Source organism: Zophobas morio, unplaced genomic scaffold (assembly GCF_036711695.1).
Source record: "Zophobas morio isolate AGI-343-1 ecotype UQ-CSIRO unplaced genomic scaffold, CSIRO_AGI_Zmor_V1 ptg000081l, whole genome shotgun sequence".
Taxonomy (NCBI): domain Eukaryota; kingdom Metazoa; phylum Arthropoda; class Insecta; order Coleoptera; family Tenebrionidae; genus Zophobas; species Zophobas morio.
Window position 1 is genome coordinate 1207693 of NW_026972186.1, and position 72089 is coordinate 1279781.

The window sequence follows — 72089 nt, forward strand, 5'->3', positions numbered from 1 at the left end:
CCGCTATGTCCGGTCTCGGGATGCGGCCATTTTTTTTCCTCTTTCTTATGGCCCGCTGTTTTGTTATTTTTATCGCGATTTAAAACGTATTAAGCGAGATCGCGCCTCGTTATATCGCGGGGATTTTATGTTCGCGAAAACGGCCTAATATAAAAATGATTGTCGTGGGAGGCGCCGGGGCCCTCTAATGCCCTTATAATTTTTGGCTCTCTGGGTTGGCTGCCTGGCAGGGTCGCACGGGCGCCGCGCCGCGGTCAAGTTGGCACCACCGCTCGCAAACACACGCATACAGGGTGTTTCACCATCAAAATCCGTAACAACGATAATAACAACGACGTTTTACTACGGGCTACTCGATTCTTGAGCCCCCCGTCGACCAGTTCCCATGGACGGTGCGATGGTCGCGTCGGATTCCATTGATCTGGTTCGGTGGGTGATTCACGACGCTCAGAATTAACAACCTGAGGCTGTGGGCCAAAAGTGACCTTCAAAAATTTAATCATGGGAGAAAACAAAGAGTCGAGTACGAGACGAAGACGGATCAGAATTCACGCGTTCGGCAGTCGTTCATTCTTGGTCCAGTTTTTTTTGGTTTCGGTCGTGGGTAGCCAACCCCAAATGAATTCGGGGGGAGCATTGCCCCGGTAATTCGGAGGCGTGGGAGGCTTCAAGGCCGTTGGGTTGGTAATTGTTGCTATTGGCGATAGGAAAAAAATGGATAAAGAAGAATTATTCACATATTTTATTGTTGGAGAGTGTGATCAATAAAGGCGGTTCTTTTGTTCTTTTGGGGATTTTTGGTGCGCTGTCTGGGTGCACGTGTCCGCGGCGGTGCGGTTTGAGATGAAAATATGTAAAAGGTGAAACACGAAATCATAAAAGTGAATTAATAATTTGGTTGTTTTGTGAGAACAAAGATTTTGAAGTTTTGGTAAATACAAGGTCCCAATGATATTTTTAGTTATTTGATGACGGCATCGAGTGATTACGATGTTCACGATATACTTAAACATTTGTAATATCATTTCACTCTTTTTATGTACAATCTTAACGTTATTATTCAAAAAAACAGATTAAGTTATAAACAACACATGGTATGAGACGACAAAAAACGGAAACTGGAGGCCAACTAGTAAAATTAAAATTTGCTAGACGAAGGAATCTTAAAGGGCGTTGATGATTTATTTCAGAAAAATTTTGGGTTGCTTTATGGCTGAAAGAATTTAAATGAATCTGAGATCCCGGGTGTCGTTTTTTTTTAAGAATTTGGAAAATCTCCGAAGTCACAAGTGTCTTTTTCTGAGAAATTAAAATGTGCTTGGAGTCCCGAGTATCTTTTTTAAAGAATTTAAAAGAACTTTCGGACTCTCGAGTCTCTGTCTCTTTTTCTTTTTTTTTTTTAATTTGGAAGAGCCTCTGCAGCTCTGAGAGTCTATTTTTAATTATTTAAAAGAATATTCAGGGTCCCGAGTGTCTTTTTTTACGAATTTATAAGAAATTTCCGAGCTTTTGAGTGTCTTTTTTACAAATTTAAAAAAATCCAAGGAGCCCTCAGTGTCTTTTTTTAAAGAAATAAAAAAATCCCCGGAATTCCAAGTGTTTTTTGTTAGGAATTCAAAAGAATCTCCGAAATCATGAGTGTCCTTTTTTCTAAGAATTTAAAATGTGTCATTTTTTTAGAATATAAACGAATCTCCGAGGCCATGAGTGTCTTCTTTTAAGAATTTGAAAGAATCTCCGAAGCCCCAGGTGTAATTCTTAAAGATTTTGAAAGATTCTCCGAGGTCTTGAGTGTGTTTTTTAAGAATTAAAACAAAATTCCAAGCCCTGAGTGTATATTTTTTAAATAAATTAAAAAAATTTCTAGGTTCCTAAATGTCTTTTTTTATGAATTAAAAAAAAATCTCCTGAGCCCTGAGGGTTTTTTTCAAAGAAATTAAGAAAATTTCCGGAGTCCTGAGTGTCTTTGCGAATTTAAAAAAATCTCTGGAGCCCTGAGTGTCTTTTTTTAAAGAAATAAAAAGATCTCCGGGTCTTGAGGGTGTTTTTTAAGAATTTAAAGAACCGCCGGAATCTCAAGTGTCTTTTTTTTAAGAATTCAAAAGAATCTCCGAGGTCACGAGTGTCCTTTTTCCAAAGAATTTAAAATGTGTAATTTTTTTTAGAATTTAAACGAATTTCCGATGCCCTTAGTGTCTTTTTTAGAAAATTTAAAAGAATCTCCGGAGGAGTGAGTTTTTTTTTTAAGAATTTGAAAGAATCTCCGGAGCCCTGAGTGTCTTTTTTAAAGAAATTAAAAAATTCTCCGGCGTCCTAAGTGTCTTTTCTTTAAGAATTAAAAAATATTTGGAGTCCTGAGTGTCATTTTTAAAAAATTTAAAAAATCTCCGGAGGCCCGAGGGTTTATTTTTTGAAGAAATTAAAAAAATCTCCGGGGTCCCGAGTGTCTTTTTTTACAAATTTCAAAAAATCTCCGGAGCCGTGATTGTTTTTTTTTTAAAGAAATAAAAAATATCTCCGGGGTCCTGAGTGTGTTTTTTAAGAATTTAAAGAATCTCCGGAATCCCAAGAGTCTTTTTTTTAAGAATTGAAAAGAATTTCCGAAGTCGCGAGTGTCCTTTTTTCTAAGAATTTAAAATGTGTCATTTTGTTACAATTTAAACGAATCTTCGATGCCCTTGGTGTGTTTTTTTTTTGAAAATTTATAAGAATCTCTGTGTCTTTTTTTTAAGAATTTGAAAGAATCTCCGGAGTCCCGAGTGTCATTTTTAAAGAATATGAAGAAAGATTCTCCGGCTCCTGAGTGTGTGTTTTTTTTAATTCTTAAAAAAAAATCCGGAGCCCTGAGTATTTTTTTAAACAAATTAAAAAAATCTCCAGAGCCCTGCGTGTCATTTTTTAAAGAAATTAAAAAAAAAAATCCGGGGTCCTGAGTGTCTTTTTTTTACGAATTTAAAAATATCTCCAGAGACCTGAGTGTCCTTTTTAAAGAAATAAAAAATATTTCCGTGGTCCTAAGTGTGTTTTTTAAGAATTTAAAGAATCTCTGGAATCCCAAGTGTCTTCTTTTTAAGAATTCAAAAGAATCTCCAAGGTCACGAACGTTTGTTTTTTAAGGATTTAAAGAATCTCCGGAATCCCGAGTGTGTTTTTTTTAAAGAATAGAAAGAAAAATCCGGAGCCTTAAGTGTTTTTTTTTTAAGAAATTAAAAAAAAATCTCCAGAGCCCTTAGTGTCATTTTTTAAAGAAATTAAAAAAAAAATCGGGGTCCTGAGTGTCTTTTTTTACGAATTTAAAGATATCTCCGGAGCCCCGAGTGTCATTTTTAAAGAATATAAAGAAAGATTCTCCGGCGTCCTGACACTGTTTTTTTTTTTGAAGAATTAAAAAAAATTCGGAATCTTGAGTGTTTTTTTTAAAGAAATTAAAAAAATCTCCAGAGGCCTGAGTGTCTTTTTTTGAGAATTTGAAAGAATCTCCGGAGTCCCGAGTGTCATTTTTAAAGAATATGAAGAAAGATTCTCCGGCATCCTGAGTGTGTTTTTTTTAACGAATTAAAAAAAATTCGGAGCCGTGAGTGTTTTTTTTTTAAGAAATTAAAAAAATTTCCGGGGTCTTGAGTGTCTTTTTTTAGGAATTTAAAAATATCTCCGGAGCCCTGAGTGTCCTTTTTAAAGAAATAAAAAATATTTCCGTGGTAATAAGTGTGTTTTTTAAGAATTTAAAGAATCTCTGGAATCCCAAGTGTCTTCTTTTTAAGAATTCAAAAGAATCTCCAAGGTCGCGAGCGTTTGTTTTTTAAGGATTTAAAGAATCTCCGGAGTCCCGAGTGTGTTTTTTTTTAAGAATAGAAAAAAAATCCGGAGCCTTAAGTGGTTTTTTTTTAAAGATATTAAAAAAAACAATCTCCAGAGCCCTGAGTGTCATTTTTTAAAGAAATTAAAAAAAATTCCGGGGTCCTGAGTGTCTTTTTTTACGAATTTAAAAATATCTCCGGAGCCCCGAGTGTCATTTTTAAAGAATATGAAGGAAGATTCTCCGGCGTCCTGACTGTGTTTTTTTTTTGAAGAATTAAAAAAAAATCCGGAACCTTGAGTGTTTTTTTTAAAGAAATTAAAAATCTCCAGAGGCCTGAGTGTCATTTTTTAAAGAAATTAAAAAAATTTCCGGGATCTCGAGTGTCTTTTTTTACAAATTTAAAAAATCTCCGGAGCCCTGATTGTTTTTTTTTTAAAGAAATAAAAAAAATCTCCGGGGTCCTGAGTGTGTTTTTTAAGAATTTAAAGAATCTCTGGAATCCCAAGTGTCTTCTTTTTAAGAATTCAAAAGAATCTCCAAGGTCGCGAGCGTTTGTTTTTTAAGGATTTAAAAAATCTCCGGAGTCCCCGAGTGTGTTTTTTTTTTAAAGAATAGAAAAAAAAATCCGGAGCCTTAAGTGTTTTTTTTTTAAAGAAATTAAAAAAAATCTCCAGAGCTCTGAGTGTCATTTTTTAAAGAAATTAAAAAAAATTCCGAGGTCCTAAGTGGGTTTTTTAAGAATTTATAGAATCTCTGGAATCACAAGTGTCTTCTTTTTAAGAATTCAAAAGAATCTCCCGAGCTCCGAGGGTCTTTTTTTCTAAGAATTTAAAATGTGTGTCATTTTTTTTAGAATATAAACGAATCTCCAATGTCCGTAGTGTCTTTTTTTCTAATAATTTAAAATGTGAGTGTATTTTTTTGAAAATTTGAAAGAACCTCTGCGGCCCCCAGTGTGCTTTTTTTAATAATTTAAAAGAATCTTCGGTTCTTTGAGTGCCTTTTTTTTAAGTATTTTAAAGATTCTCCGAAATCCCGAGTGCCTTGTATTCTAGAATTTAAAAAAGTCTCTAGAGTTCCGAGTAACTTTTTCAAAGAATGTAAAAGAATCTCCCGGTATCCGAGTGTCTTTTTTTAAGAATTTAAAAGATTTTCCGGAGCTCCGAGTGTCTTATTTAAAAATTTGAAAGAATAAGTGACGTTTGTTGCTAAATTAAAAGAATCTCCGGGGCTCCGAGTGTTCATTTTTTAAGAATTTTAAGAAAACTTCTGGGTCCCGAGTGTCTTTTTAAGAATTTAATAAAACCTCCAGGACTCCGAATGTCTTTTATTTTAAATTTTAAAAGAATCTCTAGAGTCCCGAGTATCCTACTTTTTTAAGCATTTTAAGGAGTCTTCGGGGTCTCCAGCGTCTTTTTTTTTAAGAATTCAGAAGAATCTCCGGACCCCGATTGTCTTTTTTCAGTAATTTAAAAGAATCTCCAAAGCTTTGAGTTTTTTTTTTCTAAGAATTTAAAACGTACTTTTTTTAAGAATTTTAAGGAATGTCCGGAATCCCTGCGTATTTAAAAAAAAATTAAAGAATTTCTGAAGTCCAAAGTCTATATTTTTTAAAAATTTAAAAAAGAATATTCGGGGTCCCGAGTGTCTTTGTTTAAAGAAATTAAAAGATTCTCCGAGGCCCCGAATGTCTTTTTTTAAGAAATTAAAAGAATCTCCGGAACTTTGATGTCTTTTTTTTAAGAACTTAAACGAATCTCTGGTGTCCCGAATATCTTTTTAAAAACTGGTGCCGATTATGTTTTTTTAAGAATTTGAAAGAATCTTGGGAGTCCCGAGGGTCTTTTTTAAATAATTTGAAAGCATCTCTGGGGTCCCTATTGTTTTATTTTTGAAAAAAACTAATTTTGATAATAATTTCATGATTCATCGAGAAAGTATATTTTGAAATTTCAATTTCTAGACATTGTTTAGAACTAAAATCAATCTTGACTTTATCGCTATTATTATTCACATTGTTGTGGCTCTAAAATGTATCTTAACAATTTCATTATAAACTGAACACACCTTAGAAATTTTGACCATCAAAGTATCTTAAAACAGTATTAGATATTAAAAAAAATAATAAAGTAAAGCCAAGCTCTGAAAATTTGAATTTTGAAAATATAGGAGTTAAATAGCCTGTATTGTTTAGTAATCATATTTCATTTTTGACAAAATTTTAATTAAAACTTTTTTCTAACTGCTCCGTCCTAAACCACTCAAACGTCGGCGTCCAGTAAAGGGTAATTTCGACAACTGTCTTTACCACTCACTCGAGGCTTAACTCGAACCTATTTACTTTTCAGAAAAATGTAATAAGTAACGAGATTTCAAGCCATAAACATCGAAACTAATTCCACCTCGGACACATCCCGCATTGTCTAAACACCCCAATCCGCCCAAAACCTTTTACCACCCCGGCCGAGATAACAGCCCCCCGATAATTCTGTTTGTTATTAACTGCAATAAACTTTGCACAGCCGAAGCGTCATAAAACAACTGGCGACCAGACTTTCTACCTTTCGACTAAGTGCAATTGACAGCGTGTCATAAAAGTAAAAGCCGCCCTTACTTCAAAGGCCCGACTTGCAAATTCCATCGAGGCGGTAATAATTTTTATTATTATGGCGGCTTTAACCCCAACTGGAAATTTTCTTATTAAGGGATGAAACACGATTTTTCGGCTCACGCCCACTTCCCAAAATCGCAGGAAGCGAAACGCGACACCTCTGCAAGTGCGCCGAGAATAGACTTCCTGTGAAAAAAGCGAAAACAGGTCGAGGGGAGCGTAATAACGCGCCGGGTTTAATCAACGCGACGATCGGATGCCCGCAAGGAGCCGCCGAGGGCCCTTGGCTTTGTGCACATGTACTCGCGCGACGAGGAGCTTCGACGGGCATTCAGAGAAATCGGAACGACAAAGAAAAAATTTAAAAATAAAAAAATAAAAAAGCGAATTCAAGAAATTTGTTGTAGATGAGAGCAACATTAGCTATAGAAATAATAATAATAATAATAATAAAAATAATAATAACAATGTTTCTGTGATATTAATAAATGCTTGTTACGAAAAATATGTCCATAAATTACAATTTTATAGTGTAATGTAATCGATTTTTTAAATTTTGACGAATTTTTGAAAAACAAAAATTAAAATAGGGCCAACATGTGACACCATTTTTCGCGCTAAAATTTTCCAATTAACCCAAAAAAGGTGATATTATCCTGAAACAACTATCTACATTTACAGTGTTTCCTAAATTCGAATATTTTTTCTCTTTGTTTAAGAATGTTTTCTTGTTTTACTTTCCGCGTTGGCTCGTCCACCTTCCTTCCATCATCCTTATTCCGCAACATCACCCCCGGCCTTGAAACCCGACTCGTCCAGCTTGGTTTTTTTCGCCGCTTTTCACCGAAAAATTCACGATTTGTCAGGCAGGTTGCTAAGTCCATCTGATTAGGTACAGTCGTTATGTGGCGGCGGGGGGTTGGTAACACTGTTCGAACGTCACACGAGATGCTTCAACTCTCCCTGGACATTCCAGTGGACCAGAGGGGTAGAGGCGGTGGCCCTTTTGTACAGGGGCGGCGAAGCAGATGGACGCCAGTTTGGCAACGCAGCGGCACGCTGAACCTGCATCTTGAGAGAAAACTATTGTGCTTGTCAATTCCGGCTGAAATATTGCAGAATGTGCAGTTCAGTTTACCTTGCGGGGGACGGGGGCTTTGTTCTTTTGGATTATCGCGGGGCGAGGGAGGCGTAATGGTCTTTCGAATGGTACACCGGCTGGAACCTTTGATGAATCTCGCTAGATAATTAAAAATAACGGAGGCTAGAGGGTGTTTTTAACGAAGACAAGCCAACTTGTTCTCGAACAGATACATCTAGAGATTTTTTGTCGTAAGATTAGGACCTCGGAAACGCGAAAAGCGCCGCCCCGACTCGAATTTCAATTACGCGGAGTTTTCTGTTGCACCCCTAATCCGTTATGAAATCATTGGCGAGGTGTGTAATTTCCGCCGATTTGCTACCCCGTAGGCGACAGTTTCTATTTAATTCGGGTTGTACGCCCCACATCTGTGTTATTTTCGTATTGAAGGTTGTTACTGTTTTCTCGCGGGATTGACATGTGGTGAAGGGTTGAGGTGCAGCCGTTGCCGGACGTGCTCCGGAGGAGTTTCGCTGGATCAAGGGGGGTGGTGAATTTTTTAGCGTTATGGGGGGCCGGAAGGAGTCGCCGAGGGGATTCGCTTAATTTTGGTTTTATGGAGAGTAATGAGGGCTTTGTGCGGGGTCGGTTGGAAAGGGGCGGTTTGGGGGTTTAAGGCGCGTTTTAAGTAATTGTGTAAATATCGAGTTTACTATTATAAATATTTTAAAACAAAATTTGTTAAAATATTCTTCTTCTATTAAATACTAATCCGTTCATATTTTTTGTCTTATTTTTTTCAGAAAAAGTCAAAATTTTAAACCAATTTTGTCACAAGAATTTAGAAAATCGATTACTCTGAAATTTTCAAATTCTTTCTAAGATAAAACACAAGGAACTCCTAGTATTTTGAGAATTTTTTTTGAAACAAAACTACAGAGTCATCAAGATTATTTCACCTTTTTTCTAAAAAGAAATTTCTTAAAAAAAACACACACCCGCAAAAGGCCTCAAAATTCTTTTAGATTTTTTCTAAAATGTGTAAAAATGTCAAGAGGTCCAGAGCTTTTATCAGATTCTAAAAAAAAACACCAAATCTTATCTTCACCAGAATTTGTGTCACAATAAACTTGTTCTTATTTATATGGGTCCCCCGAGATTCTTTAAGCTTCTTTTAGAATCAAAGCACTAGAGATCCCAAGATTCTTTCCAATATAAAACAATAAAAATATCCGGAGATTCTCTCAGCTTATTCTAAAAACAAAACACCAGTTGCACATGAAATTCTTTCAGCATCTTCTAAAATCAAAATCAAAACACTAGGGATTACAGAAATTATTTCTAAAATAACATTCTAGAAATCTCTCAAGATTCTTCTAGCTTCTTTTAAAATTAAAACACTAAGGGCCGTCGAGATTTTTTCTAGTATAAAACACTAGCAATTATCCGAGACTATTTCATCTTCTTCTAAGATTCTTACTAAAATAAAACACTAGAAAACGCCCAAGATTATTTCAGCTTCTTCTAAAATCAAAATATGAGGAGCCTCCGAGATTCTTTCAAATATAAAACGCTACAATTCACGCGAGATTATTTCAGCTTCTTCTAAAATAAAACACTAGAAATCGCTATAGATTTTTGAGCCTCTTCTAAAAAAATACACAAGAGGTCCCGGAGATTCTTGGTATAATAAAACACTAGAAAACACCCGAGATGATTTCAGCTTCCTCTAAATTCAAAACACGAGGGGCCCCCGAGATTCTTTCTAATATAAAACACTAGAAAACACCGGAGATTCCTTGAGCTTCTTCTAAAAGAGAAACATGAGGAGCCCCCGAGAATTTTTCTAATATAAAACACTAGATATCACCAGAGATTTTTTGAACTTCTTCTAAAATAAAAAAACGAGTGCCCCCCCCCCATTTTTTTTCTAATGTAAAACACTAGAAGACATCCGAGATTATTTCAGCTTCTTCTAAATTCAAAGCACGAGGTGTCCCCGTGATTCTTTCTAATATAAAACACTAGAAATCACCCGAAATATTTTGAACTTCTTCTAAAATAAAAAACATGGCCCCAAGATTTTTTTTAATATAAAACACTAGAAATCACCAGAGATTGAGCTTCTTCTTAAAAAAAAAATACACAAGGGGCCCTGGAGATTCTTCGTAACACGAGGAGTCCCCGAGATTCTTTCTATTAAAAAACAATAAAAATCACCCGAATTATATCAGCTTCTTCTAAAATTAAAACACGATTGGCCTCCGAGATTAACTGCAATATAAAACACTGGAAGTCACCCGAGATTTTTTGAGCTTCTTCTAAAATAAAAACACGAGTGGCGCCCAAGATTTTTTCTAGTATAAAACACTAGAAATCACCAGAGATTTTTGAGCTTCTTTAAAAAATATATATAAGGGTCCCCCGAGATTCTTTCTAAAATGAAACACTAGAAAACATCCGAGATTACTTCAGTTTCTTCTAAAATTAAAACACGAACGAACTTATATCTTCTCTAGTATAAAACACTAGAAATTTCCCGACATTTTTTCAGATTCTTTTAAATTCGAAACACGAGGAGCCCCGGAGATTATTTATAATATAAAACACTAGAAAATTCCGAATTATTTTAGCTTCTTTTAAAATCAAAACACGAATGGCCTTCGAGATTCTTTCTAATATAAAACACTGTAAATCACTCGAAATTTTTTGAGTTTCTACGAAAATATAAACACGAGTGGCCCCCAAGATTTTTTCTATTATAAAACATTATAAATCACCAAAGATTTTTGAACTTCTTATAAAAAAAATACCTAAGAGGCCCATGAGATTATGCCTAAAATAGAACATTAGAAAATATCCGAGATTACTTCAGATTCTCCTAAATTTAAAACACGAGAGAGCCCCGAGATTCTTTTTAATATAAAACACTAGAAAACAACCGAATTATTTCAGCTTCTTCTAAAATAAAGTCAAGGAGGGCCTCCGAGATTGTTTCTAATATAAAACATTAGAAATCACCGGAGATTTTTTGAGCTTCTTCTAAAATAAAAAAACGTAGCCACCAAGATGTTTTCTAATATAAAACACTAGAAATCACCAGAGATTTTTGAAGTTCTTCTTAAAAAAAAAATACAAAAGAGGCCCCGGAGATTCTCTCTAACACGAGGAGCCCCCAAAATTCTTTCTATTATAAAACACTAGAAATCACCAGAATTATTTCAGCTTCTTCTAAAATTAAAACACGATTGACCTTCGAGATTCTATGTAATATAAAACACTGGAAATCACCCGAGATTTTTTGAGCTTCTTCTAAAATAAAAACACGAGTGGCGCACAAGATTTTTTCTAATATAAAACACTAGAAATCGGAAGAGATTTTTGAGCTTCTTTTTCTTAAAAAAAAGTACACAAGAGGCCCCGGAGATTCTGTGTAACACGAGGAGCCCCTGAGATTCTTTCTATTATAAAACACAAGAAATCACCGGAATTATTTGAGCTTCTTTCAAAATTAAAACACGATTGGCATCCGAGATTCTCATTGATATAAAACACTGGAAATCACCCGACATTTTTTGAGCTTCCTCTAAACTAAAAACACGAGCGGCACCCAAGATTTGTTCTAATATAAAGCACTAGAAATCATCCGAAATTGTTTGAACTTCTTCTAAAAAATATATATGTAAGGGTTCCCCGAGATTCTTTCTAAAATGAAACACTAGAAACCATCCGAGATTATTTCAGTTTCTTCTAGAATTAAAACACAAAATAACCGAGATCTTCTCTAGTATAAAACACCAGAAATTTCCCGAGATTTTTTCAGATTTTCTAAATTCGAAACACGAGAAGCCCCCGAGATTCTTTGTAATATAAAACACTAGAAAACACCCAAATTATTGTAGCTTCTTCTAAAATCAAAACACCAGTGGCCCTCGAGATTCTTGCTAATATAAAGCACTAGAAATCACTCGAAATTTTTTGAGTTTCTGGTGAAATATTTTTTCTAATATAAAACACTATAAATCAACAGAGATTTTTTAACTTCTTTTAAAATATGAAATACTGGAAATCCCCGAGATTTTTTGAGCTTTTTCTGAAATAAAAACACAAGTGGTACCCAAGATTTTTTCTAATATAAAGCACTAGAAATCATCAGAAATTTTTTGAACTTCTTTAAAAAAAAATTTGTAAGGATCCCGCGAGATTCTTTCTAAAATGAAACACTAGAAAACATCCGAGATTACTTCAGTTTCTTCTGGAATTAAAACACAAACGAACCAAGATCTTCTCTAGTATAAAACATTAGAAATTTCCGGAGATTTTTTCAGCTTCTTCTAAATTCGAAACACGATGAGCCCCCGAGATTCTTTGTAATATAAAACACTAGAAAACACCCAAATTATTTTAGCTTCTTCTAAAATTAAAACACGAGTGGCCCTCGAGGTTCTTTCTAATATAAATCACTCGAAATTTTTTGAGTTTCTGGTGAAATATTTTTTCTAATATAAAACACTATAAATCACCAGAGATTTTTTAACTTCTTTTAAAATATAAAATACTGGAAATCCCCGAGATTTTTTGAGCTTTTTCTGAAATAAAAACACAAGTGGTGCCCAAGATTTTTTCTAATATAAAGCACTAGAAATCATCAGAAATTTTTTGAAATTCTTTTAAAAAAAATATGTAAGGATCTCGCGAGATTCTTTCTAAAATGAAACACTAGAAAACATCCGAGATTACTTCAGTTTCTTCTAGAATTAAAACACAAACGAACCAAGATTTTCTCTAGTATAAAACACTAGAAATTTCCGGAGATTTTTTCAGCTTTTTCTAAAATAAAAACACGAGGGGCCTCCGAGAATTTTTCTAATATAAAACACTAGAAATCACCGCAAATTCTTTGATCTTGAAAAAAAAAATGCACAGGACACCCCCGAGATTCTTTTTAATATAAAACACGAGAAAAATATTCTATCAGCTTTTTCTAAAATCAAACAGTATAGATTTCAGAGAATTTTTCTAATATAAAACACTAGAAATAACAAAAATATTTCAGCTTCTTCTAAAAGAAAAAAACGAGGGCCCTCGAGATTTTTTTTAATATAAAACACTAAAAATCACGAGAGATTTTTGAGCTTCTTCTTAAAAAGTACACAAAAGCATCTGGAAATTCTTTGTATACTAAAACACTTGAAAACGTCCCAGATTCTTTCAGCTTCTTCTAAATTCAACACACGAGTGGTCCCCGAGATTCTTTCTAATATAAAACACAAGAAAACACCCGAATTATTTTAGCTTTTCTTACAATAGAAACAAGAAGTGCGTCCGAAATTTTAACTAACATAAAACACTAGAAATCACCGAAGATTCCTTGAGCTTCTTCTAAAAGAAAACACAAGAAGCCCCTGAGATTCTTTCTATTTATTATAAAACACTAGAAATGACCCGAGATTTTTTGAGCTTCTTCTAAAATAAAAACACGAGTGGCCTTCATGATTTTTTCTAATATAAAACACTAAAAATTACTAGAGATTTTTGAGCTCCTTCTAAAAAAATACACAGGAGGATCTGGAGATTCTTTGTAAAATAAAACACTAGAAAACATTCGAGATTATTTCAGTTTCTTCTAAATTCAAAACACGAAGGACGCCCCAAGATTCTTTCTAATATAAAACACTAGAAAACACCCGAATTATTTCAGCTTCCTTTAAAATAAAAACAAGAAGTGCCTCCGACATTTTTACTAATATAAAACACTAGAAATCAACGGAGATTCCTTGAACTTTCTTCTAAAAGAAAAACACGAGGAGCCCCGGAGATCCTTTCTATTAAAGAATTCCAAAATGTCTATATCGTTAGGCCAAAAAAAAATACTCCAATTTTGTTTACTCTGTAGTCAGTGTCAAAATTCAAGCCAAGTGTCTGAAAATTTTGAAAATACACAAATTTTGACATTACGGCCGTCTAAAGATTTCTAGGATGTGTGTAACAAAAAACGTTCTAATTTGACCATCTCAGATTGAAATTCAAAAATCAAGCATGCATGGGTAAACTGCATCTCGCAACATCCCCCGACTTAATTGCGCGATGGACACGAGACCTGGGGGAATCCCGCGGTCCGCCCCTCGCCCTTCCGGTGTCCGTTCCGGTCAGCGTGTCAAAGGTCAGGTGGCCCGTGCAGGTTGCACGCGAACCCGAACCGGATGCAGTCCGCACCTGCACTTCCGTCCTCCCCCCGCAACCCTTCGGTCCCACGCTCCTTGTGTGGCATGGAGGCTGGCGCATCTCCCGAAATAATTGCAAGTCACGGCGGCGGCAGATGTGCGGCGGCTGCACCCCGGTGCAAATCCCGGATTTTTATTCGGCACATAATTCGGGATCGCGCATCGGACGGCGCGAAAGGGTTGCGGTCGGCCCTCCGAGGGCAGGAAACCGCACACACACAGTGGGTGGCGATCCGACCGCAGGGTCGCAAAAAGTATATCGTGCTTATTTTTTCCGACCCCCGAGCAACAGGTTGCCGGTTGGGACCGTGATTGTTTTGTTTTTATTTTGCGCTCTGATGCTCTTTAATGTTATGATTGCCCTCTCATTGGGAAAAATTAACGGCGCTCGTGCGCGGACGCGGGGGCGGGGGTTGTTTATCGCCGGGACGGGTTCTTGGGCGAATGGGGTGTTTGTTTTGAAGGGATGATCGGGGAATAATAAACTTGACGGTTCGGGGAAACTGTAAAATTGACCGGAAGAGGATTCTTTGCGATGGATACACATGGTGGTAGTAGTTCTGAAAAATTTGGACGACTTTTTGAAAAACAGGCCTAAGCGACCACGGTGCACAAAGCAGCACTATCAATCCTCCTCGCCCCACCCCGCCGTGGTCAAGTCCACCCTCCACATATAATCAACTCCAAACAAAGCCACTTTATTCTCGTTTGTGTACACATTAGCACCCCGCAAGACCTCACAAGTCATTAGCAAGTCAGCCAATCGTTAATTTCGGAGGCAACGTGGCGCTAAGCGACTTCTTTCAACCACCTCTTTGATCTCGTGCAAATCAGTTCTTTTTTAAATCTCGGGGCGACTTCCACCCCACATACGCTCCGCAGCGGCTGATTTATCGCCGGAAGTCAGGTAATGAGGTAAAACAGGTGGCTCGCGGCCCATCCTCCTGGGAACAATGCGGCCCACGCTCCCGATTTTAATTGCAACCACCGGAGATGCAACCAACGACGAATGCAACGGGCCGCGATTGTGCACCGAAATCTCCTATCCCAGGTCGCAGCTGCCGCTGTTTACACACATCCTCGTACCCTTGCAGTTCCCACGTTCAACCCTTGTGATCGCGTCTTCCTCCGCCCTGCTTTACCGGAATCGTTCCGCAACTATCTGCACTTCCGCGTCGCTTTTTTTACTTGCATACCTGGGGGCCGCTTAACGATTTTTCTCCGACGAGATCGTTCGGACGAGAGCATGATCGCGGACGGAGAAAAGCAATTAGGACGAGGAGGGCACAAAGAATGACATAAACAAATAAACACAATAGCGTCATCGGAGGACACAAATCAAAACGCATTATCCGAGATGTAAGGGAGGGACAGAGTGCGGAGATGGCGGAGAAGGATGCAGCAAATAAGAAGTATTGTCAACACATCTAAGCTTCCAGGTGCGTACACACAGTCGACCAGAGATTTACTGCCCAAGAAGGACGACGCAATACCCAACAAACACCGCAATAATAATAATAATAATAATAATGATGATGAAAATGACTGTGACGAGCCAATCAAAAAATTGATCTAAAAAGTATAGGGTAGTGGCAATAGCTTTTTTTTCCACGCAGTCTAATAGTACTAAATTAGGACTACAGTTTATTACAGTTACTTTTAAATTAAGATTTTTTGTAAATAAAATTGAAAAAATTACGATTTTCAGTAACAACAACGATAAATCAACGATCTATCTTATAAAACTGAATCGCATAATTTTGATTTTGAAAGTTGCATTACCACATACCAAGTGAGGTTTACTCGGCCCGATTTTGAACTGGTGTCATTAGGTTTTCATTTGGGAAGGGATGAATTTTTAAAATTTTGTTTGTTTGTTCTATTCACTAAACTTTCTATTTTGGTAAAAATTTAAAGAAACACCATTATTTCGTTTCACAGGTTTTTGAATAAATCGTAAAATCGGTTAGCTCAGAAGAGATTAGATCAGCTCAGGTCAGGTCAGATCACGTTAGGTCACGTCAGGTCAAGTCAAGTCAGGTTAGATTCGGTCAAGTCAGATCAGGTCAGGTTAAGTCCGGTCAGGTGAAGTTTCCTTTTAGAAGAAATTGAAAGAATCTTGGGAGATTTATTTTTAGAAAGAAACTGAAAAAATCTCGGTCTTCCTTGATGTTTTATTTTAGAAATAATCTCAAAGAATCTGGCCCCTGGTCTTTTAATTAAAGAAGAAAACTGCGAGAATGTCGGGACTTTTTTGTTTTAGAAAGAATCCGAAGGAATCTTGAAGGATTTCTAATGTTTTATTTTAGAAATAATCTGAAAGATTTCGAAGTTTACTAGTGTCTTATTTTTTTTATTCCAGAGTTTTGATTTTAAATGAAACTAAAAGAATCTCGTAGAGCCTATTGTTTTGATTTTAAAAGTAGCTGGAAAAATCTCGAGTAATTCTGTCTTTGACTTTAAAAGTATCGGACTGAACCTCAAGCGTTCACTTCTAGCGTTTAATTATAAAAAACAAGATGAAATAAATTCGGAGGTTTTGATTTTAACAGCAGCTGAAAGAATCTCAGGGATTTCTTGCGTCTTGATTTTAAAAAAGCCTAAAAAATTCTCAGGGGCTCCTAGCATTTTGATTTTAATAAAAGGTGAAAGAATCTCAGGGGTAACGTTTTGATTTTAAAAGCGGTTGGAGGAATCTCAGGGGCTTTTAGCATTTTGATTTTAAAAGCAGCTGAAAGAATCTCAGGGGTTTCTAACGTTTTGATTTTAAAAGAGATTGAAAGAATCTCGGGGGTTCCCAGTAATGTTAATTTTAAACAAGGCTTAAAGAATCTCAGGGGTTCTTAGTGTTTTAATTTTAAAAACGCTGAAGAATCTCAGGAGCTCCTTCTGTTTCGATTTGAACAGAGGCTTAAAGAATCTCAGGGGCTCCTTGTGTTTTGATTTTAAAAAAGGCTGAAAGAATGTCAGGGACTCCTAGTATGTTGAATTTAAAAGGGGCGAAAAGAATCTCAGGAGCTGCTTGTGTTTCGATCTAAATAAAGGCTTAAAGAATCTCAGAGGCTCCTACTGTTTTGATTTTAAAAGAGGCTGAAAGAATCTCAGGGGCTCTTAATGTTTTGATTTTAAAAGAAGCTGAAAGAATCTCAGGGGCTCCTAGTGTTTTGATTTTAGAAGAGGCTTAAAGAATCTCAGGAGCTCCTAGTGTTTCGATTTTAGAAGAGCTTGAAAGGATCTCCGGGGCTCCTAATGTTTTGATTTTAGAAGAGGCTGAAAGGATCTCCGGGGCTCCTAATATTTTGAGTTTAGAAGAGGCTTAAAGAATCTCAGGAGCTTTTAGTGTTTCGATTTTAGAAGAGGGTGAAAGGATCTCCGGGGCTCCTAATGTTTTGATTTTAGAAGAGGCTTAAAGAATCTCAGAGGCTCCTAGTGTTTTGATTTTAAAAGGGCTTTAAAAATCCCAGGGGCTTCTTGTGTTTCGATTTAAACAGAGATTTAAAGAATATCAGGGGCTCCTAGTATTTTGATTTTAAAAGAGGCTAAAAGAATCTCAGGGGCTCCTTGTGTTTCAATTTTAAAAGAGGCTAAAAGAATTTCAGGGGCTCCTAATATTTCGACTTTAAAATAGGCTGAAAGAATCTCAGGGGCTCCTAGCGTTTTGATTTTAAAAAGGCTTTAAGAATTTCAGGGGTTCCTTGTGTTTTGATTTTAAAGGAGGCTGAAAGAATCTCAAGGGCTCCTTGTGTTTCGATTTAAATAGAGGCAGAAAGAATCTCAGGGGCTCCCAGTGTTTTGATTTTAGAAGAGGCTGAAAGGATCTCAGGGGCTCCTAACGTTTTGATTTTAGAATAAGCTTAAAAGGTCTCAGGGGCTCCTTGTGCTTTGATTTTAAAAGAGGCTGAAAGAATTTCAGGGGCTCATAGTGTTTTGATTTTAGAAAAGGCTTAAAGAATCTCAGGGGCTCCTATTATTTTGATTTTAAAAGAGGTTAAAAGAATCCCAGGGGCTCCAAATATTTCGACTTTAAAAGAGGCTGAAAGAATCTCAGGGGCTCCTAGCGTTTTGATTTTAAAAAGGCTTTAAGAATCTCAGGGGATCCTAGTGTTTTTATTTTAAAAGAGGCTGAAAAAGTCTCAGGGGCTCCTAGCGTTTTGATTTTAAAAAGGCTTTAAGAATCTCAGGGTCTCCTTGTATTTTAATTTTAAAGGAGGCTGAAAGAATCTCAAGGGCTCCTTGTGTTTCGATTTAAACAGAGACAGAAAGAATCTCAGGGGCTCCCAGTGTTTTGATTTTAAAAGAGCCTGAAAGAATTTCAAGGGTTCCTAGTGTTTTGATTTTCAAAGAGGCTGAAAGAATCTCAGGGGCTCCTAGTGTTTTAATTTTCAAAGAGGCTGAAAGAATCTTAGGAGCTCTTAGCGTTTTGATTTTAAAAATGCTTTAAGAATCTCAGGGGCTCCTTGTGTTTCGATTTCAACAGAGAGTTAAAGAATCTCAGGGGCTCCTTGTGTTTTGATTTTAAAAGAGGCTGAAAGAATCTCAAGGGCTCCTTGTGTTTCGATTTAAACAGAGGCTTACAAAATCTCAGAGGCTGCTAGTGTTTTGATTTTAAAAGAACCTGAAAGAATCTCAGGGGCTCCTAGCGTTTTGATTTTAAAAAGGCTTTAAGAATTTCAGGCGCTCCTTGTGTTTTGATTTTAAAGGAGGCTGAAAGAATCTCAAGGGCTCCTTGTGTTTGGATTTAAACAGAGGCAGAAAGAATCTCAGGGGCTCCCAGTGTTGTGATTTTAGAAGAGGCTGAAAGGATCTCAGGGGCTCCTAACGTTTTGATTTTAGAAGAGGCTTAAAGGGTCTCAGGGGCTCCTTGTGCTTTGATTTTAAAAGAGGCTGAAAGAATTTCAGGGGCTCATAGTGTTTTGATTTTAGAAAAGGCTTAAAGAATCTCAGGGGCTCCTAGTATTTTGCTTTTAAAAGAGGTTAAAAGAATCCCAGGGGCTCCAAATATTTCGAATTTAAAAGAGGCTGAAAGAATCTCAGGGGCTCCTAGCGTTTTGATTTTAAAAAGGCTTTAAGAATCTCAGGGGATTCTAGTGTTTTTATTTTAAAAGAGGCTGAAAAAGTCTCAGGGGCTCCTAGCGTTTTGATTTTAAAAAGGCTTTAAGAATCTCAGGGTCTCCTTGTATTTTAATTTTAAAGGAGGCTGAAAGAATCTCAAGGGCTCCTTGTGTTTCGATTTAAACAGAGACAGAAAGAATCTCAGGGGCTCCCAGTGTTTTGATTTTAAAAGAGCCTGAAAGAATCTCAAGGGTTCCTAGTGTTTTGATTTTAGAAGAGGCTTAAAGGGTCTCAGGGGCTCCTTGTGCTTTGATTTTAAAAGAGGCTGAAAGAATTTCAGGGGCTCATAGTGTTTCGATTTTAGAAAAGGCTTAAAGAATCTCAGGGGCTCCTAGTATTTTGATTTTAAAAGAGGTTAAAAGAATCCCAGGGACTCCAAATATTTCGACTTTAAAAGAGGCTGAAAGAATCTCAGGAGCTCCTAGTGTTTTGATTTTAGAAGAGGCTGAAAGGATCTCAGGGGCTCCTAATGTTTTGATTTTAGAAGAGGCTGAAAGGATCTCAGGGGCTCCTAATGTTTTGATTTTAGAAGAGGCTTAAAGAATCTCAGGGGCTCCTAGTGTTTTGATTTTAGAAAAGGCTTAAAGAATCTCAGGGGCTCCTAGTATTTTGATTTTAAAAGAGGCTAAAAGAATCTCAGGGGCTCCAAATATTTCGACTTTAGAAGAGGGTGAAAGAATCTCATGGGCTTCTAGAGTTTTGATTTTAAAAAGGCTTTAAGAATCTCAGGGGATCCTAGTGTTTTAATTTTCAAAGAGGCTGAAAGAATCTCATTGGCTCTTAGCGTTTTGATTTTAAAAAGGCTTTAAGAATCTCAGGGGCTCCTTGTGTTTCGATTTCAACAGAGAGTTAAAGAATCTCAGGGGCTCCTTGTGTTTTGATTTTAAAGGAGGCTGAAAGAATCTCAAGGACTCCTTGTGTTTCGATTTAAACAGAGGCTTAAAAAATCTCAGAGGCTCCTAGTGTTTTGATTTTAAAAGAACCTGAAAGAATCTCAGGGGCTCCTAGCGTTTTGATTTTAAAAGAGGCTGAGAAATGTCGAGAGCTCCCAGTCGTTTGATTTTAAAAACAACTAAAAGAATCTCGGGGGATTTCTAGTGGTTTATTTTTAAAAAAACCTAAAATAATCTTATTGGTATTTTGATTTTAAAACGATTTATTTTTAGAAATAGTCCGAAACAACCTCGGGAGCTCTTATTAATTACATTTTAGAAACGATCACCTTGTATTACGTTTCCGAAACAATGTTGGTGCCAAATTTTTAATTTATAATTCCAACAAGATAAAATTTTTGACGCGATATCATTAAATTTTTGGAGCGATCAGTCAAATCAGTCCAGTTAAGACGACACAAAAACGGAAACAGGAGACCTACTTTTTCATTTTCCACGAACCATGAAACTCTCAACACGCAAAAACAAATTACTATCGATAATAATAATAATAACGGTGACGACAGTCTGCTCCCGCCGCCCCCCGGCCCGTCCGTTTATTGAATCGCTTTAATTAAATGGCAGATCGGATCTTGTCTGCCTTAGTTCATGTGAAATTACGTTGGCATTGTGTGAGAGTGGCTTCCAGGTGGGTATCTATGCGATTCGCTCACTCTTCACTGCTCTTCCATAAGAGCCAAATAAGAAGACCGAGTTCCCATGGTTTAGATTGCAGGTCTCACAGTGGCACAGATGAGTCGTGGACGGATGCAAGCCGGAGGGGCGAAATTGACAATTTTATGCTTGAGGAGCTGGTTTACGAGATTACGTAGTGTGACGTCACTGATTTGCTTTTTAACGATTTGTGGAGGTGTGCAAATGCGGGCTGGAGCTAAGCAGATGGAACGAGATGTGATGAATGTGTAAAGATGCAGGGGAGAGTTTTAAAATAATTTATGGAGTTGTGAATCTTGCTTAAAATCGAAAATGTTTGCTTGCAGTGGAAAGGTGGTGTTTTTCTTGTAATGAACACCGGCTGGGGTTAAGACGCACAACGTTTGTAGAAAACTCGGCACCGATTCAATTTTTGATTTTTTTTTTTTCATCTTGAACAATCAAATAAAAATGTGATTAAAACATTCCCATTTAATCAGCACCCGCTCGCAAATAAACAAACTCCCCCAAAAATCCCCCACACCGGCCATCAATTAAACACACAACCCGCCGCCCCACATCAAACACCTCCTTTTCCTCAACCGCCGCCCCCACTCGTGTTGACCGAATCGCGCCGATAAAACAAAAAATCCACCTCTTCGCGAAAAACACGACACGCGAAGATAAAACAACAAACAAAAAGCCGATCGCTGGATCAACATTTTACACTCTGGCGCTGACAAATTAATTTTTCGGAATTCGCCGTAAAAACTGGCCGAAAAGCAATTTTCAAAATATTTACATTTAATTCGTCCTAAATCGGCCCGTAGGCTGCGAGTGGAGCTTTTATTGGCAGGAAAACGCTCAAGTTCCGAAACTTTATCATAAAGTTTTTATGCGTCTGTAGCAATTAAAAGCATCTGAGAGGGGCGATAAAAATTTTAGCGGGGAAATTGGGTTTAGTGCGCTGGGCTGTGCGGGGACGGCGATTGACTCGGCGGCGGGAGGCACTTATGCAAAGTCGCACTTACCTTTGCGGTGGGCGGATCCGGCTCGCAGGAGCACCGGCCAAAAAGCTGCTCGCTAGTTAGGGCTTATTTGTGTCGAGGGACTTGTTTAATACTTACTGCAGTTGCGGTCGCTTGCTTGCTTTCAGTTGTTTTTTTTATATATATACAGGTGGATCCGGCTCGAAGGAGCACATTTTACATTAACTTATTTCTGTTTTTTTTTTTTGAAGGTGATATACAGGGTGCGAATGGAAAGTCTGTAGTAATGATTTATATTTATTTGTGTCAATGGTAAAGTAACATAATAACATTTATTTAAAAACTAATAGCTAACAGCTGTAACGTATCAGGAAAATATACAATAGCAACCTATCGAACGTAACTACTACATACAATCAGTCTTAACAAATAATACGCTGTATAACTGCATACCCGACTATATGCGAAGTTGCGCCAAATATCCGGTTAAATTAACATCACATTCACATAACAGAAACAATCGACCTACATCTTTTTGGTAACTGTCCCTAACTGAAACTGGCGCGTGAATGAGAAAAAACAAATTGCACTAATAAGTAATAACATAACATGCCTCAGCAAAATGTTGTCATATTTGTTAAATGAAAAAATATAGCAAGATTTTGCTTTATAAAATTTGGCACGAGTTCGTTCAATACACTTCCCTTTCGGGGGGGTGCAACTAAACGGTAATTGGCACACAAATTCATCAGCTTTAACTGAGGTAGATTCGTCTTGGAAAAAATATAATATTACCTAACAACGTAAATATGTACACAACGACTCACAACTCTTATTACATCTTAAAAAACAAATATCAAAACTTGCGTTGTAACATTATTGCATATTATTACTTCGAATTTTCTATGAACGGCCGAGGGTGCGGCTTCCGGACGCGACCCTCCAGAAACCCCACCCCTCAGCCACGATAATCTGTTCTTATTATACATCTTTAATAAACTTGATCCTAAAGTTTGTACATCCACGAGATATCAATATCAATATAATCTGATATAAATATATCTATTTTAACTGAGATTCTGAGGTATTGCTGTTTTGAGTATTGTATCGTCGGACTCGAAAAAAATACTTGAGCAATTACTCTGTTTTGTTACTCTGATCGATTGAGATACTCTCAAATAATATCAAAAATAATATTTACAAGATGGAACGTCATTCAAAATAGTTACAACATTTAAGTAGGAATGTGCCAAGTGATGACAAAAATAAAAAATTGCTACATACACATCTAGTGCAGTCGATCTTTGGAGTTCAGAAACGCGCACACACGTACTATTTACCCAGCTTCGACTGATTCGTCTTCCTAAAGTGCGTCTCGCAATGCTTCAACATATGGTCCTTCCGAATAAAACCCTTGCCGCACGTGTGGCACTGGAACGGCTTCTTACCCGTATGCAGGCACATGTGCCGGCGCAAATCCGTCTTGTGGTTAAACTGCTTCGGACACCTGCAAAAACACCACTCTCAATCTCCGAAATCGCCAAAATCCACACCGCGATCCCCCAAAACGCGAACCCGGGTAGTTGTCGCGCCGAAAAAACCCAACCCATCGACTAGTCAGACAATTTTAGCGCGAAAAGATGTGTCACACCCCACCAAAATCTGCAACCAAATTTCCCGAAATTCGCCAAAATCCCCCAAAACTCGAACCCTAATAGTTGTCGCGGCAAACAAACACCACCACGCGACTAGTCGGTCAATTTCAGCGTGAAACGATGGGTCACACCCCACCAAAATCTACAACCAAATTTCCCGAAATTCGTCAAAATCCCCCAAAACTCGGACCTGAATAGTTGTCGCGACGAAAAACCCACACCAATCGACTTGCGGGTCAATTTTACCCCGAAAAATATATCCTACTTCCACGAATTTTCGTCGTCAAAATTCACCAAAACTCGACCCCGCGCTGCCAATTGACGATTTTAGTGCGGAAGTGCGTCCCCTGCTCCAGTTTCGCGCCCCCCGCGGTCCGCCGAAAATTGCGAACCGGTTATTCTTACCTCTCGCACTTGTGCGGCTTCTCCCCTGCGTGCTTCGACGCGTGCTGCTCGTGTGCCGCGCGACTCGAGAACCGCTTCCCGCACCGTCCGCACTTGTACGGCTTGTCCCCGCAGTGGAAGGTCTTGTTGTGCTGCGTCAGATAGCAGGCCTTGTTGAAGCCCTTGTCGCAGTCGATGCACCTGTACATGCCCGGCCGGTTGATCGAGTTGGCCGTGGTGGACGAAATCTGCGGACTGCCGATGTTCTCTTCGTAGTCCCGCTTCGTGTGCGCCTTCTCCGGCGAGGTCGGCGAAGGCAGTGCCAGCGGGTCGGTTTCGTAGGTGAAGAGCTCCTCCTGGAGCGGGGCCGGGTCGGCCACCGTCAGCACCGTCAGCCGGTATTCGTCCTCCTCCGTCTTGTACATCAGCGTGCGCGCTTCCGTCGTCTCGAAAGGGTCGGGGTAGTAGCAGTAAGGGGCCGTTGCCGGACCCCCGCCCCCCACGTTCGCTGTGTTGCCGTAGCCCATCAGCAGACCGTACCTGAAGAGATTCGAATGCCAAATGCTGATTTTGCACGTGTCAAAGGCTGCCTCAAGTACGCTACAGTAGTCGTCGCCCGAAATTTTTATCGAAAACCAAATTTTTCCTCCAAATAATATCACTTCGAGTTGAAAATTGAACCCCCATACCCACCAGAACTACTTTTCCCCGTCTAAACCTACACGTACTTCGGTGTAAATATATTTGAGTGAAAAAAAAAATGTGTTAACGTAAATTTAACGAATTAATTTTCAAAATTCGTCAAAAATTTAAGCAAACTCGATCCAGGAGTGTTGTCGCAACAAAACACCGGCACCAAAAGATTAGTCAGACAATTTCAGCGTGAAAAGATGTGTCACACTCTGGCGAAATTCTGGAATTATTTTTTCCAAAAACCGTCAAAATTCGTGATAAAATAACCGTACTTGTGCGAATAGAACAATTTATTTTTCAGAAAGTCGTATCAATTATTTTGACAATATTGTAAAAAAAATATTGTTTCTAAATCGGTAAAATTTTGGGTCTGAAAAGTTGTAATTAAAAACCATTACCAAAAACTGCATAAATTTGAGCAACCTAGGGTATATTTTTTCCCAAAAAACCTACACCTACTGATTAGTGTGATAATTTCAATACGGAAAACTCAGTCACATTCCGAAATTCGAATTGATAATTTTTCGAAAATTCATCAGAACTTGGTAAATTTTGAACCTAAAGAGTTGTCGCGATTAAAAATCGCCACTAATTGATTAGTCTCACAATTTAACTTTGAGCAAATTGGACGTTCCTTTTTCCAAAAATTCGTCAAAATTGGACAAAACCTGACTCTGGCGTGTTGTTGCGACTGAAAACCATCACCAACCGGTTAGTGTGATAATTCTGTTAAGAAAAAATAAATCACGTGTCCACACTTGAGCAGTTGATTTTTCCGAAACTGGTCAAAATTCGAGACAACTCGATTCTAGTTTGTGTCGCGATCAAAAACAACCATTAATGGATTGGTGTGGTAAGTTCAATACGGAAAAATCAGTCACACTTCCAAATGTGGGGAGTTTATTTTCCCGAAATTCGTCAAAATCCGGCAAAATTTGAACCCGGAGGGTTGTCGCGACCGAAAACCACTACTAATTGTCTAATTTGACGGTTTTATTGTGAAAAAGTGCATTTAATTCGAGAAAACTGCAGATCTCTCTTTTCCAAAATTCGCCAAAATTGGATAAAAATTGACTTTGACGTGTTGTCGCGACCGAAAAGCACCACCCACCGATTAGTGTGATAAATCCAGTAAAGAAAAATAAATCACAGTTCCATTTTTGGGAAGTCGATTTTTCCGAAATTCGTCAAAATTTGATAAAACGCGATTTTGGTTTGTTGTCGCATTAAAAAACTATCACTAATGGATTTGTGTGATTATTTGAGTACGGAAAAATCAATCATCCTTCCAAAATTGGACGGTTTATTTTTCGAAAATTAGTCAAAATTCGGTAAAACTAGCTTTTGAAGTGTTGTCGTGTCCAAAAAAAAAAAACTCATACATATTTACACGTACTCGTCGTTTTGTTGTATGGTAGCGTAAAAAATGAGTTAAGGCTCAAGTATACATCTTGCGTTGGCAGCGAAAAAGTAACCGGTTTTTCGAAAAATGTTCGCGTTCGTCCGCGATCTTGTTCGTTATCGAAAGAAATGGGTTAAGTTTAACCGAACCGAAAATGAGTTCCCGTGACGTCATCCCGGCTTCCGGCCGGAATATTTCGGCTCCGAGCCGCGATCCTTCTACTGTAAGCCTACTCTCCGCCCTCCACCTCAATTTACCTGTGAAACTGCGCAAAACTCGGCAACGGCTGCGTCTCCTGCTGGACCACGGCTTCCTGGTGACTAAAGTCCTCACCAGTAATACTGAGGCTGCTGGTATCCGTAACCTGCGTAACGTGGGGGGCCGACCCGTTTGGGTACATCTGGAACTGTGGGTTGGGCTCGATGGGCATATGCCCCATGTTGAAGCCATGATGCGTGGGCAGCAGGCCCCTCGAGTCTAGGCTGGTGGCGGGTGAGGGGCCTGCCTCCCCGTTTGGGGGACTCACGATGGGCGGCCCCATCATGGGCATGCTGTTCGTGTCCTCCTCGTTCGAGCTCGCCGGCTCCTCCTTGGTGGCCACCGGGTCCCGCGCCGGGTGGTGGTGCGCGCTGATGGGCATGGAGGCGGGGTCCGGCTGGCCGCTGGACTTGACCGCGTTCTTGTGCAGCGTGGTGTTGTAGTGCCGCTTCAGGTGGCCCGAGCTGGTGAACCACTTGTTGCACGCCGTGCAGTTGTAGGTCTTGGGGCGGCGCGCCTCGTTGGACTTCCAGTTGGCGCTCTTGGTGGTGGGCGCGGGCGCGGACGCCTGCGGCGGCGTGTTGGAGATCGGCGGCGGCGCGGGCTCGAAAGCGCGGTACACGGGCTCCTGCGTGGTCGTGGTGACGTTGTTGATGAAGTCCTGGTTGTGCATGTAGAGCTTCTGCTCCTGGGGGGGCGCGGACACGTACTGCTGCTGCTGCTGCTGGTACATCTTCTGGGGGGGCGACCAGGTGTTGAGCAGCGCGGACACCGAGTGGGGCGTTGGGGGTAGCTCGCCGTTCTGGCGCTTCTCCTCCTCGGGGTACACCTGGTGCACTTTATGCGAGTCCAGATCGAGGATTTCGCTTTGGGCGTCCTCTTCCGTCTTGACCACGGGCTGGTCGTTGTTGAAGAGGAAGTGGTTGTGGTGGTACGTGGAGGCGGCGTGCGCCATGTTCTGGTGCTCCACGAGCTGGGAGGCCGAGTCGCACACGAAGCCGCACTTGTCGCACTGCTTGGGGCTGGGCGAGGGGGTGGGTTGAGGGGGGTAAGCCGGACTCGACGAGGACACTTGGGGCTGCGACTGACGCTCGTACTGGTAAGGGTGGTACCTGTGTGAGGAAAGAAAAACATAACTCAAACAAAAAAAAAAACGAATTCAAAATAAGTATATAAAAAATTAAAATTAAAAAAAAAACAAACGAAAACAAGGAAAACTCAAAACGTTAGTACATTACGCTTATTCGAAAAAAAAGCTGCGTTATAATTGTGCCGACAAAATATTGTCTAAGATTCTGAAAACTTGTCTATAGAATATTAGGAAAAATATTTAAGAAGACCAAACAAAAAATTAATCAACACAATTCGTTGGGAGCGATAAAAATTCTGTTTTTAAAGTAATAAAATTTTGTGTTTTTGAAAAAATAATGTTTTTAAAACGACAAATTAACGGCTTATAGTTCCAGTTCTGGCACAATGAACATCGAATAATTTGACAAAAATTATATTCATAAGAGGTCAAAATGAACGCAGCAGAAGTCACTCTTGTTCACTGCTTCAGCACCACAACATCAGGTTTGTCGCCCTTTGAATTGACCGACAAATTTAAAATCAAGTTATTGACTCATTATTATAATTTTGTATGCAAATCGTTAGAACAGGAACGTGAATTTCAAGGTCCACATACATGTATTAAGTAGACAAAAATTAGTCGGTACATCGACATGTTTTAACTTCACAGACGCCTTCATCATGTTTGTTTTATCATAAAGACCTTTTTTTCAGTGTTTAAATTAATAGTCTGATACAAAAAAGTAGTGGCGTCTACTCAAACCCTGTTAATTAAAAAAATAAATAAACCTGTGGGTAATGGTAGTGTGTTTGAGTAACAATGCATCAAATTTAACGTAAATTTAATTTTAGATATTATAGAGTGCTGATTATTTTAATGACTGGTGATGTGACCTTGAGAACAATGAAAAATACCCGAATTGAACTAAGACATACTAACACTATTGTTTAGATTTATGTGGACCCGATATTGTTCTTAATTTTTAGGAAATCAAAATGCAACCAGTGGCGTCTTTTGAGGAAAATTTAAACCTCAAGAGTTTCCAGAAATATACCTTTATATTGATTCTTTTATTATTATAAATAGAGTACACGAAGCTTTTCCGACAGGCGGCACACTTGGTGCGTTTTATAGGAAGCGGCACATTCCACCAATCAGTGACTCAATGTGCGAGGTTTTTGAAAATTATTTCCTCCAAATGGCGTGTTCAAAGATTAAAGAATAATTTATCATGGAATCAAAAGACACTATGGCTTATAATAGAATATGGTTAAGCAATCTCCCGTCATTCTATAAGATTGTTAAATATGTTTGTCAGAGTCAAAGTACATTTATGAAGCTTTCTTAGACATGCTAAATTTCAAAAACAAAGAAAGTTCGGTGAAAATAAATTGATATCTAGTTTCAAAAGCAATACATAATATTCACAATAAGACAAAATCGGCTAATTGATTTTAAATAACAATAGTCTTTCAGGATAATTCTCGAACTAATTTTAATTCCAACATTATTATTGTAGACAGTGATTTATAGTATGTTCAATATTTCTGAAAACCGGCACAATTATACACAGTTCAGTGGAGGAATAAACGCCTTGTTCAGGTAGAAAGCTCCTGGAACTTCCAAGAAAATGAAAGAACTCATAAGTATCTTAAAACTTTCTCTAATTATCGACAACACCTGTGAGTTTAAAGTAATCTTTATCCGTTTATAATACAACCGTAAATTTTCAAACGACCCTAAAGCCAGAAAAACTGGCAAGGAATCAAGAATTTCCCGCGCTTTTCCGACCATTATTTATATTGCAAAAATACGATGAAAATGTTCGTGTATATATTCTTGATTTATACAGGCTGTCCCACTTATGTTTTACAAAGTGGAGAAATTTTAGAGCATTTTGACGCAAAACTGCCATATTTGAAAATTCGCCATTTTTAAAAATGGAGACCTGTATCTGCACTCAAAAACATAGTAACCTTGATTTTGTGTTTGCGTAATGCATAATTGAAAACAAATTATATACAGAGTGAGTCGCTAAACGCGCGATATCTCATTAATTATTAATAGAGAAAGAAAAAAAAGTGAATAAAAATTATGTTTCATTGAGGACCATAGCCTAAGATTATTTTTAACTATACAGAGTGTTCTGTTTTTAAGGCATAACACACAAGTTATTTTTTTTAATGAAACGACCTACATATTTTTACATATTTGAATGGTCTTTATAATCACAGTTTACTTTTGAAATTCCTATGCGACGTTGCCACGTTATTCTTATCGATATTAATTGGAATAATCTGGCAATGGAGAGGTCAATTAAAATGTGTAAAGATGTACACAATGTTTCATTTAAAACATTAAGTTGTGTGGAACGTCTTAAAACAAAACACTGTGTATAGTTAAAAATAATACTCAAGAGTGTAGTCTCAAAGAACTGTACAGGTTTGAGCTTTAATTTTTTTCTATTTCTAATAATTGATGAGAATCGAGGGACACGCGGTTAGTGACTCACTCAGTATATAAAAAACGTATTAACAAAAAAAACTGTCGAAGGAAACCAGAGTTACAAAGGAAGCTTGTAAGCAATTATATACAGGGTGTCCTACTTAAAAATAGAATAGACAAGAAAATGTTGATTTACGGATTTACTTTGCCGATTTCCGTCTCCAAAATGTCGGAATAGGTGATTTTTATAAAGTTTTCGCGGTTTTGCGTTTTCGTATTTAGTAAAATTTACCTGTACTGCTTGTGCATCGCGAAGTCCTGGTACTGTCCCTGGTTCTCCATGAAGAACTGCTCCCCGAAGTTGTAGTTGTTGTATTGGGGCGACGTCGTCCTCTCCTGCTTGATCTGGTAGTTCTGGAAGCTGGGCGAGAAGGCCGAGTCATGGTTCTGGTAGGGACTCGCCGCGCTCTGGTAGCTCTGCGGCGTCGGCGGATGTCCGAAGATCGTCTCCGGCGTCGTCCGGCTGTACTCCGGGCTCTTCTTCATCGAGTCCGAGCTGTCGGCGGCCGCCACCGTGTTGGCTACGAACTCTCTCTTCACCCCCTTCGGGTTGTTGTTGTTGGTCTCCTCGTGCGCCGCGGCCGCCTGCGCCCACTTGTTCAGCAGGTTCTCCTTGTGGTACTGCACGTGGACCTCTAGCGACTCGGCCGAGTTCAGGTGGAGGCCGCACTCCTTGCAGTGATGGGGGCTGGAGTGGAACTGCACGCCGCTGCTGCTCGCCATCGCACAAACAAAGTCAAAAGTACAGTAGTCACTCGCTCGTCACAGCATCGCCCGCGGTCGGTCCGTCGCTCGAAAACCGAAAATAAAAGAACAAAAAAGAAAACGGCGTCGCGGCGTGCCTAGCCCATGCTACGTGGTGGCGGCGTCGAGCGCGAAACGTGGCGGGAGCATGATGGCTTTGGTCAAGTTCGTCACTGGTAGTCGCCGCACCGCTAGCTCTTGCCGGACAAACACCGACTGCTCTCTGGTTCCTCTCTCGACGAATTCGGAGGTCCAACGTGCGATGCGTGTTTCGCAAACTCGCACAGGCCGCACCGACACGCTTTCGACCAATGGCTTCGCCGGGTTTAATGCGTTTGGGGTGGTAGGGGGTAAGATGCTGCATTTTTGAACGGTGCCGGCAGGATTATGACGCGCATACGACGGATACGTACGGACTTACGGAGTACGGACCGGACAACTTTACAAGACATTCTGACGGGCTCATGCACTCGCAAAAACTGATTTCAACTTTTATCACGCTGAAAAAAACGACCGCTCGGGATGTTTTTAGACAACGGTAACGTTGGCAAACAATTACGTATATGCAAAGATGTCCAATGAAAAATGAAATGTATCACGTCGGGTTAGATTGTTTTTAAGTAAGGTTAGAAAATCTGACAAAACCGCAACAATGTTGCCAGTAATTTCACACTGTATTTTCCATTCCGACAAGTACGATTCAAAGCAAAATCTCGTAATCACTACGTTTTTTTATTATTATTATAAATAGAGTATACGAAGCTTTTCGGAAAGGCGGCACGGTTAGTGCGTTTTATAGGAAGCGGCACATTCCACCAGTCAGTAACACAGTGTGCGAGGGTTTTAAAAATTATTGCTCAAATTACCTTTTTTAATACCACCTTCAAGGATAAAAAATAATTTGCAATCGAATCAAAAGAGACTGCGGCTTATAATAGAATATTGTTAATTTAATCCCTTCTTTAATTAGAAAATTAATAAAATTCCAACATCCAATCTCCTAACCAATTGATGACGTCATTCTAAAAGATTGTTTGTTAAATATGTTTGTCGAAGTCAAAGTAAATTTATTATGCTTTCTTAGACATGCTAAACTTCAAAAACAAAGGAAGTTGGGCGAAAATAAATTGATATCTAGTTTCAAAAGCAGTAAATAATATTTGCAATAAGACAAAATTGATTTTAAATAACAATAGTCTTTTAGGATAATTCTCAAACTAATTTTAAATTGAACATTATAATAATTGTAGACAGTGTTTTATAGTATGTATATTCAATATTTCTGAAAAACGCCACAATTATCCACAGCGCGAAGGAAGGAATAACGGCTTGTTCAGGTAAAATGTTCCAGAACCTTCCAACAAAATACAAGAGTTCGAGGAATTTCAATAAATATTTTAAAATTTTCTCTAATTACCGACAACACCTGCGAGTTTAAAGCAATCTTTATCCGTTTACAATGCCACCATAAATCTGCAAACGAGACTAAAGCCGGAAAAACCCATCATTTTTAAAATATGGAGAAATTTTAGAGTTTCAAAGCAATCAACAGTTTAATTAATTCTCACACACACATTTCTTTGAGTCGATCTGTAAAAGTAATTTTAAAAAATTGGTCGTAGATTAGAACTTTCTTCGCCCATAAAGTACAGCACTTCAAATCCAACTGTTTCGAAAAATGGTTAGATTTGATTTTGCGATTTTTTTATAACCCTTATCAGGTAAAATAAAGCTATGTATGCAGTGTTAAAGTAAATGTAAAGAACCGTGCTCCACGCTTATTTGATTGGTTAAAATTTGTCCGAATTATATATTTTGCTTCTTTTTTCTTAAAAAACAATCTTTTTTTCACAACAAGAAACTTAAAATACGTTTAAAACAGGAAATATGTACGAATGGAAAATTCTTCACAATTAAGATTCAGACGGATAGGTGGGGCTTTTTTGCCTTTTTTGCTTAATACATATAGTTTTCTTAGAGCAATACGATGACTAAAGAACATGTTTTATATGGTAATTCTTCGAAAACTACGGATTTTGCAATTAAGTTCCGTCCTCTTTGGCTCACGATGAATAAAGAAAAATCGTTACAAATGAGATAGGGCGGGTGGGCGGGGTTAATATTTTGCATTTTTTTTTCTTAATATACATAGTCTTACCTTCACAACAAAAAACTGAAAACATGTTTAAAATGGTAAATTTTATCCCCCACACTTCTGTACACATTTTATCCGTTTAAACATGTTTTCAATTTATTGTCGTGAAAAGAAAACTATGTACATATATTAAAAAACAATAATAATACAAACCCCGCCCACCCACCCCAGTCTCAAATGTGACGAATTTTTCATCCGTTGTCAGACCGAGGGGCGGAGTTTAATTGCAAAATCCTTATTTCTCTATAAAAACTTATCGTCTAAAACATTTGTGATAAATTTTTCACCAGAACATGTTTTAAGTATTATCATATTGTTCAAAATAAATTATTTTGAGAAAAAGGAGACTGTGTAACCTTCGCTTCCCTACTAAATCAACAATAACAAAAAACATTTCACATGATAATTTTTTTTAGAGAAACAAAGATTTTGCAATTAAGTTCCGGCCCCCTTTGGCTCACGATGAACAAAGGAAAATCGTTACAAATGAGATAGGGTGGGTGGGCGGGGTTTATATTTTGCATTTTTTTTCTTGATATACATAGTCTTACCTTCACAACAAAAAACTGAAAATATGTTTAAAATGGTAAATTTTATCGTCCACACTTCTCTACACATTTTAGCCATTTAAACATGTTTTCAATTTATTGTCGTGAAAAGAAAACAATGTACACATATTAAAAAACAATAATAATACAAACCCCGCCCACCCACCCCAGTCTCAAATGTGGCGAATTTTTCATCCGTTGTCAGACCGAGGGTTGGAGTTTACTTGCAAAATCCTTTTTTATCTATAAGAACTTATCGTCTAGAACATGCTTTTAAGTATGGTGTTGAAAGAAACCTGTATATATGTAATAAAAAAGTCAATAGAAAACTCCGCCCACCCACCCTTATCTCAGTTGTGATGAATTTTTCACTAGAACATGTTTTAAGTATTATCATATTGTTCAAAATAGATCATTTTGAGAAAAAGGAGACTGTGTAACCTTTTCTCCCCTACTAAATCAACAATAACAAAAAACATTTCACATGATAATTTTTTTTAGAGAAACAAAGATTTTGCAATTAAGTTCCGCCCTCTTTGGCTCACGATGAACAAAGAAAAATCGTTACAAATGAGATAGGGCGGGTGGGCGGGGTTAATATTTTGCATTTTTTTTTCTTAATATACATAGTCTTACCTTCACAACAAAAAACTGAAAACATGTTTAAAATGGTAAATTTTATCCCCCACACTTCTGTACACATTTTATCCGTTTAAACATGTTTTCAATTTATTGTCGTGAAAAGAAAACAATGTACACATATTAAAAAACAATACTAATACAAACCCCGCCTACCCACCCCAGTCTCAAATGTGACGAATTTTTCATCCGTTGTCAGATCGAGGGGCGGAGTTTAATTGCAAAATCCTTATTTCTCTATAAAAACTTATCGTCTAAAACATTTGTGATAAATTTTTCACCAGAACATGTTTTAAGTATTATCATATTGTTCAAAATAAATTATTTTGAGAAAAAGGAGACTGTGTAACCTTCGCTTCCCTACTAAATCAACAATAACAAAAGACATTTCACATGATAATTTTTTTTATAGAAACAAAGATTTTGCAATTAAGTTCCGCCCCCCTTTGGCTCACGATGAACAAAGGAAAATCATTACAAATGAGATAGGGTGGGTGGGTGGGGTTTATATTTTACTTTTTTTTCTTAATATACATTGTCTCACTTTTAGAACAAAAAACTGAAAACATGTTTAAAATGGTAAATTTTATCCCCCACACTTCTTTAGAAATTTACCCTTTTAAACATGTTTTCAATTTATTGTTGTGAAAAGAAAACTATGTACCTACACATAATAAAAAAAAGAAAGCATAATACAAACCCCGCCCACCCGCCCCTTTCTCAATTGTGATAACTGTTTTTATTCGTTGTGAGCCGAGAGGCGGAGCTTAATTGCAAAATCATTATTTCTCCACAAGAAACTACCATGTCAAACATGTTTTAAAGTATCATGTTGTTAAAAGAATATTATTCATGTTAAGTAAAAAGCAATCAAAAATTAAGCCCCGCCCACCCACCCCAATCTCAAATGCAATGAATTTTTCATGCGTTGTCAGGCCGAAGGGCGGAGTTTAATTGCAAAATCCTTATTTCTCTATAAGAACTTATCGTCTAAAACATGCTTTTAATTATGGTGTTGAAAGAAACCTGTATATATTTAGTAAAAAAATAGAAAGCCCCGCCCACCCACCCTTATCTCAGTTGTGATAAATTTTTCACCAGAACATGTTTTAAGTATTATCATATTGTTCAAAATAAATTATTTTGAGAAAAAGGAGACTGTGTAACCTTCGCTCCCCTACTAAATCACAAAAGACATTTCACATGATAATTTTTTTTTTAGAGAAACAAAGATTTTGCAGTTAAGTTCCGCCCCTTTTGGCTCACGATGAACAAAAGAAAATCTTTACAAATGAGATAGGGTGGGTGGGTGGGATTTATATTTTACTTTTTTTCTTAATATACATTGTCTTACGTTCACAACAAAAACTGAAAACATGTTTAAAATGGTAAATTTTATTCCCCACACTTATTTACAAATTTACCCGTTTAAACATGTTTTCAATTTATTGCTGTGAAAAGAAAACTATGTACACATATTAAAAAAAAGAAAGCATAATTCAAACCCCGCCCCCCGCCCCTTTGTCAATTGTGATAACTGTTTTTATTCGTCGTGATCCGAGAGGCGGAGCTTAATTGCAAAATCATTATTTCTCTACAAGAAACTACCATGTGAAACATGTTTTAAAGTATCATGTTCTTAAAAAAAAACTATAGACGTTAAGTAAAAAGAAATAAAAATTAAGCCCCGCCCACCCACCCCAATCTCAAATGCGTTGAATTTTTCATTCATTGTCAGACCGAGGGGCGGAGCTTTAATTGTAAAATCGATGTTACTCAAAACAAAAATTTACCATTAAGTTTTAAATATCTTGGCGAGAAAACATCATTATAAACATAAAAAAGTAAAAATTTAAGCCCCGCCCACCCACCACCATCTCAGTTATAATGATGTTATTCCTTATTAAAACCGCAAGCTGAGTTTAATTGCAAAATCCGTATTTCTCTACAAGAACTTATCGTCTAAAACATGTTTTAAGTATTATCATATTGTTCAAAATAGCTCATTTTGGGAAAAAGGAGAGTGGGTAACCTTCTCTCCCCTACTATGTCAACAATAACAAAAGACGTTTCACATGGTAGCTTTTTTTTGTAGAAAAACAAAGATTTTGCAATTAAGCTCCGCCCCCTTTGGCTCACGATGAATAAAGAAAAATCGTTACAAATGAAACAGGGTGGGTGGGCGGGGTTTATATTTTGCATTTTTTTTGCGTAATACATATAGTCTTCCCTTCACAACAAAAAACTGAAAACATATTTAAAATGGTAAATTTTATCCGCCCCACCCACCCGCCCCTTTTTCAATTGTGGCAAATGTTTTTATTCGTTGTGAGGCGGAGCTTAATTGCAAAATCCTTATTTCTCTCGAAGAAACTACCCTGTGGAATATGCTTTTAAGTATGTCGTTGAAAGAAAACTGTATATGTCAAGAAAAAAGAAGTCAAAAATTAAGCCCCGCCCACCCACCCCAGTCTCAAATGTGATGAATTTTTCATTCGTTGTCAGACCGAGGAGCGGAGTTTAATTGCAAAATCGTCATTTCTTTACAAGAACTTATCGTCTGAAACATGTTTTTAAGTATGCTGTTGAAAGAAACGTGGGTATATTTAGAAAAAAAAAAAAAGGAAATAGAAACCCTTATCTCAGTTATGACGAATTTTTCACCAAAATATGTTTTAAGTATTATCATATTGTTCAGAACAAGTAGATAATTTTGAGAAAAAGGTAACCCTCTCTTGCCTACTACGTCAGCAATAAGATGTTTCACATGGTAATTTTTTGTAGAGAAACAAAGATTTTGCAAATAAGCTCCGCCCTCTTGATTCACGACGAATAAAAAAAATCATCACAATTGACATAGGGTGGGCGGGTGGGGCCTATACTTTAACGTTTTTTCTTAAGGGGATGTTTGCTAAAAGAAAACTGTCGGATTTTTAATTTTGCCGTGTTATTGTCTTCACAAGAAGTTTGCGTGTAGAAAAACAAAGACGAGAAGTAGTGGTAAGCTGGTTGAAACTCAGGAAAGCTGGGGTGTAATTTATGACACCCATAATCTCTGGTAACAGTTCGGCACCCACTTGTCGTGTATTATTGTTCGATTTTCGTTCGTCAACAGTTCAATTTTCATATACGAATTTATAAAAATGACCACAAGAAATTAATAAGAAATAAAAATCTGAATGTGTACAAAAATGAACTTCGAAAAATTAAGACAACAAATAGTAAGTCCAAGCAATTATAATCTAATTGGGAAAGTGATTGATTTACAACAAAAAAAGCACTCAGCCGAATAATTATAAATGCAGTTATTTTTCGGACACAAAATAATCACTTTCGCAACACTTAAAAAGATTTGTGGCAAGTAAAACAAAATCAAGTGTCCAAATGGTTCTACTGAATGTGTCCCTATACTGAAATGCAACGAAAAAACCTATATGTCATGATGTAATACAAATTATAAAATAAACTAGAGACCAATAATTTGTTTCGTTTTTATTTATGCGTATTTATAAATATACCAAATTGTTTTACTTAAAACTAAGTACTTCAATTATTTGGTTTACATATTTCAATTATAACTGGTTCCCGATCTGGTTAGTATCGTCTAAGTTCAAACTAAAGAGGTATAGAAACTACCTGTGTATACTGAATGGTTATCGGGCTAATTATAAGGTTTATGGTAATCTTTTATTCAACAAAATAAAATTCTTTCAGGTAATACACTTTGATCTTTGACAAAAAGCCGAGAAGCAATAGGATTGGTGATTATATAAAGTACCAATAATAAAATTTCTATTAGTAACATTGACTTACACTTTATGTAAGTAAACAGCGGCGGGTCTAAAAAACCATAATATTTATATGTTCAGAAATTAGGAAATAAAAGCATAATAATAGTAAAACTAATCAAATGATGATTAAACTGCATTTTTTGTCTGTAGTTTTAGTAGATTTTTGACAAAATAATTCTGATAAAAGTTTTTTCGACTTTTTCGTGGCTTTGAAAGTGGAATCTTCAACTTTCGTCCCATTTCAAAATTTACTCTTTATATATTTCAATGGTCACAAGGAGTTCACTAACTACACTGAAGTAAATTTATGCAAACATTAAATTTGTCACCGAAAAGATGTCGGAAGTAATAAATTATCCCATCGGTCCAAGAACGTTCGGTGGGTGTTATACCCCGATCCGAGAGAGACCGCAGTAAGAGACAGCAAATGGAACGGATAAAATAAAGCTTCAAACATGATCAGTTTTAAACCAAAATTATGATGTTTTATAAATCCAGAATTTTTTTTTCTTTTTGAAATATCATAGTAAACACTTCAAAGAATGTCCATGACTTACTTTAATGTGAATTTTATAACTATGGTCGGCACAGTCAGACCTAATATTAGTGTGATTTTGAGCATATTTGCGATTTTATTAGAGCAAAACAGGTCATTTTTTCTCCAATTTTATAAGTTCCGGACACTTATAGCATATCAAAGATATTGTAAAAAAAAAATTTGGTTCAGATTCCAACTAGTTGTCTAGTATTTATGAAACAAAATCTACTGTAAATTCACTGAAAACTAAACCGATAACATCACCTTAATATATGTAGTCTTCTTTTCACAACAAGAAACTTAAAACATGTTTAATAGAGGAAATGGAATTTATTAATGTATGCAGTGTAACTCTAGTAATAATAAGTAAGGAGATCAACGAATAATTGAAACAATTTACTATGATTACGATAACCTTAAAACGTTTGTAGAATTTCAGAGATTTCGTGGTCAAGCCATCATCATTTTTACAAGGACACGTACAGCTGGTTTAAGAATAAACGGGACAAATGACAGTGACATGAACGTCATATTTCCAGCTGTATATCAGTTTGGATAGACGCAGTATATTATTGTATTCCCAAATTTTCGAATCTTGATTTATAACCAATAAAATAACGAAACAATTTAATCACTTGTGTAATAACAGAGGTACGACTAAAGATTCAAAACATACTTTCTACGAATTGCAATAAACGGATCAGTGTCGATGGTCCAGACTTTTTTATTGCTCCGACTTCCGCTTATTAAATAAAACATTGCATTGTATTTTGATATTTCATTTTGTAATTCACATTTGGTTAATTATAACTTGTGAATCAGTTTGTCCAACGTGAAGAACAAATTTCATGGCTCACTTTTGTCTAAAAATAAATAAATAAATTATACATATCGAACGGCGCAGTTAGATTCCATGTTCATAAAATTCAAAACTCATTGCGGCGCAGTTAGCGTTTTCTGCTAAGATACACCGGTGGAATTTGTGGACGAGCGTTCATGCGTGTCACTCGAAAAAATAAACATAAATAATAAAGCAATAGTTTTTAGTTTTAAACGTTTCTCTAGTTGTTAGTCGAGAATAACCGCATCCTCGTATACACCACGTTCATCGAAATTAGAATATCGACACTAATAATTTGCAATTCTATTCACAAAGTATTTAATTCCTGGAGGCGCTTTGATGAGTCCAGCAAAGTGTTTTTAGTTTGAGTTTTAGTTTCCAAATAAACCTACTGCAAGTCTTTCGAACTATGATGAATTAATTTCCTAATAATTAGCAACGAGCGATTTTCTAAAGTATGCACTTATTTCGAGTCGACACTAATCTTACAGTTCTGTTCACGAAGTCTTTAACCCCTCAGGTGCTTGATGAGCCGCTTAAAAGTGAATTAGTTTCAATTTCCGATTAATATTTCGACTATGATGAATACATAATGATCATTGACTTCCCGTTCCACCCTTGAAGGATGTCACCAGCGACATCATGAATTTAAACGAAACGCAAATCGCGATCTATGTAGTTGTAGCGATTAGTCACTCGCCGTTGGCTCGGGCCGCAACTTTCCCAAGCTCACTCGGACCCATTCGACGCCCGTGTAAATAAATGCACTTGCCGTTGTCGACTTGTGCGGGTTGGAGAGAGGCTAGACGAATTTTAATAACAAAAATGTTGGAGCGGTCGGATGCTAATAAACATGGAAATTGCCAAAGGCGAACTACGTCAAAATACCATGACGTAAGCGCGATTCGAATGCAACATGCAATTTCGGGTTTGCAAGGACAAAGGTGCGTTTACCTTATGCTGGCTGATTAGAGCCACTGAGAGGTGCTTTGGGGGAAAAGTACGGTAAATGCGTTTAGAGCGTACGGGAATGGAATTCCGAAATTTTGACTATGCAGACGGGTCTAAAAATAGCCCGGTGGGCGCTTTTGCGCGACAGTTAATCGCTTGATTAAATATTGTCTCTTGGACGAGTTTTTTTAGACAACTTCGTACTGGTGAAAAACTGTTCATGAATCAAGTGTTCTTGGCTCGGTTTTATTTTCCAATCGAGACACTTTTGCTAGATTAGAGTGAGCAGATCGTATTAAAATACTTGCCTTTAATTAGTGCTCGGGAGATAAAAATCATCAAATGACCACATTTTTTAACTTTCATTCTTTTTAATTTTCTTGCTATAAGATAGAACTGATTTTGGCAGACCGTTTATTGTCAAATGATAAACTCTCTAAAAAAATAGAGGTGTCCCATTTGAGGCAAGCTGACTAAAAAATTACATATAAAATGAAATCTTTCATTTTCAAAAATGGCGGAACTGAATTTTTAATTTTTACAGCCTAGGTACTACTATTTTTTAATTCCACTCAACAGAAAAAAAAAAATTACCCCGCCCACCCACCCCGTCGCCATTTCAGTAATTATTTCATCTGCTCTGAATGAAAGGTGGAACGAATACTAAACAGGAATAAAATTTGTCGCTAGAATGAGAAGAGGGTGGGTGGGCGGGGTCACTACTTGCTAAGTAGGACTGATTTTGGCAGACCTTTTATTGGCAAATAACATACTATCTAAAAAAATAAAGGTGTTCCATTTGAGGCAAGCTGACTAAAAAATTATATATAAAATGAAAGTTTCCATTTTAAAAAATGACAGAATTGAATTTTTAATTTTTACAGTCTATGTATTATTATTTCTCAATTAAACTCTACAGAAGAAAAAATAATTTACCCCGCCCACCCACCCCGTCTCTATTTCAGTAATTATATTATCTGCTCTGAATGAAAGGTGGAACGTATACAAAACAGGAATAAAATTTGTCGTTAGAATGAGAAGAGGGTGGGTGGGCGGGGTCACTACTTGCCAAAACAAGACTGATTTTGGCAGACCTTTTATTGGCAAATGACATAGTCTCTAAAAAATAGAAGTGTTCCATTTGAGGCAAGCTGACTAAAAAATTATATTTAAAATGAAATCTTCCATTTTAAAAAATGGCAGAACTGAATTTTTAATTTTTACAGTCTGGGTACTATTATTTTTCAATTCCACTCTAGAGAAGGAAAATTAATTTACCCCGCCCACCCACCCCGTCTCCATTTCAGTAATTATTTCATCTGCTCTGAATGAAAGGTGAAACGTATGCTAAACAGGAATAAAATTTGTCGTTAGAATGAGAAGAGGGTGGGTGGGCGGGGTCACTACTTGCTTAGATAGGACTGATTTTGACAGACCTTTTATTGGCAAACGACATATTCTAAAAAATAAACGTGTTCCATTTGAGGCAAGCTGAATAAAAAATTATATATAAAATGAAATCTTCCATTTTTAAAAATGGCAGAACTGAATTTTTATTTTTTACAGTCTAGGAACTATTATTTCTCAATTCCACTCAACAGAAGAAAAAATAATTTACCCCGCCCACCCACCCGCCTCCATTTCAGTAATTATTTCATCTGCTCTGAATGAAAGGTGGAACGTATACTAAACAGGAATAAAATTTGTCGTTACAATGAGAAGAGGGTGGGTGGGCGGGGTCACTACTTGCTAAGATAGGACTGATTTTGGCAGACCTTTTATTGGCAAATGATACACTCTCTAAAAAAACAGAGGTGTTTCATTTGGGGCAAGCTGAGTAAAAAATTATATATGAAATGAAAAAATTAAAAAAATTACAGAACTGAATTTTTAATTTTTACAATCTAGGTACTATTATTTCTGAATTCCACTCTACAGAAGAAAAAATATTTACCCCGCCCACCCACCGCGTCTCCATTTCAGTAATTATTTCATCTGTTTTGAATGAAATGTGGAACGAATGCTAAACAGGAATAAAATTTGTAGTTACAATTAGAAGAGGGTGGGCGGGCGGGGTCACTACTTGCTAAGATAGGACTGATTTTGGCAGACGTTTTGTTGACCAATGACATACTCTCTAAAAAATAGAGGTGTTCCATTTGAGGCAAGCTGACTAAAAAATTATATATAAAATGAAATCTTCCATTTTAAAAAATGGCAGAACTGAATTTTTAATTTTTACAGTCTGGGTACTATTATTTTTCAATTCCACTCTACAGAAGGAAAATTAATTTACCCCGCCCACCCACCCCGTCTCCATTTCAATAATTATTCCATCTGCTCTGAATGAAAGGTGGAACGAATGCTAAACAAGAATAAAATTTGTCGTTAGAATGACAAGAGGGTGGGTGGGCGGGCTCAGTACTTGCCAAGATACGACTGATTTTGGCAGACCTTTTATTGGCGAATGACATACTCTCTAAAAAATAGAGGCAAGCTGACCAAAAAATTATATATAAAATGAAATCTTCCATTTTAAAAAATGGCAGAACTGAATTTTTAATTTTTACAGTCTAGGTACTATTATTTCTCAATTCCACTCTACAGAAGAAAAAATAATTTACCCCGCCCACCCACCCCGTCTCCATTTCAATAATTATTTCATCTGCTCTGAATGAAAGGTGGAACGAATGCTAAACAGGAATAAAATTTGTCGTTAGAATGAGAAGAGGGTGGGTGGGCGGGGTCACTACTTGCTAAGATAGGACTGATTTTGGCAGACCTTTTATTGGCAAATGATACACTCTCTAAAAAATAAGGGTGTTCCATTTGAGGTAAGCTGACTAAAAAATTAAATATATAATAAAATCTTCCATTTTAAAAAATGGCAGAACTGAATTTTTAATTTTTGCAGTCTAGGCACTATTATTTTTCAATTCCACTCTACAGAAGAAAAAATAATATACACCGCCCACCCACCCCGTCTCCATTTCAGTAACTATTTCATCTGCTCTCGATGAAAGGTGGAACGTATACTAAACAGGAATAAAATTTGTCGTTACAATGAGAAGAGGGTGGGTGGGCGGGGTCACTACTTTCGAAGATAGGACTGATTTTGGCAGACCTTTTATTGGCAAATGATACACTCTCTAAAAAATAAGGGTGTTCCATTTGAGGTAAGCTGACTAAAAAATTAAATATATAATAAAATCTTCCATTTTAAAAAATGGCAGAACTGAATTTTTAATTTTTGCAGTCTAGGCACTATTATTTTTCAATTCCACTCTACAGAAGAAAAAATAATATACCCCGCCCACCCACCCCGTCTCCATTTCAGTAACTATTTCATCTGCTCTGGATGAAAGGTGGAACGTATACTAAACAGGAATAAAATTTGTCGTTACAATGAGAAGAGGGTGGGTGGGCGGGGTCACTACTTGCTAAGATAGAACTGATTTTGGCAGACCTTCTATTGGCCAATGACATATTCTCTAAAAAATAGAGGTGTTCCATTTGAGGCAAGCTGACTAAAAAATTATATATAAAATGAAATCTTCCATTTTAAAAAATGGCAGAACTGAATTTTTAATTTTTGCAGTTTAGGCACTATTCTTTTTCAATTTCACTCTACAGAAGAAAAAATAATATACCCCGCCCACCCACCCCGTCTCCATTTCAGTAACTATTTCATCTGCTCTGGATGAAAGGTGGAACGTATACTAAACAGGAATAAAATTTGTCGTTACAATGAGAAGAGGGTGGGTGGGCGGGGTCACTACTTTCGAAGATAGGACTGATTTTGGCAGACCTTTTATTGGCAAATGATACACTCTCTAAAAAATAAGGGTGTTCCATTTGAGGTAAGCTGACTAAAAAATTAAATATATAATAAAATCTTCCATTTTAAAAAATGGCAGAACTGAATTTTTAATTTTTGCAGTCTAGGCACTATTATTTTTCAATTCCACTCTACAGAAGAAAAAATAATATACCCCGCCCACCCACCCCGTCTCCATTTCAGTAACTATTTCATCTGCTCTGGATGAAAGGTGGAACGTATACTAAACAGGAATAAAATTTGTCGTTACAATGAGAAGAGGGTGGGTGGGCGGGGTCACTACTTGCTAAGATAGAACTGATTTTGGCAGACCTTCTATTGGCCAATGACATATTCTCTAAAAAATAGAGGTGTTCCATTTGAGGCAAGCTGACTAAAAAATTATATATAAAATGAAATCTTCCATTTTAAAAAATGGCAGAACTGAATTTTTAATTTTTGCAGTTTAGGCACTATTCTTTTTCAATTTCACTCTACAGAAGAAAAAATAATATACCCCGCCCACCCACCCCGTCTCCATTTCAGTAACTATTTCATCTGCTCTGGATGAAAGGTGGAACGTATACTAAACAGGAATAAAATTTGTCGTTACAATGAGAAGAAGGTGGGTGGGCGGGGTCACTACTTTCGAAGATAGGACTGATTTTGGCAGACCTTTTATTGGCAAATGATACACTCTCTAAAAAATAAGGGTGTTCCATTTGAGGTAAGCTGACTAAAAAATTAAATATATAATAAAATCTTCCATTTTAAAAAATGGCAGAACTGAATTTTTAATTTTTGCAGTCTAGGCACTATTATTTTTCAATTCCACTCTACAGAAGAAAAAATAATATACCCCGCCCACCCACCCCGTCTCCATTTCAGTAACTATTTCATCTGCTCTGGATGAAAGGTGGAACGTATACTAAACAGGAATAAAATTTGTCGTTACAATGAGAAGAGGGTGGGTGGGCGGGGTCACTACTTGCTAAGATAGAACTGATTTTGGCAGACCTTCTATTGGCCAATGACATATTCTCTAAAAAATAGAGGTGTTCCATTTGAGGCAAGCTGACTAAAAAATTATATATAAAATGAAATCTTCCATTTTAAAAAATGGCAGAACTGAATTTTTAATTTTTGCAGTTTAGGCACTATTCTTTTTCAATTTCACTCTACAGAAGAAAAAATAATATACCCCGCCCACCCACCCCGTCTCCATTTCAGTAACTATTTCATCTGCTCTGGATGAAAGGTGGAACGTATACTAAACAGGAATAAAATTTGTCGTTACAATGAGAAGAGGGTGGGTGGGCGGGGTCACTACTTTCGAAGATAGGACTGATTTTGGCAGACCTTTTATTGGCAAATGATACACTCTCTAAAAAATAAGGGTGTTCCATTTGAGGTAAGCTGACTAAAAAATTAAATATATAATAAAATCTTCCATTTTAAAAAATGGCAGAACTGAATTTTTAATTTTTGCAGTCTAGGCACTATTATTTTTCAATTCCACTCTACAGAAGAAAAAATAATATACCCCGCCCACCCACCCCGTCTCCATTTCAGTAACTATTTCATCTGCTCTGGATGAAAGGTGGAACGTATACTAAACAGGAATAAAATTTGTCGTTACAATGAGAAGAGGGTGGGTGGGCGGGGTCACTACTTGCTAAGATAGAACTGATTTTGGCAGACCTTCTATTGGCCAATGACATATTCTCTAAAAAATAGAGGTGTTCCATTTGAGGCAAGCTGACTAAAAAATTATATATAAAATGAAATCTTCCATTTTAAAAAATGGCAGAACTGAATTTTTAATTTTTGCAGTTTAGGCACTATTCTTTTTCAATTTCACTCTACAGAAGAAAAAATAATATACCCCGCCCACCCACCCCGTCTCCATTTCAGTAACTATTTCATCTGCTCTGGATGAAAGGTGGAACGTATACTAAACAGGAATAAAATTTGTCGTTACAATGAGAAGAAGGTGGGTGGGCGGGGTCACTACTTTCGAAGATAGGACTGATTTTGGCAGACCTTTTATTGGCAAATGATACACTCTCTAAAAAATAAGGGTGTTCCATTTGAGGTAAGCTGACTAAAAAATTAAATATATAATAAAATCTTCCATTTTAAAAAATGGCAGAACTGAATTTTTAATTTTTGCAGTCTAGGCACTATTATTTTTCAATTCCACTCTACAGAAGAAAAAATAATATACCCCGCCCACCCACCCCGTCTCCATTTCAGTAACTATTTCATCTGCTCTGGATGAAAGGTGGAACGTATACTAAACAGGAATAAAATTTGTCGTTACAATGAGAAGAGGGTGGGTGGGCGGGGTCACTACTTGCTAAGATAGAACTGATTTTGGCAGACCTTCTATTGGCCAATGACATATTCTCTAAAAAATAGAGGTGTTCCATTTGAGGCAAGCTGACTAAAAAATTATATATAAAATGAAATCTTCCATTTTAAAAAATGGCAGAACTGAATTTTTAATTTTTGCAGTTTAGGCACTATTCTTTTTCAATTTCACTCTACAGAAGAAAAAATAATATACCCCGCCCACCCACCCCGTCTCCATTTCAGTAACTATTTCATCTGCTCTGGATGAAAGGTGGAACGTATACTAAACAGGAATAAAATTTGTCGTTACAATGAGAAGAAGGTGGGTGGGCGGGGTCACTACTTTCGAAGATAGGACTGATTTTGGCAGACCTTTTATTGGCAAATGATACACTCTCTAAAAAATAAGGGTGTTCCATTTGAGGTAAGCTGACTAAAAAATTAAATATATAATAAAATCTTCCATTTTAAAAAATGGCAGAACTGAATTTTTAATTTTTGCAGTCTAGGCACTATTATTTTTCAATTCCACTCTACAGAAGAAAAAATAATATACCCCGCCCACCCACCCCGTCTCCATTTCAGTAACTATTTCATCTGCTCTGGATGAAAGGTGGAACGTATACTAAACAGGAATAAAATTTGTCGTTACAATGAGAAGAGGGTGGGTGGGCGGGGTCACTACTTGCTAAGATAGAACTGATTTTGGCAGACCTTCTATTGGCCAATGACATATTCTCTAAAAAATAGAGGTGTTCCATTTGAGGCAAGCTGACTAAAAAATTATATATAAAATGAAATCTTCCATTTTAAAAAATGGCAGAACTGAATTTTTAATTTTTGCAGTTTAGGCACTATTCTTTTTCAATTTCACTCTACAGAAGAAAAAATAATATACCCCGCCCACCCACCCCGTCTCCATTTCAGTAACTATTTCATCTGCTCTGGATGAAAGGTGGAACGTATACTAAACAGGAATAAAATTTGTCGTTACAATGAGAAGAGGGTGGGTGGGCGGGGTCACTACTTTCGAAGATAGGACTGATTTTGGCAGACCTTTTATTGGCAAATGATACACTCTCTAAAAAATAAGGGTGTTCCATTTGAGGTAAGCTGACTAAAAAATTAAATATATAATAAAATCTTCCATTTTAAAAAATGGCAGAACTGAATTTTTAATTTTTGCAGTCTAGGCACTATTATTTTTCAATTCCACTCTACAGAAGAAAAAATAATATACCCCGCCCACCCACCCCGTCTCCATTTCAGTAACTATTTCATCTGCTCTGGATGAAAGGTGGAACGTATACTAAACAGGAATAAAATTTGTCGTTACAATGAGAAGAGGGTGGGTGGGCGGGGTCACTACTTGCTAAGATAGAACTGATTTTGGCAGACCTTCTATTGGCCAATGACATATTCTCTAAAAAATAGAGGTGTTCCATTTGAGGCAAGCTGACTAAAAAATTATATATAAAATGAAATCTTCCATTTTAAAAAATGGCAGAACTGAATTTTTAATTTTTGCAGTTTAGGCACTATTCTTTTTCAATTTCACTCTACAGAAGAAAAAATAATATACCCCGCCCACCCACCCCGTCTCCATTTCAGTAACTATTTCATCTGCTCTGGATGAAAGGTGGAACGTATACTAAACAGGAATAAAATTTGTCGTTACAATGAGAAGAAGGTGGGTGGGCGGGGTCACTACTTTCGAAGATAGGACTGATTTTGGCAGACCTTTTATTGGCAAATGATACACTCTCTAAAAAATAAGGGTGTTCCATTTGAGGTAAGCTGACTAAAAAATTAAATATATAATAAAATCTTCCATTTTAAAAAATGGCAGAACTGAATTTTTAATTTTTGCAGTCTAGGCACTATTATTTTTCAATTCCACTCTACAGAAGAAAAAATAATATACCCCGCCCACCCACCCCGTCTCCATTTCAGTAACTATTTCATCTGCTCTGGATGAAAGGTGGAACGTATACTAAACAGGAATAAAATTTGTCGTTACAATGAGAAGAGGGTGGGTGGGCGGGGTCACTACTTGCTAAGATAGAACTGATTTTGGCAGACCTTCTATTGGCCAATGACATATTCTCTAAAAAATAGAGGTGTTCCATTTGAGGCAAGCTGACTAAAAAATTATATATAAAATGAAATCTTCCATTTTAAAAAATGGCAGAACTGAATTTTTAATTTTTGCAGTTTAGGCACTATTCTTTTTCAATTTCACTCTACAGAAGAAAAAATAATATACCCCGCCCACCCACCCCGTCTCCATTTCAGTAACTATTTCATCTGCTCTGGATGAAAGGTGGAACGTATACTAAACAGGAATAAAATTTGTCGTTACAATGAGAAGAGGGTGGGTGGGCGGGGTCACTACTTTCGAAGATAGGACTGATTTTGGCAGACCTTTTATTGGCAAATGATACACTCTCTAAAAAATAAGGGTGTTCCATTTGAGGTAAGCTGACTAAAAAATTAAATATATAATAAAATCTTCCATTTTAAAAAATGGCAGAACTGAATTTTTAATTTTTGCAGTCTAGGCACTATTATTTTTCAATTCCACTCTACAGAAGAAAAAATAATATACCCCGCCCACCCACCCCGTCTCCATTTCAGTAACTATTTCATCTGCTCTGGATGAAAGGTGGAACGTATACTAAACAGGAATAAAATTTGTCGTTACAATGAGAAGAGGGTGGGTGGGCGGGGTCACTACTTGCTAAGATAGAACTGATTTTGGCAGACCTTCTATTGGCCAATGACATATTCTCTAAAAAATAGAGGTGTTCCATTTGAGGCAAGCTGACTAAAAAATTATATATAAAATGAAATCTTCCATTTTAAAAAATGGCAGAACTGAATTTTTAATTTTTGCAGTTTAGGCACTATTCTTTTTCAATTTCACTCTACAGAAGAAAAAATAATATACCCCGCCCACCCACCCCGTCTCCATTTCAGTAACTATTTCATCTGCTCTGGATGAAAGGTGGAACGTATACTAAACAGGAATAAAATTTGTCGTTACAATGAGAAGAGGGTGGGTGGGCGGGGTCACTACTTTCGAAGATAGGACTGATTTTGGCAGACCTTTTATTGGCAAATGATACACTCTCTAAAAAATAAGGGTGTTCCATTTGAGGCAAGCTGACTAAAAAATTATATATAAAATGAAATCTTAAATAACTTACCCCACCCACCCACCTCATCTTAAATTCAGTAATTATTTCATCTGCTCTGATTGAAAGGTGGAACGTATGGTAAACAAGAATAAAATTTGTCGTTAGAATGAGAAGAGGGTGGGTGGGCGGGGTCACTACTTGCTTAGATAGGACTGATTTTGGGAGACTTTTTATTGGAAAATGACATACTCTTTAAAAAATATTGGTGTTCCATTTGAGGTAAGCTGACTAAAAAATTAAATATATAATAAAATCTTCCATTTTAAAAAATGGCAGAACTGAATTTTTAATTTTTACATTTCATCTGCTCTGAGTGAAAGGTGGAACGTATACTAAACAGGAATAAAATTTGTCGTTAGAATGAGAAGAGGGTGGGTGGGCGGGGTCAATACTCATTTTGACGAATTTTTTGAAAAATAATCCCCAGACTACAAAAATCTAATTCGAATGCTTAAAAATAACTGACTTATACTGACAAAGCCTAATTTAGCAGTCCGTGAAATTTTCATTCGGGCTAAGCCACTTATAATTGCAAAATTCGAAATTTTGAATGTCATGTTTAAAATATAAAACACTTGACGTGCGGATAACACTTTGAACCGAAACGTAGTACGATTTTGGTTGCACGCCAAAACCGACCAAATTCCAGCGATTTGTTTATCGGACGTTAACTTTGTATTTTGAGTTGAAAATTTGGTGATTTGTTGGTTGCATAACTCGCTTATTTTTTTGAGGCGTAATGGTGTTAAAGTGCACTTTTTCGCCGCGATTAACCTTCTTCTCGCAAGGACGATAGTTTAACTAACTACAACCAATAAATAATTCAGCAAAACAATGCCACCCCTCCCGTTCCCGGCCCATCTGCGCTCCGATCGCGCCATTATTATTCGTTAAAAGCATCTTTGTCATCGAAAAACCGCGAATTTAGATAACATTAGATGGTAATCCGAGTCCTTGTCAAATATTCAAAAGCTTACATAAGCGCTGTCAACAAGCAGCGACCCTCAAAATGTGTCATTCCGGCCGTCGAAAAAATGCCTCTCGCCCTCGCCGGCCGGTGGGCGGCGCGCCGCTAAAAAATCGCCTCGATTTTTTGGCCACTGCTAAACAAATTGCGAGCCATTTGGTAGACAAATTCAAATGATTATGTGCAAAGTCAAGGTGAGAGTGTTCGCCTTTTTCGGCGGCTGAATAAACTCTGATGAACTTATTTTGGTTGTTTTTTTGTTGTTATTTTGACCAGACTCCGTCTGCATGCATTAATTGCATCCCGAGGCATTCTCAAATTCGGCTGCTGCATCTTTCAAGGTCCCGGACCGGCATTGTCTAATCGGGTGGGTATAGTCCGGAGCAACGTATGAATCACGCAGACGAGGATTTTCGAGGGAATGCACGCAAAAAATATTGAAATCAGATACAGGTGGGTTATTATGGGATTATCCGGCGATGGAGGTTTTGTGGGTGACGGCGGTGCAGCGAGTGTGATTGTCCTGATTGTCCTTGACCATTTCTGGTAATAATTATACCGTTTGCTAAACATAATTGGGACGCGAGGTGGTCCTAATTTTTCCCGGTAGCCCAGATTTGCGAAAACAACTTTTTACCGAGTTTTTTCTCGGGGGGGTCTCTTTCAAGATTTATCTAATAAAAAAGCCTCATTTGCTCGTTACTTACTTAAATTATATACTATTATTAAAAATTAAGAATTCAGCGAAAATAGACCAGTTTAATTTATATCTCGTTACTCGCGAAGGCCAGCCTTTTTTCACCAGTACCTCATTATTTTTAGCAAACTGTAATAACAGTTTTCACAGTTACAAAATCTATTTTTTGCTAAAACTGTATCAAATAGAAAAAAGAGCATTCACCTTGATTCACTTTCGTAAGTCATTCATGAGTTCCTTTCAGCGTGTCCTTCCACTCTAAAAATAGGTCTTAAAGTGTTAACCATGTTTTGAAAAGTTTGCTGAAATTCGACCTAAATCAAGATACTTATTTTGCTTATTTTTGGAAACTTCATAATTTTTTCTTTTTTTTTAAGGAAGTGCTTACTGATTTGCTATTTAATTTAATAAACACTTTTACGACATGACGTGTTTTTTTTTGTTTAAAAAGATATATAATTTAAGAAAAAAGTACTTCTTATATGTATGGAGCTAATTATGTGACCTAGAGTTTCAGATTAAGATTGGTCAAATATCCAGTTTTAACAAAAACAAGTTGTTTTTTGGTTGCTTTTTTTCTGAGTATCCGTGTAAAGGAATTTTTTGTTTGTGTTTTACCGGTGTCGAACATCAATAAACAACATATTTTATGTTGAAGTTATTTCCTTTTTTTTTCATCATTTTTTATTTTAGAACTTTATGTATTTTTAATTGTAGGTTCAAGTCCAGATGTTTCCAAAAAAATTTACAAAACTCGAGGGTTTTTTAACTTTAGTGACCTACAAAATTTCGTCAACGTCAACAAGTTCAGGTATTTTCAAGAACAAGTCAAATTAAAAAAAAATTGGAAACATGTAAAATTTCATCAAAAATCCGAAATTTTCAATAATTAATTTTATCAAGGTCTAAACCATCTTTTTCCTAAAATACGTTTTTTGTTTTATGAATAGGGATTAGAATATGAACTAAAATTTTCGTAATATGTATTTGCAAAAAATAAATTTTCATATTAAAAACACTACAAAGACATAAATGGGTGTGAAATGTTGGTCTTTTATTCTAGAACTATATATTTTTAATACTAAATCCAAGTGCAGATATTTCCAAAAAAAATTGTAAAATTTAAATATTTTTTAATTTTGATGATGTATAAAATTTGGCGACGTTGCACAACTGCTAATAATAAATTCTATTTTGCCCTAATAATATACATATAACTGAGTATGATGTTATTTCAAAAATAACTGAAATTTTCGTTACTTTCCAAAAAAATCACTAATGCCAAAAATATTTCATTAAAAAAATTCATAAAAAAATACAATAATGAGGATAGGGAGATAATGATTCTCGATTTTTTGATTTTTCGATTCTTCAGTTTTTCGATTTTTTAATTTTTTGATTTTTTAAATTTTAAATCTTTTTCTTTTTTGATGTATCAATTTATTAATCCTATGATTTGAGGAGTCTTCGCTATTAGATTTTTTCGATGTTTTGGTTTGTAGAAGTTTTCGTTTTTGGAAATTTTTTGATTTATCGAGATTTCGATGTTCCCATTTTTCAATTTTTTGATTATTCGATTTATCGTTTTTTTAAGTTTAAATGTCAATTTCGTATTTTTCGATTTTTTGAGCTTTTCGGTTTTCTCAGTTTTTAGATTTTTCGACTTCTCGATTTCTCGATATTTCGATGTTTCTATTTTTCTATTTCGATTTCTCGATTGTATTTATTTTTCAATTTCTCAATTTTCTGGTATTTCATTTTTACGGTTTTTTCAATTTTTCGATTTTTCAATTTTTCAGTTTTTGGTGTTTCTAAATTCTCTACTTTCAGATTTCTCAATTTCCCGATTAATTGATTTTTTGATTTTCGGATTTCTTATTTCTCGATCATTCCACTTTTTGATTTTTCGACTTTCCGATTCCTCAGTTTTTCAATTTTTGAAATTTTTCGATTGGTCAGTTTTTTGATTTCTGAAGGTTTCGAATGTTTCAATTTTTCAGTTTTATAATTTTTCGATTGTTCGATCCATCTGTTTTTTTAAGTTTAAATATTTCAATTTTGAATTTTTAAATTTTTGGATTTTGTGCTACTTCATTTTCCCAATTTTTAGATTTTTCGGCTTCTCGACTTCGTGATTTCTCGATCTTTTGATGTTTCGAGTTCTGGATTTTTTTAATTTTCGACTTTTCAATTTTACGATGTCTCAGTTTTACGATTCGATTCTTAAGTTATTTGATTCTTCAGATTTTCGGTTGTTACATTTTTCGATTTTTCAAATTTCTGGATGAATCGATTTTTAAATCTTTCAAGTTTCCGATTTCTCGGTTTCTCGATTTTCCTACTTCTCAAGTTTTTCGAGTTTTCGATTTTTTGATTTTCCACTTTTTCAACTTTTCCATTTATTAAATTTTAAATTTTTCAATATTTTAATTTTTCTATTTTCAATTTATCGGTTTTTTAAGTTTAAATGTCTCAATTTCGAATATTTCAATATTTCAACTTCTCAATTTTTCAATTTTTCGACTTCTCGACTTCTCGATTTCTCAATCTTTTGATGTTTCGGTTTCTCGATTTTTTAATTTTCGACTTCTCAGTTTTCCGATATCTCAGTTTTACGATTCAATTCTTCAATTTTTCGGTTTTTAAATTTTTCGATTTTTTAATTTTTCTGTTTGACGTTTTTAAATTTTCGATATTTCGATTTCTCAATTTCTCGATGAATCGATTTTTCGATGTTTCAAGTTTCCGATTTCTCCTTTTTCAATTTTTGCGGTTTCTCAATTTTTCTATTTCCCAAGTTTTTCGACTTTCCGATTTTTTTATTTCCTACTTTTTCGATTTTTCGAAACTTGTAGATTTTTTAAATTTTAGATTTTTTATTTTGTCTCGGTTTATTAATCTTTGTATTTTTCGACTCTTCGCTATTAGATTTTTTCGATTTTTCGATTTGTAAAAGTTTTCGTTTTTGAATCTTTCGATTTCTCGATTTATCGCGATTTTAATGTTTCCATTTTTCAGTTTTTAAGTTGTTCGATTTATAGGTTTTTTAAGTTTAAATGTCAATTTCGAATTTTTCGATTTTTCGATTTCGCGGTTTTATTTATTTTTCAAATTCTCAATTTTCTGGTACTTTCTTTTTACGGTTTTACGTGTTTCTAAATTTTCTATTTTCAGATTTCTCAAATTTTCGATTAATCGATTTTTTGATTTTTCGACTTTCTTATATTCCGATTATTCGACTTCTGGATTTTTCGATTTTCCCATTTCTCAATTTTTCAATTTATCGATTTCTCCATTTTTTGATTTGTGATGTTATCCATGTTTCAGTTTTAGGATTTTTCAATATTTCGATTTTTGATTTTTTACTGTTTCGATTTTTCACAGCTTTGTGGTTTTTAAATTTTCGATTTTTCAATTTTTCAATTTTTGGAACTATCGTTTTTTTTTAAATGTTTCAATTTTAATTTTTTTAATTTTTGAATTTTGTGCTATTTCAATTTCTCAATTTTTAGATTTGTCGATTTTTTAATTTTCGACTTCTCAATTTTCCGATATTTCAATTTTTCGGTTCTTAAATTATTCGATTTCTCGATTTTTCAATTTTTGCCGTTTTTCAATTTTTCTATTTCTCAAGTTTTTCGACTTTCCGATTTTCTGATTTTCTACTGTTTCAGTTTTTTAAATTTTAGATTTCTCAATACATATTTCGATTTTTCGAATTTCCAATTTATCGATTTTTTTAAGTTTAGTTTCAACTTCGAATTTTCCAATTTTTCAATTTTTCAATTTTTTTCAATTTTTCGATTTTTTGATCCATCGGTTTTTTTAAGTTTAATGTTTCAGTTTTGGATTTTTCTATTCTTGGAGTTTGTGCTATTTCAATTTTCCAATTTTTCGATTTTTCCCCATCTCGATTTCTCAATCTTTTGATATTTCGAGTTCCCGATTTTTTTTATTTCCGACTTCTCAATTTTCCAATATCTCAGTTTTACGATTCGATTCTTCAGTTACTTTATTCTTCAATTTTTCGGTTTTTAAATTTTTCAATTTTCAAATTTTTCTGTTTGCCGTTTTTAAATTTTCGATATTTCGATTTCTCAAGTCCTCGATGAATCGATTTTTCGGTTTTTCGAGTTTCCGACTTCTCGATTTTTCAATTTTTGCGATTTCGCAGTTTCTCTATTTCTCAAGTTGTTCGACTTTTTCGATTTTTTACTTTTTCGATGTTTCAAAGTTTTCCTATTTTTTAAATTAAAAATTTTTCATTATTTCAATTGTTCGATTTTTCAATACATCGGTTTTTTTAAGTATATATATATATATATATATATTTCAAATTCGAATTTTTCAATATTTTAATTTCTCAATTTTTAGATTTTTCGGCTTCTCGATCTTTTGATGTTTCGATTTCTCAATTTTCCGATATTTCAGTTTTACGATTCGATTCTTCAGTTATTCGTTTTTCCGATTTTTCTCTGTTTGACGCTTTTAAATTTTCGATATTTCGATTTCTCAATTTTTCAATGAATCGATTTTTCGATCTTCCAGCTTTTCGATTTCTCGATTTTTCAAATTTTGCTGTTTCTCAATTTTTCTGCTTCTCAAGTTTTTCGACTTTCCGATTTTTTGATTTTTTACTTTTTCGATTTTTCGAAATTTTTTGATTTTTAAATTTCAGGTTTTTCAATATTTCAATTTTTCGATTTGTCAATTTATTGATTTTTTTAAGTTTAAATATTTCAATTCCGAATTTTTTAATATCTCTATTTCTTGATTTTCGGTTTTTCGATTATTGATGTTCCAACTTTTCGTTTTTTCATTTTTTCGACATTTCAGTTATGAGTTTAAAAAAAATTATATCGTCAGTTCTTTTCTATAAAATTTTACATATTTTTAACTACAGTTCCAAGTTCAGATGTTTCCAAAAACAAATTAAATTTTAAGAATTTTTGAAATTTTTTATAATTAATCCTGATCTAAATCTACTTTTTCCTAAAGCACGTTATTTTTTTACCAGCAAGTGTTAATTTCATAACATTTTTTATTTTAGATTGACATTAGATTATTAGGTATTTTTAATTCTAGATTTGTCGAGACGTTTACAAAAAAAAAAATAAAAAATTGTAAAACTTTTAAATTTTGGCGATATGTAAAATTTATAATAATTAATTTTATCATGTGCCAAAATACTCATTAAAAATGATGATTTATTAACCTATTGACTAGTATGATTTTTAAAATAATTGAAGTTTACATAATTTAAAAAAAAAATATTTATTTCTTCCTTTGAAGCGTTAGATTAATTTTCGCAGTAAAAACACACAAAAGAAAATAAAGCAGGCTTTCACTATCTCACGCTTTCAACCCCATTACGTTTTTTCCAATTTCCTCATTGAAAATTATGAGAATAAAAATTTTTTCCTCGCAAAAAACCTACAATTCCAATCATGTCACAATTATCCACAATTCCTTGTTTTATGAAACCCACCACCGATTTCTTTTTAAATACGCACGCATAAAACCCCAAACATCTAATTCCAGCACCGCACCACCCCTCTCCCGTCCCACCCCGCAGCCCAACTTCCCCGATTCCCTCTTCTCGTCCACAAGGTGAAAAATAAACCGAGAATAATGTGCCGCTTTATTGGGGTGAGTACCTGAAAAACGGACTATTGCCAAATAGCCGAAGGGCCATTAAGGCGAGGCGCGGGGGGTAAAATAACGGCCCTCAACAAAAGAAATCCATGGATGCGCCAGCCCGTGAAGATAGATGTTATCTTGCTCAGAAGGCCATTTAGATTCAGCTGTGATTTTTCGTAAATTGCCCCGTATTTAATTACCTTGGCAGCATTTTTACCGGCACCGCCGAAATTTACGCCTTATTAACTATCAGAAAACTCGCGCCGCTTTAATTATTTCACTGAACACCTGCAGTAAGATTTACGGGGGGAGGCGTGGGGCGGCCGGTGGCGGTGCAGCGACGCTTGCAAACGGTCCTTCGGGATGTTTGCTGGCGGATTAATCCGAAGGAGCACTCGTAATGGACAAATAATAAACACTAATCCGATGTAAAATTGCGAGGGGGAAAAACGGCGAGGAGTGACCGGCACTTGGACGAAAATACCTATAGTCGGCAGCAACGTATCGATGGTGTGAGGATGGGTGCCGGTTCCAGCTTGACTATCAGAATCGATACGAAATACCAGAAATAGAACCGAGCGAACTGCAACCTCGCGATTTTTTTTTTTTCGAAAAAAAAAAGTCAAAATATGATTCATTTCGAAATTCGATTGTTGTCGTATATTAAGAATGGCATTTTTGAGCTAGTTAGACAATTCTAGCGTGAAAGTATGGGTCACACTTGGTGTTTATTGTGGAATTTAGTTTCCAAAAATTCGTCAAAATTTGTTAAAACTCGAAAACGGTGTGTTGTCGTGCGGAAAAAATGTCACTAGTCCATTAATGGGGTAAGTTTAGTGTGAAAAAATGAGTCATATGTTATATACACACATATTCACCATGATTTTGAAGAATTTAAAAAAAAATCAAAAAGTGTTTTTTTGAGTTTCAGCGTAAATCTTACAAACAGTGTTTTCATCAATAATATTCCAGAATTTCGTGTATATATAATATCATCTGAAGTACAAATAAGATCAAGTCAGGTCAGATCAATTCAGGTCAAGTTAAGTCAGGTCAAGTTTGAGATTAAGTAAGGCCAAGTCAAATTAGGTCAGTTCCGCTGAAGTCAAGTCTGCCAGGTCAAGTTACATAAAGTTAAGTCAAGTCAGATTACAGTTAACTCAATTTTACAAAAACTCGTAAAATAAAGTTTATAGAGATTTAATTTGGAGAGATCCAATCAGATAAAGCTATGTTGGCTAAAATTTGGCCAGGTAAAGTCAGGTAAGATAAATGCAGGTTAGGTCAAGTCAAGTTAAGTCAGATAAAGTTAGTTCAGACAAATTCAAGTCAGTTAAAATTAGGTTAGATAAATACAAGTCAGGTAAATTTAGTTTAGGAAAAGTCAGGACAAGTCAGATTAGTTCAGATCAGATTATAGTTAACTCAATTTTGAACACAGTTTACAAAAGGTTGTAAAATATAAAGAGATTCAATTTGGAGAGACCAAGTCAGGTAAAGTCAGGTCAGCTAAAGTTATTCTATCAGTTTAGATGAATTCAGGCTAGTTCAAGTCAGGTCAGATAAGGAAAATTCAGTTTAGATAAATTCAAATCCAGGTTAGATCAAGTCAGATCAAGCCAGACAAAGTCAATTCGGAACACAGATCTGACACACAAACCTAATCAAATGTGGCCAGATCAAGTTAGGAAGAACCAGATAAAACCAAGACAGGTAAAATCAGGATAAATCAAGTCAGAAAATATCAAATCAGGTCAACCAAATCACAATTCACTCAATTTTGGACGTAAAATATACAATCAATTTTGTAATCTTTTTGAGTGTACTTTGATTAACAAAAATTAATTGTTTTAATAAATTCCAAAAATTCTCGTCTTAAAAAAATGTTTTTTCCATATTTTGGAGAGAGAATATTTTTTAAAATAGTTCCGACAGGCAATTATCAAAATTTGACGAAATAAAAACTTTTTTAGAAGAATAAAGTCGATTCATTATTGTAGTGTGCCTTGTTTAACGCCCAGATTTTTTTCTGAAATTAACTAGGAAGTCAGCTTGAAAATTTCATCAAAAACTCAATTTTGACTGTTGAAAATTTTTGTGCTTTTTTATTTTATTGGTTCAAGTTTTGTTCAGATACTCAATTATTATTCTAAAAATTTATATTCTTTTCAGAACTTATACTGACTTGAAGAAAAAAACTGTCACGATTTGAAAATTTCAGTTTCGAGTTTTACCTATACTTATAGTCAGAGGCCACATATTCATGGTGGGATTGCCCATCTTAATCGAGTTGAAATACCATAAATAGAGCAGAGCAAACTGCAACCTCGTAATTTTTTTTCGAAAAAAAGTCAAAATTTGATACATTTCGAAATTAGCCTGTTGTCCTATATGAAGAATGGCTATTTTGGGCCAGTTAGACAATTCTAGCGTGAAAGTGTGTGCCATTTATGGTGTTTATTGTGGAATTTATTTTCCAAAAATTCGTCAAAATTTGTTAAAACTCGAAAACGGTGTGTTGTCGTACGGAAAAAATGTCACTGGTCAATTAATCGGGTAAGTTTAGTGTGTTATATACATATTCACAATGATTTTGTAGAATTTAAAAAAAAAGTCAAAAAGTCGTTTTTGAGTTTCAGCGCAATGCTGAAATAATCTTATAAACAGTGATTTCATCAACAATCTTCGAGAATTTCACGCATACACAAAATTATCTGGAGTACAAATAAGGTCAAGTCAGGTCAGGTGAAGTTAGGACAGGTTAAGTTAGGTCAGGTCAAGTTAAGTCAGTTCCGGTGAGGTCAAGTCTGGCCAGGTCAAGTTAGATAAAGTCAGATCAGATAAAGTCAGAACAAGTCAAGTCAGGTCAGGTCAGGTCTGTTCACTTCAGGTCACGTCAAATCAGGCCAGGCAAAGTTAGATCAGATTACAGTTGACTTAATGTTGAACACTTTTTGCAAAAGGTCGTAAAATCTATAGAGATTTAATTTGGAGACATCCAGTCAGGTAAACCTAGGTTAGCTAAAGTTAGGCCACGTAAAATCAGATTAAGTCAGATAAAGTCAGCTCAGGTCAATTCAGGTCAGGTTAAGTCAGGTCAAGTTTGAGATGAAGTAAGGCTAGGTCAAGTTACATAAAGTCAGGTTAGGTTTTTAGAAAAACTCGTAAAATATATAGATTTAATTTGGAGATATCCAGTCAGGTAAAACTAGGTGAGCTAAAGTTAGGCCAGGTAAGGCCAGGTTCGATAAATTCAAGTCAAGTTAAGTCAGATAAAGTCAGTTCAGACAAATTCAAGTCAGTTAAAATCAGGTCAGATAAATGCAAGTCAGGTAAATTTAGTTTAGGAAAAGTCAGGACAGGTCAGATTAGTTCAGATTAGGTCAAATCAGGTATTGCAGTCAAATCAGATTATATATAGTTAACTCAGTTTTGAACACACTTTACAAAAGTTTGTAAAATATAAAGCTAATCAATTTCTAGAGACCAAGTCAGGTAAAGTCAGGTCAGCTAAAGTTATTCTAGGTAAAAGAAGTTTAGGTGAATTCAGGCTAGGTCAAGTCAGATCAGGTAAAGAAAATTCAATTTAGACAAATCTAAATCTAGGTTAGATGAAGTCAAGTCAGATCAGGCTAGAAAAAGTCAATTCAGAACACAGATTTGACACACAAGTCGAATCAAGGCTGGTCAGTTTAAAGCAGGTCAAGTCAATTTCGGTCAGGACAAGTTAGGAAGAATCAAGTCAGGTCCGATAAAATCATCGCAGATAAAATCAAGTCAGGTAAAAACAGGTCAAACAAATTCAAGTTAGGTTAAAATCAAGATATAATCAAGTTAGGAAATATTGAATCAAGTCAAGTTAAGTCGGGTCACAATTGACTCAATTTTGACATTGTTTACAGAAGGCTGTAAAATATAAAGATATTCAATTTTTAGTCATCAGGTGGGGTAAAGTCAGTCAGATACAGTCAGTTCGCAATTTTGAGCCGATTTCAAAAACCATAAAATTTAAAGATATTCAATTTGAAAGACGTCGTTAAATACAAATAAATTTTGGAATCTTTTTGAGAGTACAGGATAACCTCTATAATCCGAACCCAAGATTATCCGAACATTCAGTAATCCGAACAGAGGCTAGTCGAAGTCGAAAAATTATTTAGTTAAATTCCGAAAATCATCGGAAATGGGTCAAAATTTATATAAAGAACATATATTTAGCCACGCCCACCCACCTCGCCTCGATTTCAGTGACTCATTTTATCTAGTCTGAAATAAAATCGTTTGAATGAGAATAGCACGGATGGGCGGGGCTAGTACCTGCTAAGATAAGACTGATTTTAGTAAATGACATATTCTCTAAGAAAATAAAGGGTGGGTGTGCGGGGCTAGTACTTGCTAAGATGAGACTGATTATGGCGAATGACATGCTTTCTAGGAAAATAGAAGGCGGGAGGGCGGGACTAGTATTGTTTAAGATAAGATATTGGAAAAAGAAGATCCAAAGCCCCGCCCACCTACCCCGCCTCCATTTTTGTGATTAATTTTATCTAGTCTGATTGAAAATGGTTGGAGTGATCGAAAAAATGAGGCCGGAGGTGACTTCTGTGACCCGAAATCTACAAGGAAATGTATAGTTAAATTTCGAAAATGGTCAAAAATGGGAAAATTTGCATTGTGTAAAATTTCGTTTTTGAAAAAGTCGTCTATAAATTCTGAAAAAATTCAGAGTTGTAGATCCCGACGTGTTAATTCCAAAAATAATAATGTAATGCTTGGTAAGATAAGACTGATTTTGGCAAATGACATACTCTTTAAAAAAATAGAGGGCGGGTGGGCGGGGCTAATACTTGGTAAGATAAGACTGATTTTGGCTAATCACATAGTTTTAGTAGTTGCCAAGATAAGGCTGAATAATCTTACAAGTTAAATCGCTGATCCGAACACACCTTTTCCCCAATTAATTCAAATTATCGAGGTTATACTGTTCTTTGGTGAACAAAAATTGTCTTAATAATTCCAAAATTGTCGTCTTAAAAATTCTCAAAACGTGAGATTTTAAGTCAACATTGTCGCGACAAAAATGTTATTGTCAGAATTTTGGTGTGAAAATAAACCACAACTTTGCCAAATTTTTAAAATAGTTCCGACAGTCAATTATCAAAATTTGACGAAATCAAAAGTTTTTTTTGTTAGGATAATAAAATAGATTCATAATTGTAGTGTGCCTTGTTTTAACGCTCATATTTTTTCCTGCAATTAAGTTTGAAAATTTCGTCAAAAATTCAATTTTGACCTTTGAAAATTTTTTTGCTCGTTTATTTTATTGAATCAAGTCTTGTTTTGATACTCAATTATTATTCTAAAAATTTAAATTTTTTTTCAGAACTTATACTGAGTTGATTTAAAAAAAATTGTCACAACTTGAAAAATTTCAGTTAAGAAGTAGAGTTAAAGTTTCGCAATTTTATTTGGTTGTTGAATTAGATTTTTGTGACAGATCAATAGTCTAACTGAAATTTAAGAGAATTAAAATCACAGGATAAATTTGGGACGCCTAGTACATACATGCGTAGTATAAATGTTAAAATTAACAAACTAAATTCGATAGTTTTGTATAAATTCTCGAAAATCACACCGCTTTTTTCATTATGATTTCTCCATGGAAAACATTTTTTGGAAAAATAATATTTAAATTTGACTTTTAATTCTCGACAAACAAAGCATAGATCGAAAATTGGAAGTGACTGAGAGACGAAGTTTGAAACACCTGGTACATATTTGTGCAGCATAAATGTTAATATTAACTCAAGAAAGGATTGATTGATTTCCTCATTAAAAAAAAAAATCAAGAATAATATTTGTCAGTCGTCCATTTTGAACAAACCCATATCTTCTAAAAAGTGACATTAAATCTTTATTTTTGAGAAACAAAGCGTGAATAGAAAAATTTGGGACACCCAGAATCTACGTTATACGAGTTCGTTTATTAAAAATTTCCTAGAAAGTCGTAAATAACAGTGTACTAAATAAAAAATCGTTGTTTTGAGCAAGTGTGACCTCAGCACCAAGTACAACGCAAGTTATCACCACCGTCCGTCCTTCCAACTTTGGTATCAAAGAACTCGAAACTCGTAAAGCCAGTTAAATTTCACAAAAGCATAAAACTAATAAAACCCGCACCTCCTACACTGCAAAGTCGCGACCTTGAACCTCTCCGCCCCGCTTTTAGTTAGTGGAAGTCGTAATTTGCGGCCACCTATCATTACAAAAACTTTCCCTCGTAATGAAACAGTTGTTGTAATCTCCCGTCCTTCTAAAATTTCGGTTTTTTGCGCCACTTCCTCTCACCCGCTCGCAATCTCAACCCCAAATGTAAAATTAACGACAAAGTAATCCAAAGTCGGTAATTATTGATACGCCATCATTACCGTCCCCGGCGCGCCGCCCCCTTGGCTGTGCCCCGTCGCAACAGGTAATATCTTCGGCGATATTAAAAATGTGCCGCCTTCTCCAGATCGGGGCCCCTACGCCAGCATCCACACTTAGCCATCATCAAGGGATTCTTTTATCTCTTTTTGTCGCATTAATTCCGTCTCTTTCCACGCAGCGCGCAACGAAAAACTCGATGCGTAGGTCAGGGATAAGAATCTGTGCTATTCTTCCCGGCCATTAACAGTTAGATTTAATTCAAGACACGTCAAATTATTTATATTAGCCGTCTCTGTCCGATCGAGGCGGAAGAAGCGGAGAAGGAGGAGAGGATGTGGATGCGAGGGAACGACTGCTAGATTGACTGGCTAGGGTTTCGACAAAGAGTCGTAATTTTTTTACGCTGTTATCGAATCTGTAGGCAAAGGGGCCCCGGGCCGCGGCCTTGGGCCGGGGGCGGCGGGCGGCGGCGCATCACAACTGACAACAAAAACCCGGACAAGGATTTAAAAAAAAACACGGGGTCGGTCAATGGTCTAAATTAATTACGTCTTGATAATAATAATCAGTATTCACTGGAGATTTCCCGAAAAAAATTAGATTTTCAGTTGTTACGCGTCGTAACAGCATGAAATTATTTATAGGTGAAAATTTATAATTAAAAAGTAGAAAAAAAATAAGAACCAAGTGTTTCCGCCCGGGATCGAACCGGGGACCTTGTGCGTGTGAAGCACACGTGATAACCACTACACTACGGAAACTCGGTACCATCTACGATCACGTAGTCGTATATTAAGTACATTTAATAACCAATCTAGATTAAATTTTTTGTTTTGACGTTTTTATATAAACAAAGAAGTTCTATCTTTAATTATGACGTATGAATTTTGCCAAGTAATCTGCTAAACATTAAGATAAACTTGATTATAAAGAATTGACTTATAAAAAAAGAATATTGCTTATTGCATATCGCCCGTAGACTTTGACCAGTGGCGTATCATTTGCGGTCTGAAACGGGGGCAGGCTTAAAAAATATTTTCCTATAAATCGTGAAACAGAATTACGAATACCACTAGGAACGTAGGTACAATTTTTATTTAGATGTCTTAAAGAGCGTTTCATTTTTGGATTAACTACATGATTTTTAGAGTTAATAAGTCTAGTGAACACATTAGACGACGATTTAATATGGCAACCGGAAGTGTGAACAAAAGCAGATCATTAGGAAAATTTGATCTTAATGATAACTCGTTGGGGATTGAAATAATGGGTTAAACGAAAGTTTCTCTTATCTCTTCGTACTGAGAAAGTCGACAGTTCTTGACTTTAAAGCGAACTGTTATCTATATATATATTAAGTGACGACGGGTCAATAATTTTCGTTTGAATTGGTTATTAAGTCCTAACAATGAAACTATTATTATGATAAGTACAAAAATGCTAACACAACTTAGTTTTTTTTTAAGTAGTAGTAATTTTCTCGAAGTTTTCGCCAATGCAAAGATTAAAATGGGTGATCTGTTTGAAATAAGTGAAATATGAATATTTGAAAATCGTAATGTTTTAGTTTTTTGCAAACACTCTGTATAATAAAATTTAATTTAATTGATACCATAAAAAGCCCGTATTTTTGGTTATCCTCTTCATAAAATATTGCAACCCAGAATGTGTAAACAACACTGTTGTGTTTTTTTTTGTGAGTTCTTGCTAAAAAAATTTAACAAAATTGGAATTATGGGGCAACGTCGCATCGTAATTTCAAGAGTACCTAAACTATAATTATTTTTTTTGTAATTATGGAACTTTAGAAAAGATAAGTTGTCAAAAACTTTAAAACAGGTGATTAAACATTTAATTTTCAAGAGTTTTCTTTTTTTTTAATTTTATTTGTGAGTTTTTAAATTTACTTCCACTTTTGCAAAAATACGTTTAAAAATCTTATAAGAATTTAGAAGAAGATATTTTAACAGATGATTTAACAAAAACTAAATTATCTTCGAAATTTCGCACGATTTCTAACATTTAGAACTAAAAAAGAGCATGTTTTAGAATTTTTTTATAAATTCTCTGTACAAAAAATTTAAAAAACTGAAATAACGTAGCAACGCCGCATCGTAATTTCAAAAGTAAACTATAATTTTAGCCGAAATCAGAGTATGTAAGATATATAGGGTGGTGCATTTAAAAAACTGGCTGTATATTATGGTTCAAAAATAAGGCTCTGTATTCTTGGAAATCAAACAATTTTTTTTATTCCTTAATTATTTTGCACCACTTAGTTACTCATCCGGTATTTATACATATACAGGATGGATATAAAAAAATTGGAAACCAGATATATTGTCATATTTTGCGAAAAAACCTACACCATCAAGTTTAACAAGAGTAAAAAAACAGAGTAGAATGCAAGCATGAAATAAGGGTCTTTGTGTGAAAAAGCCGAAATATGAATATGTATTTGAAAATTTTAAGATTTTAGAAATTTCTATAAACACGGTGTATACTGGCACAGATTAATACTACTATAAAGTCCATATTTTTATTTGTATGTTCACAAAATATCGCAACATAATATTTTTAAAAATGTGAAACTTCTCGGGGGTACTAAATGACTTTTTTTTAAGAATGTGAAAAATGTGAAACGTTCTCGGGGGCCCCAAATGTCTTGATTTCAAGAATCTGGAACCTCCTCGGGAGTCCCAACTGTATATATTTAAGAATGTGAAACCTTCTCAAGGACGTCAAATGTTTTTTTTTTTTAACGTGAAACCTTCTCGGGGGTCCTAACTATTTATTTTAAAAATGCAAAACCTTCTCAGGGGCCCCAAATGCCTTTTTTTTTATGTGAAGACTTTTCGGTGCCCCAACTGACTTTTCTAAAAATGTAAAACCTTCTCGGGGGTCCCAACTGTCAGTTTTAAAAATGTAAAACTTTCTCGGAGGCGCCGAATGTCTTTTTTTAATGTGAAACCTTCTCGGGGGTCCTCACCGTTTATTTTAAAAATGTAAAACCTTCTCGGAGGACCCAAATGTTTTTTTCTTTAATGTGAAACCTTTTCGGTGTCCCAACTGACTCTTCTAAAAATGCAAAACCTTCTAGAGAGTCCCAACTGTCATTTTTAAAAATGTAAAACCTCCTCGGGGGCCCCAAATGTCTTTTTTTACTAATGTGAAATCTTCCCAGGGGTCCTAACTGTCATTTTTACAAATGTAAAACCTTCTCGGGGATCCATATGCCTTTTTTTATGTGAAAGCTTCTCAGTGTCCCAACTCACTTTTATAAAAATGTAAAACCTTCTCGGGAGTCCCGACTGTCATTTTTGAAAATGTAAAACTTTCTTGGGAACACCAAATGTGTTTTTTAATGTGAAAATTTGTCGGAAGTTGCAACTGTTTTTTTAAAAATGTAAAATCTTCTCGGGGCCGCCAAATGTCTCTTTTTAAGAATGTGAAACCTTCTCGAGGGAGCCAACTGTCATTTTTAAAATGTAAAACCTTCTCCGGGCATAATGTTTTTTTTTTTAAGAATGTGAAACTTTCTTGGGTGTCCCAATTGTCATTTTTTTCAATGTGAAACATTGTCGGGGCACCCAACGGTTTTTCTTAATGCAAAACCTTCTCGGGGGTGCCAAATGTCGTTTTTTAATATGAAACTTTCTCGGGGTACCCAACTGTTTTTTTAAAAATGTAAAACCTTCTCGGGGGTGCCAAATGTCGTTTTTTAATATGAAACTTTCTCGGGGTACCCAACTGTTTTTTTAAAAATGTAAAACCTTCTCGGGGGCGCCAAATGTCTCTTTTAAAGAATGTGAAACCTTCGCGGGGGTCCCAACTGTCATTTTTTTAATGTGAAACCTTCTCGAGGCCCCCAACTGTCATCTTTAAAATGTAAAACCTTCTCGGGGCATAATGTTTTTTTTTTTAAGAATGTGAAACTTTCTTGGGTGTCCCAACTGTCATTTTTTCAATGTGAAACCTTGTCGGGGCACCCAACGGTTTTTTTTTGCAAAACCTTCTCGGGGGTGCCAAATGTCTTTTTTTAATGTGAAAACTTCTCGGGGGTCCCAACCATCATTTTTTAAAAATTCAAAACCTTCTCGGGGGTGCCAAATGTCGTTTTTTAATGTGAAACCCTCTCGGGGGTCCCAACTGTCATTTTTAAAATGTAAAACCTTCTCTGGAGCGCATGATTTCTTTTTTTTAATGTGAAACCTTCTCGGGGATCCCAACTGTCATTTTTTTAATATGAAACCTTCTCGGGGTACCCAACTGTTTTTTTTTTTTTAATGTAAAACCTTCTCGGGGACGCCAAATGTCTCTTTTAAAGAATGTGAAACCTTCGCGGGGGTTCCAACTGTCATTTTCAAAATGTAAAACCTTCTCTGGGGTGCATAATGTTTTTTTTTAAGAATGTGAAACCTTCTCAGGGATTCCAACTGTCATTTTTTTAATGTGAAACCTTCTCAGGGGACCCAACTGTTTTTTAAAAAATGTGAAACCTTCGCGGGGGTGCCAAATGTCTCTTTTTAAGAATGTGAAACTTCTCGGGGGTGCCAACTGTCATTTTTAAAATGTAAAACCTTCTCCGAGGCGCATAATGTTTTTTTTTAGGAATCTGAAACGTTCTCGGGGGTCCAACTGTCATTTTTTTAATGTAAAACCTTCTCGGGGAACCCAACTGTCATTTTTTTAATGTGAAACCTTCTCAGGGGACTCAACTGGTTTTTTTTAATGTAAATCCTTCTCCGAGGCGCATAATGTTTTTTTTTAAGAATGTGAAACCTTCTCGGGGCTCCAAACTGTCATTTTTTTAATGTGAAACCTTCTCGGGAGTTCCCACTGTCATTTTTAAAATGTAAAACCTTCTCCGAGGGGTATAATGTTTTTTTTAAGAATGTGAAACCTTCTCGGGGGTCCCAACTGTCATTGTTTTAATGTGAAACCTTCTCGGGGGACCCAATTGTCATTTTTAAAATGTAAAACCTTCTAGGGGGTCCCAACTGCCATCTTTTTAATGTGAAATCTTCTCGGGGGACCCAACTGTCATTTTTTTAATGTGAAACCTTCTCAGGGGACCCAACTGTTTTTTTTTAGGCGCATAATGTTTTTTTTTAAGAATGTGAAACCTTCTCGGGGCTCCAAACTGTCATTTTTTAATGTGAAACCTTCTCGGGAGTCCCCACTGTCATTTTTAAAATGTAAAACCTTCTCCGAGGCGCATAATGTTTTTTTTAAGAATGTGAAACCTTCTCGGGGGTCCCAACTGTCATTGTTTTAATGTGAAACCTTCTCGGGGGACCCAATTGTCATTTTTAAAATGTAAAACCTTCTCCGGGGCGCATAATGTTTTTATTAAGAATGTGGAACCTTCTAGGGGGTCCCAACTGCCATTTTCTTAATGTGAAATCTTCTCGGTCGACCCAACTGTCATTTTTTTAATGTGAAACCTTCTCAGGGGACCCAACTGTTTATTTTTTAATGTAAATCCTTCTCCGAGGCGCATAATGTTTTTTTTTAAGAATGTGAAACCTTCTCGGGGTGCCAAACTGTCATTTTTTTAATGTGAAACCTTCTCGGGAGTCCCCAATGTCATTTTTAAAATGTAAAACCTTCTCCGAGGCGCATAATGTTTTTTTTAAGAATGTGAAACCTTCTCGGGGGTCCCAACTGTAATTTTTTTTTTTTGGAGAATGTGAAACTTTCTCGGGAGTTCCAAGTGTCATTTTTGAAAATGTAAAACCTTCTCGGAGGCACCAAATGTTTTTTTTTTATTGTAAATTTCAGAAATTTGTTTAATTTTTTCTGTTAAAGATTTAGAAGCGAAAATATTTCAAGACTGGCAAGTTTCACTTAAGAAAAATGACAAAACACAACTTACAAACAGTAGAGACAGAAATATTTTTAAATTACACAGCTATTAAATCATTTCACAACGTATTAAAATACAGTGACGTGGAAATAGGAGCCAGAACACGATTTAAATTTCAAATTGGCATGTAATATACAAACAACTTCACCACAATTTAGATACACGTGTTCTCAATCGAGTTTTTTTGTCCTAAATGTCCACCTAGGTTTGATAGATAAACCATCTATTATTCAAAAATCTTAAAACGTTCCATTAACCAAAAGATTAAAAAACAGGCCAATAACCTACCAAACCAATCAAGTATTTTTTCCGCCGAAAATTCGAAGAATACCGATTCGATCAATTTTGGAATTTCATTAATTCCACACACGTCCGGAATACCTGGTAAGATGACATACGTGGGTGAAATTTTACCCGGCAGTCGAAACAACAAACAAAAAATCAATCAGTAGCTATAAATAATTACAAAATTTGACTTACATTGAGCTCCAATCTGGCACCGGTTTTATTTTCTGTGTTTATTAATGACGTTAGTTTTCCAGAAAAAACGCACGTTATAACTGTTCTGAATATGTAAATGTGTAACGCTCGATGTGATCTTAAAGTATGCAAAATCACCGCTGTGTAAAATAAAGCTTCTAACCTCGTTCATTCCTACGCACTGTCATTCATCACATCACCGCACCAGAAAATTGTTTACCGTCGTTTTTTGTTAATACCAAATCAGCTTTGAATTTAAAAAAGCGCGCGCAGCACTTCAAAGGACTTTTTCTCTCAGTGTTTAAATCTCAGTTTATTCTCTTTGAAAAAATGCCGCCATTAAAAGCCGTCGAAAGGAAATGGCGTACATTTTCGGTTCGCAAACGTGTCCAATATGTCGATTTTGTGCGAAAACGTCTCTTTGAAAGTAAAAGCGATATTCAAGGCGCAATTCAGTAATCCCCTCAAAGTTGTAACAACGTTAAATTCTAGATTTAGTGTGTGATCGGTAAAGGGGTCACATATTTGGGATTTTGCGACTACTTTGATGATATAAAAGAACCGGGTAAGTTGATTTGATTGAATATTCTAGTCAGTGTTCTTTCTTTTAGTTCCAGAAGACCAGTCGTGTGTGTGCAGGGGTGAGTGACAAATTGTCTCTCCGGCCGTACGCCTCTCCAAAAAAAGCCACCCGCTCGCCGAAACAGTCATACCAACATTAAAACAATCACGTAAATGCAGACGGGGCGATTGCATAAAAAGCATCGACTTTCGATAATTTCGCTGCGATTTTTAGACTCGCCGTTATTTATGTGTTGAGGTTTTGGTAGTCATCCGGCGATGTTTGTCTAAGAAATAAAAGGTTTTACTAGTCGGCCCGGCCTGAATTTAAATCGCAAGTTTTCCGCGCCAGTTTAAACGAACACACATAAAATATTCCGCAAAAGCAAAATTCGAAACTGAAAAATAACTAACAACTTAGTGCCGCCCAAGTGGCTCGAACACAGGTCGCTGCGTTGTGCGTATGCGCGGGAAACACTCAACTATACTGCGTTTACCGAACAGATGGAGCTTCTATATTAAGTGTGTGAGTGGTAAATTTCGCGGTTATGTCCTCGTCATACGTCACTTTGACGTGCAGCACTCTCCTGTCTCTGTTTATCTGCCCCCGGTAATGCGTCAATTTGTAATGTAAGAAAAACCCCCGTCCCACCCCCATTATCGCGGTGACAAGTTGGGAATATCTCGTTCGATATAATATGGATAGGTAAGGTGTCCGTGTTCCCATGTGAGTAAGATGTCCATCGAGCCCGTGAAGATGATACAATATATCCATTATCAACCCCTTGCGGTGTTAGGGAGATGGGAGGTCAGGAGAGAGTCGCAAATGCGCGCCCTGGGCATCTTACACGTTTCACATACTAAACAGCCTCCTGCGATTACTCGCCATATATTCTCGTCCAGTGTCGCCCTGCTGTACACTTGCCTGCTACCCGGCTAATGCTAAATTAATGCCTTTCATGTAAGTTAAACACGTGTGGCCTAGGAGACGCTGCTTCATGATCATTATTTGAGGGAGTTTTTAATAGAGGGGCGGAGGAGGGGAAGTTTGAAGCTCGTGTAAAGAATGTAGGGCCAATGCGATGGATTTTATGGACAGTTTTTACAACTAGATACATTTAAACGATTGCGAGGGAAGATTTTGATGGATTTCTGAAAAAAATTCATATAAGTTGAAAAGTATTCTTTATAATTACTATAATGTTGAACGAGAACTCATTTTGGGAGTTTTGATAAAAGACGGAAAGTCCCAGTAAAACTAGCGACAATCTTAGAGATATTCATTCTAATTACCATGATGTACAAGATAAATACAGTTTTGATAATCACTACAGAGTCGCAGGTAGTCATTACCTCCAGGAAATTACACACAATCGGAAACTAAACGTTGTAGAGGTCACATTCCCCCAGGAAACTTTCACTGACAAAAAAAAAAATACATTTTTACAGTGTACGGAAGATCCTATTGAATAGCCAATTACACTGTTACTAACAAAAAAATTGTATTTTCTCTAACATACTTGTTCATTTTCTTAATAAACTCTCTAAATGTTTGTGTGTTAATTTTACTTTGAGATAACGTCATTAATTTTTTGCATGAAATTAACAAAGCTGAATGAACGTTGTTATTTTACCCAAATCTCGATACGCAAATTTAAAATCGAGATAGATTGTTTCAAATATTCCCGAAAATGGTTGTGATAAAATGCTCAATTCTTGAAAGAAATAATAGTTAAATTTTGGTAAGAGTTCCGTATTTCTACCTGGACAAACAGTATATTTAAAATTCGAGAGATTCATAGAAAAGGAAATCTGCATTTTCTTATTCCATCAGCTGTAACACAAAGGAGGCAGGAATATAGACATTTGGCAAACTAATTTACCTAAATTGAACTGACTTGATCTTGTTTGATCTGACCCAACTGATCTGACAACCTGATTTGAAATGACTTGATCTGATTTGATCTGATTTGATCTAAGTTTATCTGAAAAGACCTGATCTGAAATAATATCATCTGATCTGAATTGACCTGATTTGATTTAACTTAACTGACATGACTTGACTTGACCTGATCTGAGCTGACCTGATTTGGCCTATCTTGGCTTGACCTCACCTGATCTGACATGATCTGATCTGATATATTTCTTTCTTAAAAATATAAAACCTCGGGGACACCAAATGTTTTTTTTTTTAGAATATGAAACCTTATCAGGGGTCACAACTGTCTTTTTAAAAATGTAAAACTTTCTGGGTGGCCTCAAATGTCTTTTTTTTAGAACGTGAAACCTTCTTGAGGGTCCAAAATATCCTTTTTTTAATGTGAAACCTTCTCGGAGACACCAACTGTCTTTTTTTTAGAATGTGAAACTTTCACCGTGGCCCTAAATGTTTTTTAAAAATACGAAACCTTTTCACGGGTCCCAACTGTCTTTTTTAAAACTGTAAAACCTCCTCGGGGGTTGAGCGAGCACTTTTTTAATGTTAAAGCTTCTCGG

At 36.0% G+C, this 72089-nt stretch overlaps 1 protein-coding gene and 1 non-coding gene across 2 annotated transcripts; both read right to left on the minus strand.

Annotated features, from left to right (window-relative positions):
* Positions 1-21712: 21712 nt before the first annotated feature.
* LOC135144015 (transcription factor Zelda-like) lies at positions 21713-30509 on the minus strand. Its single transcript, XM_064075934.1, has 4 exons — positions 29604-30509; positions 25794-26906; positions 23463-23981; positions 21713-22909 (listed from the first exon to the last, which is right to left on the minus strand). Exons 1-4 carry the CDS (start codon positions 30092-30094, stop codon positions 22735-22737), a joined length of 2298 nt encoding a protein of 765 aa, XP_063932004.1. The 5' UTR covers positions 30095-30509; the 3' UTR covers positions 21713-22734.
* A 32862-nt stretch (positions 30510-63371) lies between these two features.
* On the minus strand, positions 63372-63444 carry Trnav-cac (transfer RNA valine (anticodon CAC)). The gene has a single exon. It is a non-coding gene; the product is annotated as a tRNA-Val (tRNA).
* Positions 63445-72089: the final 8645 nt, after the last annotated feature.

Bases quoted from the DNA above. Each gene is read 5' to 3' on its own strand.
- LOC135144015 (XM_064075934.1), bottom strand. From the start codon at position 30,094: ATGGCGAGCAGCAGCGGCGTGCAGTTCCACTCCAGCCCCCATCACTGC. The intron at 23,982-25,793 runs GTAAATTGAGGT...GAATCTCTTCAG, and splicing joins AGTTTTGCGCAGTTTCACAG to GTACGGTCTGCTGATGGGCT. The intron at 22,910-23,462 runs GTAAGAATAACC...GTGTTTTTGCAG, and splicing joins AAGCCGCACAAGTGCGAGAG to GTGTCCGAAGCAGTTTAACC.